The 72089-nt window shown below is 39.3% G+C and overlaps 6 protein-coding genes across 6 annotated transcripts; all 6 read right to left on the reverse strand.

Annotated features, from left to right (window-relative positions):
* Positions 1-11166: 11166 nt before the first annotated feature.
* On the reverse strand, positions 11167-12147 carry LOC139159487 (olfactory receptor 1F1-like). Its single transcript, XM_070736803.1, has one exon. The coding sequence runs from the start codon at positions 12145-12147 to the stop codon at positions 11167-11169; it is 981 nt and encodes a 326-aa protein (XP_070592904.1).
* Positions 12148-21793: 9646 nt separating this feature from the next.
* On the reverse strand, positions 21794-22741 carry LOC139158773 (olfactory receptor 1L4-like). The gene has a single exon (XM_070736110.1). It carries the CDS (start codon positions 22739-22741, stop codon positions 21794-21796), a length of 948 nt encoding a protein of 315 aa, XP_070592211.1.
* Positions 22742-31375: 8634 nt separating this feature from the next.
* On the reverse strand, positions 31376-32323 carry LOC139158774 (olfactory receptor 1L4-like). The gene has a single exon (XM_070736111.1). It carries the CDS (start codon positions 32321-32323, stop codon positions 31376-31378), a length of 948 nt encoding a protein of 315 aa, XP_070592212.1.
* Positions 32324-38021: 5698 nt separating this feature from the next.
* On the reverse strand, positions 38022-44021 carry LOC139159488 (olfactory receptor 1L4-like). Its single transcript, XM_070736804.1, has 3 exons — positions 43101-44021; positions 41182-41421; positions 38022-38039 (listed from the first exon to the last, which is right to left on the reverse strand). Exons 1-3 carry the CDS (start codon positions 44019-44021, stop codon positions 38022-38024), a joined length of 1179 nt encoding a protein of 392 aa, XP_070592905.1.
* A 4448-nt stretch (positions 44022-48469) lies between these two features.
* LOC139158776 (olfactory receptor 1L4-like) lies at positions 48470-49408 on the reverse strand. The gene has a single exon (XM_070736112.1). The coding sequence runs from the start codon at positions 49406-49408 to the stop codon at positions 48470-48472; it is 939 nt and encodes a 312-aa protein (XP_070592213.1).
* Positions 49409-69599: 20191 nt separating this feature from the next.
* On the reverse strand, positions 69600-70538 carry LOC139158777 (olfactory receptor 1M1-like). Its single transcript, XM_070736113.1, has one exon. It carries the CDS (start codon positions 70536-70538, stop codon positions 69600-69602), a length of 939 nt encoding a protein of 312 aa, XP_070592214.1.
* Between the last annotated feature and the right edge of the window lie 1551 nt (positions 70539-72089).

Below are 72089 nucleotides of genomic sequence, written 5' to 3' on the forward strand. Positions count from 1 at the left end.
TTTCCTTTGCTGTGGTGACTTCTCAGCTGCTCAGAGCGAAGGAAGCATTTCTTTTCTCTGGGCGCTGGCAGAGGTTTATTCCCTCTCCAAGCGCCCAGAGAGAGGAAAATGCTTCATTCTCTCTGGACTGCCAAAGCCTCCTTAAGTGCCACCGAAAGGCTCCTTTGGCAGCCCAGAAAAGCCTGAGAGGGCCAGGAATGGCAGGAAACTGGCCAGGGAAATTTTTCCAGGCTCGGGTTCTTAAGTAGAAAATGGTTCTTAATAAGAGGCAAAAAAATCTTGAACACCCAGTTCTTATCTAGAAAAGTTCTTCAGTAGAGGCGTTCTTAAGTAGAGGTACCACTGTTGTTAGAACGATCAGACTTGCCTCCAGAAATTATAGTTGCTTCAGTGCTGAAGGTCTTTAAAAAGAGATAAGACAACCACTTGTTGAAATACTATAGGGTCTCCTGCCTGAGCAGGGGGTTGGACTACAAGATATACAAGGTTCCTTCCACCTCTATTATTCTTTTATTCATGTTGTGTTTTGAGGGCTAATAGAATATCCATGATCCAAATCATAAACTATTTTTTCAAATCTTCCCCTGGAAATTTATGGAAAATATTAATGCTCTAGGTCTGCCAATAATCTTATTCTTTTCATATTAAAATTCATAAAATGAATTTCTTGTAACTGTTTAATCTGAATTGCATTTGACATTATTCCTAATCCTTGAAACCGCCCACTGTTCCCTTTAAATCAGACTAGGTTTGTTTGATTCTGTATCTTTAGAACACTGGATAAAGTATCCTTAGGCTGAGACCAGACTGACCCCTTAATGAATTAAAATTATTCTTTACTGAAATGTATTTTATTGGAGTTGTTTTTTTATTTATCCTTGCCTTCTCTCCTTCCAGTTCTGTGAACTAAATGTATCATATTTTCCCATTAAGTTGAAAAACTCAATTAACAACTTTTCCTGATCTCTTTGCGAGCATCCCATTCATTATATTAAATTTGAAGATTATTATTGTTAGATAAAGAGAACAAAAATCAAATAATTTAATTCTGGCTCAACAGATTTCAACATTTAAAGCCTTTTTCTTTTCCTTTATTGTTATTGTTGTCATGTTGTTGTTTTGGTTATCCTAACCTTGAATCATTCCTTGACTCCTGGTGACTGCCTGGATAATTCCACACAGTTTTTAAAGATTTTCAGAAGTGATTTTCAGAAGTGTTGAGAGGCAGTAGCCCAAGATCACATGGCTGGCTTCATATCCAAGACAGACTAGAACTCATGGGCTCACAATTTCTGGTCTGATGCCTTTTAACCACCACTAGATCTTTAAAGTATTCTGATGATGGCCAATCTACACTCACACCAATGCAAACAGTAATGGAAGATAACAGGAAGATAACAGCTATGTTAGTTGTGTAACATATAGTAACAGATTTTAGAATGATCCTTGTCTCCCACCTGAGTAGCAAAACACAGCTTTCAAAATAGTTTCTATTTCATATTTGGAACTTTGCTGCCCTCTTTTGCCCCTGATCATTCTAAACAGAAAAAGTGTAAAACGGAAACCAAGGACTGTGTTATCTAAACAAAATCCTTTCCAACTCTGTTAATCTGTTAATCTAATCTGGTAATCCATCTAATTTTTAAAGTAAAAGAGCTGAGACTCACCTCATCAGAAGCTATTAGTTCCACTTCTGAATCTATGGGTGGATGATTTGTTTTAATATAGATGAAAATAAACTGAGAAGATCTTGGTTTCTATTTCTTTAGATTCTATAGAAACGTATTTTGAAGCTTCATGGGGGCGGAAAAGGATCCCAAAGCAGATGGAATTGTAGTTTTAAAACCAGCCTGGTATTTTTTATAGTTCTTATCCTTTGTGGTTTGACTAGAGATGAAGTTTCAATTTAGTTGTTAGTTGATTTGTCTCCCCCCCCCAAAAGGTTTTTCCCAATCATTCCAAAGTAGGGTTTATGCATTACTGTGACTCCTTCTAGATTATAAATATCTTCATAATATAATGGCAAACATTTCATTGGTCCAGAGAATTGTCCACATGAGTTTAGTCAATGGGGAATACAATTCTAAAGAGATCTTATTAATTCTAAAGAAAGCAATTATTGATATGCCATGGGTTCAGCACTATATATGTTCCACCCTTATCAACTATGCTCTGAACAGGTAAAGCTACAATGCTCTCTCCTAAATATGCTAAGTATTACAAAGGAAATCCCAAAGTAGGGGTGCATTTCAGGAGGTTCTTTCAATATTTCTGTAAAAAAACATATAGAATAAGGGTTGACAATAATAACCAATTTTCCAGATTTTTAATTGCAAATTATGGTACAGGTTTCTATAGAAATTATATCCCATTGGATATTTTTTTCAGGAGTATTATCTTGACTATAATTTATTATTACATTTCAGGCAAAAAAGGGGGAAGCGAACATGCCTGCTCTCTTTTGAAGCTTAGGGACTGAAGACTGAATCTTAAGAGATTTAAAGAAACTCAGCAGTTCCTCTTCCTTGTTTGGTGACCAACATACATTTTTTATTGCGGTGTCTGGAGTTTACAGATGTTCTAATCTAAGCTATTCTCCCCCTGCTCTGGGTATCTTCTTAGACTGTTACATAGTAGAACTGGCCCAAAATTCCATTGAAAAGTTCTCTTTTTACAAGATAATATATTTCCCGCAGAAGTATTGCCTGTTTTAAATGGGCCAATAAATGTACTTATATTCTTGTTAAAAACAGACCTGATATGGGACAAAGACAAAAATGATCATTCCTTGCTTGAAATGGCAAATGGCAAAAACGGAAGGACATGTCAATTCCTACCATGGACAAATGGCTGCATAAGCTAATGGAGTTGGCTGAAATGGCAAAATTGACTATCTTCATTAAATAAAAGAATATAAGTACTTCTGTTTTCCACGGGGAGACCACTTCTGAGCTTTACGCTTGAAGTGGAAATGAATGAAACTTTGATTTTACCGATTAGATAGATACTGTTATAGAAAACGTTTGTTTATATTATTATGAAAAAGAACAAAAGTTGTGATTGGATGCTAATGCCTTACTTTACTGCAACAGAGAGACCCGGTGGTCAATGTTTCTTTCTCCCTTTTTTCTACCCTTCCTCATTTCTCTTCCACCATTTCCTTCCCACCTTTCTCCTATTTACTTTTGTATTTTGTATCTTATTTTATCTTACAACTCAATAAAAAAACGACAAAAAAAAATGGGTAAATTTGTAGATGTAATTGTAGCAATCCCTCCAGCACTACCCAGACAATCATTTCCTCTGATACCAGTTCTATTTCATCCATTTTCCTCCATCTGAAATTTTGGGGATGAGTGTTATGTTTGCAAGTTGTTAAAATAAATGTGATTGCTGATTGGAGCAGGTGCGACCAATAAGAAGCCCGCAAGCGCAACCAATAGGAAGCCGAGACGCGAAGCCTGAAACATTGTCACCAATCCCCAGCACTGGTAACACTTGTTCTCTCTCTTGGCATTTTTCCTGCAAATTCCTGCTGGGGGACTTCAATTTTTACCATCACTTGGCGATCCCTCAGATGTGGGTTAGGAATTCCTGGCTTCCATGACAACCATAGACATGACCCAAGTAGTTCACGGTGTGACTCATAGGGGAGAGAACACATACTTGATCTGGTGTTCCTCTCAGGGCAGTGAAAAGATGATCTGGAATTAAGGGGCATAGATTCTTGTCATGGTCAGATCATTATCTGCTGAGGTTAGAATTTAGGACGCTACTCCCCCCCCCACAGGGAGGAGGAGCCAATTATATGGTTCTGCCCTAAATGCCTAATGGACTCTGAAGGATTCCAAAAGGAGCTTGGGGTGATACTGGACTCCCTAGTCTACAATCCTGCTGAGTCCCTGGTGACTGCCTGGAATAGGGCAGCATCAGGGGCACTGGAGCTGATTGTGCCTTTGCGACCTCTCCATGGCAATGGATACAGGAAAGCTCCCTGGTTTACTGGGGAGCTCCAGAAGATGAAGTGCCAGAAGAGACATCTAGAGCAATGCTGGAGGACCAGTAATTCCAAACACTTTTAAGAACCTTTATTAGGACTTATTTAGTGGAGATATGGGCGGCAAAATGTTCACATTTTTCTGCACTTATTGCATCCGCTGATTTGTGCCCAGCCATTTATTTATTTGTTTGTTTATTTATTTAATTTGTATGCCGCCCCTCTCCATAGACTTGGGCGGCTCACAGCAATAACAAAGAACAATGTAAAATACAAATCTAATATTTCAAAGAGCTAAAAACCCATAATTTAAAAAACATACATACAACATACCATGCATAAATTATATATGCGAGTTGCATTGGCTCCTATTCAAGGCGTTGGCCCTACATGGCTTAGGGCCAGTTTATCCTTGAGACCACCTTCTATCTCATTGTTCCCAGCAACCGGTAAAATCCCACAGAGTTGATCTTCTCCAGGTCCTGTCAACTAAACAGGTTGGCTGGTGGGCCCACAGGGAAGGGCCTTCTCTGTGGCTGCCCTGGCTCTCTGGAACCAACTACCCTGAGATCCGGACTGCTTTTTTTTACTACCTTATTCTCTGCTAGGATTTTTCAGTTTGGTGAAATTCAGCAAATATGGAGATGTGTTTTTAAAATATGTTTGTGCAATAAAATAAATATATGGTAGTTCTCAACTTTATTTTTTTTATTTTTTTATTTTTATTTTTTTAATTTTTTTTATTATTTTTCATAAAATAGACATACAGACATACAAACATTAAACATAAAATGGGGATGTATTTCCCCGCTTCTTTTGAAAGTATACATTCAAATAGAAAAAAGAATACATAATCAAACATTTGTTAAATGTTAAAGAGTCTAGTAAAAAATTTTCAAATCTTAAATGCAATGTTAGTACGGTATAAGTAAAAATTCTTAATATGTTGTTTATGTGTAATATATTCATCTAATCAAACATTTAAACAAATCTCAGTTACTAAACATACATAAAACAAAATTCTTAATATGTTGCTTGTAAGTAAACTATTATATCAAAGTCATCAACAAATACATTTGAACTAATATTAATATTGTTATTGCCTAAATAAAAACAGATCTATCTCTTATTTTTTCTTATCTAACCATCTATATACATTATTCCATGTTTCATAAAATTTAGTGTCTTCTTGATCGTTTAATCGTCTTGTCATCATATCCATTTCAGCGCAATCTAATATTTTAGCTATAACTTCTTCTTTCTTGGGGATTTCCTCCCCCTTCCAGTTTTGCGCGTATATTATTCTAGCCGCGGTTAATATGTGTATGATTAAATAAAGAGTTTCTTTCTTATAAGTCTGTTTAGTAATTCCTAATAAGTAAAATTCCGGGGTATTATCTATATCATGCTTTAATATTTCTTTTAATATCTTCTCAATCATCTTCCAATAGATTTTAGCTTTACCACATGTCCACCATTGATGGTAATAAGTTCCTATATCTTTCTTGCATTTCCAACATAGTGGGGATGTTTTAGGAAACATTTTTGCTATCCTGTTTGGTGGGAGGTGCCATCTATAAAACATTTTAATTTGGTTTTCTTTTAATGAAACTGACTTGGTCATTTTCCAATTATTAATCCAAACCTTTTCCCAAGTATCTATGTCTATTTCCTTACCTATATTTCTGCACCATCTTATCATAGTATCTTTTAAAGTCAACTCTATATTTTTGTGAGCGATAAGAAATTTATATAGTTTCCCTATCATTTTTACTGAATTGGTGATAATTAAATTACTTAGCAAATTCTTACTTTTATTAAAAATGTAAAGAGTTTTATCCTTCTGGTATCTGGATCGAATCTGGGCATAATGCCACCAGTCTATTATTATTCCTTCTTCTTGTAATTTATTCCTAGGTTTTAACTTCATCTGGTCATTTAATAGTTCTTTATATCTATAAAATATTTTCGTGTCTTTTATAGACTTTGGGTGTGTTATTGCTTCTAGGGGGGCTATCCATTCTGGAACGTTTAAGAAGTGATTTTTCTTTATGTCTTTCCAAACCTCTAATAAATACTTCCTTAATGTGTGTCTTTTAAAATATGAGTGATTTTTTTCCCTGTCATACCATATGAATGCATGCCAACCCAACATGAGATCATGTCCTTCTAAATTTAATATCCTTTTATTCTCTAAAGTTATCCAATCTTTAATCCATGTTAAGGCGGCGGCCTGGTAATATAATTTCCAGTTTGGAAGACCAAATCCTCCTCTTTCTTTAATGTCTTCTAAACAGTTTATTTTTATCCTTGCTTTTTTCCCTTGCCATATAAATTTTTTAACTAAATTTGTCAAAGTTCTAAAAAAAGTTCCCCCTGGATTTATTGGAATTACCTGAAAAAGAAATAAAACCTTAGGCAAAATATTCATCTTGATTGTAGCAATTCTTCCTAAAAATGATATTTTCAGGCTGTTCAACTTTAGACCAGAATTGAGCCCAAAATCTCTGTTGCTAAGCAAGATGTTTGTTAAGTGAGTTTTGTCCCATTTTACAACCTTTCTTGCTATAATTGTTATGTGAATCGCTATAGTTGTTAAGTTAGTTAACAGTTTGTAAGTGAATCTGGCTTCCCCATTGACTTTGCTTGTCAGAAGGTTGTAAAAGGTGGACCCATGACCCCAAGACACTGCAACTGTCACAAATATGTGTTAGTTGCCAAGGGTATACCAATGTGATTATATCCCTATCTGTCTGTCAGTAACAGAGTTCTCTGAATGCCAAGCTTCTTGGAATTTCCTAGCATTTCTCATCATTCCTATCACCCACTTCCTCCCATGTTGACTGTATGACTGTAACTTGTTGCTTATATCCTAAGATTTTTATTAATATTGCTTCCTCATTGCTTACTTGACCCCTTTGTCAATCATTAAGTGTCGTACCTCATGTTTCTTGACAAATGTATATTTTATTTTATGTACGCTGAGAGCATATGCACCAAGACAAATTCCTTGTGTGTCCAATCACACTTGGCCAATAAAATTCTATTCTATTCTATTCTATTCTATTTCTGGCATTTGCTTGATCTAGGATGCTCAGAGTTTCTCAGTTGAAATGATGGTTGAATTGGTCCATGTGTTATGAGATTAAGTAGTTTGTATTTTGTCTTCTAGCTGCTGGTTGGTGTTCATGGTCATGCATTCTGCTAAACTTCTGTCCATCTGTCTGTCTATCCTACGCACTGGCTATTATAGTTCTTATACTGAACACTGTAGATGTCTCCTATTTTTTTCTTCTTGGGCTATTGAGACTTTTGGTTGTATGCGTGGAAATGCTGTACTTTCTATATGCTACATTGCAGTCTCTGCTATGAGTCCTGAGAGTGATAATCCCATGGTTGTTCTTCTGATTCCTTTCTATACTTGTCCATTAAAATTAAAGTATGTAATGAGAGAAAGGTTAGAAACATAGAAACATAGAAGTCTGATGGCAGAAAAAGACCTCATGGTCCATCTAGTCTGCTCTTATACTATTTTCTGTATTTTATCTTAGGATGGATATATGTTTATCCCAGTAAATTCAGTTACTGTGGATTTATCTACCACGTCTGCTAGAAGTTTGTTCCAAGGATCTACTACTCTTTCAGTAAAATAATATTTTCTCATGTTGCTTTTTATCTTTCCCCCAACTAACTTCAGATTGTATCCCCTTGTTCTTGTGTTCACTTTCCTATTAAAAACACTCCCCTCCTGGACCTTATTTAACCCTTTAACATATTTAAATGTTTCGATCATGTCCCCCCTTTTCCTTCTGTCCTCCAGACTATACAGATTGAGTTCATTAAGTCTTTCCTGATACGTTTTATGCTTAAGACCTTCCACCATTCATGTGGTGATTGATGAGTTGATGAGGTTGATGAGGTCCATTATTCTGGTATTTTAATCTTAGTATATTTGGCTAGGTTGGGTATGTTTTGTACTACTAGTGCCATGGATTCTTCAGCCAGTTCTAGATCTATGGACATAAAGAATGCTTCAACACTGCATGAAACCGTAATGTCATTTATTCTATTTTTAGGCCTTTGGATTTCTGAAGGCCCTGAGGGAAAGAGTTGATTCATTTCTCTCTCTGACATGTTCAGACTTTTTCCCTAAGTTCAAAAATTTTGTGAGAAGTCTAATCAATCATTGTAGAATTTGTCAATTTATTTTTCACCAGGCAAGTTTTTTTCAGCCTTACTCTATATAACCCAGCAGAAAGAGTTTTGTCTCCATATTTTGAAATAATATAGATTTTAAACAGTTTTATTGGAAGTACATGTCAGTACATGTTGGGGTCTTTGGCCTACCACACCTTATGCTAGTTTAAAAATGTATTCTTAACTGTGGGGATTTGGGAGGGGATGTCTGCATGTAGCCATAACAAATTCCTGCTAGATGGTCAAGGTCATCCTTTGACTTCGCACTTCTGCATTTGCATGGAAGAAGATGTGAGTTACTGCCAAGTTGGCAGATGAATATTGGTCAACTTGATGGACTTGGGAGAGGTAGGCAATGTTGGCTCTTCTATCACTTGTGGACTTCAACTCCCAGAATTCCTGACCCAATCATACTAGCTCAGGAATTCTGGGAGTAAAATGTCTCTATTTATTTATTTATTTATTTATTTATTTATTTATTTATTTATTTGTTTGTTTGTTTGTTTGTTTGTTTGTTTGTTTGTTTATTTATTTATTTATTTATTTATTTATTTATTTATTTATTTATTTATTTATTTATTTATTTATTTATTTGATTTTTATGCCGCCCTTCTCCTTAGACTCAGGGCGGCTTACGACATGTTAGCAATAGCACTTTTGTAACAGAGCCAGCCTATTGCCCCCACAATCCGGGTCCTCATTTTACCCACCTTGGAAGGATGGAAGGCTGAGTCAACCTTGAGCCGGTGATGAGATTTGAACCGCTGACCTTCAGATCTACAAGTCAGCTTCAGTGGTCTGCAGTACAGCACTCTACCTGCTGTGCCACCCCGGCTCATTTGAAATTTGAAAATTTGTTGGGGTTTGTGGTTATTAATATACAGTATCTTGTAATGTTAAAACTCATAAATAAATTGTTCCTTGAGCGGATTAGTTTTGTCTTTCATCTATCCTAATTGGATTTCATCTCAATTTTATTAAGACCAGTTGCAGTCTCTTAGAACACTTTTCTCGAGACTGTGATATTTCCAATAATCATCAGAATACTTCCCAAATTATTCTATAATTAAATACATTTTAAAAATTAATCACTACATTTAAAAAAATAACACTGGAAATCTGTGTGACTCTGCTTATTTCAGATCTTGGAATTCAAGGAATCATCTCCATTCATAATACCAATCAAATTTATTTGTATGACTCATTTTATTCATTTTTTTGAATTTTTTTTCAAAAAGCCATCGTTTGCAATGTTATTCTACTATTTGTAAATATGGTGAGTTCTACACTGTTCAGTTATCTCAACAGACATGTTCATCAGATGATCTTACTTTGCAAATAAATGAACAGGGATGTTGCCATCATCATTATTATTATTATTTGGTAAAGAGGAAGGTAAAATTCTTAGAAAATTAATACCAATATCAGTTTTTAATTTAAATTTAATTTAATTTAATTTATTAGATTTGTATGCCGCCCCTCTCCGAAGACTCGGGGTGGCTCACGACGACAATAAATACAGTACAATGTATTTAACAATGATACAAATCCAATGAATAAAAGTAGAATCAAAACCCCTTAATATTAAAAACAATCAATTCAACACAGTCATATCATTCTCAAGTGCTATAGTCAGAAGAGAGGGGGAAGTTAGTCCCCCCTATGCCTGGCAGCATAGATGAGTCTTTAACATCTTGCGGAAGATGGGGAGAGGGGGGCAATTCGAGTTTTTGCTAGTTTTGTAGATTAATTCTGAGGAAATTGTTTTATGGGGTGACCGTTCAAGTTTCACTCCACGGAAAAGTTACTGGATATTTGACCTATTGATAACAAACTCATTTTTCATTGCCAAAACTTCAAATAGCAAACATTACCACACTCTCACACAATAGGGAAGCATCAGCAACCCAGGAGCAACACCAAGTTTGGGGAAACATAAAAAGGATCTGTATCAGTGGTGGGTTCTAGAAACCTTTACTACCGGTTCGTGTGTGTGCAATCTTTCGGTGCATGTGCAGAAACATCCTGGGCAGGTAGGCAGAGCCTCTCACCACTGACACTACCAGTTCTAAGAACCAGTCTGAACTGGGAGCAACCCAGCACTGATATGTATAGAATAGTTGCATGTTCACTGGCCACAGGAATCTTGCTAACTGATGGATCGGGAGGGTGGAAAAACGGGAGGAGGAGAATGGAAACAGGCTGGACAACCTGGCTGGGATCCTGAACAGGATAGTTCGAGATGGCATTTGCAACATATTCCATTTCCCTCAATTGTCTAGTAAATATTTGAATACTGAAATAAGAAAAAAATTGTTTTGTTAGGAATTTTTTTTCAAAGTTATTCAACTTGCAAACCTGCTTACAGACCCCACCCACATCTGCTGCAGCTTGAGCCCAGATGATACCAAAGATTGGTGGGGATATGATAACAATTAGATAAGTTCCATTATTGCAACTGCTTTTTTAATATATATAAATGAAGAATAGGAATCCATTTACCAGAGATGACAGCCTTTCATCTAGGAGAGGTTTCAATTCATGCCTTCAAATTTCAAAGCTAGTGTTATGTTTGCATGCTGTTAAAAAAAATGAAGATCCCCGATTGGACCAGACACAGCCAATAGGAAGCCTGCAAATAACTACTAGTTCTCTGTCTACCAATTTAATTCTCATAAACTGCTGTTCATCGACATGTACCATTAACTATTGCCACCCAACAATCACCCCTTAGATTTTGTTCTCCTTATTTTTTCTATAGATATTCATTGAGTCTACGGAGAGGGGCGGCATACAAATCTAATTAATAATAATAATAATAATAATAATAATAATAATAATAATAATAATTGAACAATTTTATGTGATTTCTGCAGCAGGAGATTATAATTCTTAGTATAATATCCCAGGTCACAAACTCAGAATGGGACATATTCACAGTTCACCAATTGCTGAGATTTTCTTTCCCTCTCTCACAGAAATGCAGAGTTTGAGGAACAGAGGAAGAAGTGAAATAAGCCGGCGGTTTTTATCCTTCCAATAAACCTTTTCAGAGCAGCTTTTATCTCCATGTTTCTAAGCGTGTAAATGAATGGGTTGAGCATGGGAGTCACCATGGTGTACATGAGAGAAGAAATCATGTTCTGTTCTGGGCTCCTGGAGTTTGGTTGCAGGTAGACCCAGCAGAGGGTGCCATAGAAGAGGGCCACCACACCCAAGTGAGAACCACACGTGGAAAAGGCCTTTCGTTTCCCCTTTGTGGATGGAACTCTAAGAATGGTGCAGAAAATGCAGGCATAGGAGATCACAATGAGGACAAATGGGCCCAATACATCTACATAGCTCTCAATTAGGGAAATGGTTTCTATAACACTTGTGTCTGAGCATGCCAATCGTAACAATGGGAAGAACTCGCAGAAAAACTGGGGGATTTCCTTAGAGGAACAGAAAGAGAGGGGGAACATTATAAATGTATACAGCATAGAATTGAGGGATGCCAGGAGCCAACAGATTGCCACGAGTAAGCGGCAGCGCCTGTGACTCATCCGTGAGGCATAAAGCAGTGGGTGGCAGATGGCCATATAGCGGTCATAGGCCATCACTGCCAAAAGATAGTTGTCTGTGTTGGCAAAAGTCATGTAGAAATACATTTGCATCAAACAACCACTGTAGGAAATAGTCCTGACCTGGAAGAGGAGGCTTTGCAGCATCTTGGGGACAGTGACAGAGGCAAAGCCCACATCTGCCAAAGAGAGGTGCCTGAGGAAGAAATACATGGGGGTCTGCAGGAGGTGAACATCTGAGGAAGTCAGCAAAATAATCAGTAGATTTCCCAGGATTGTCAGGAGGTACATGGATAGGAAGAGCAAGCCCAGGAGGTGTTGGTGCTCCGACCGGTAGGAGAAATCCATAAGAACGAAATCTGATGAGTCCGTATGGTTCTCTTTTGCCATTGCACAACTATGGGAAAGAATTAAAAAGATACAGAGATATGCAGCAGTTCAGTTCACTCAGAAGGATACCAGGTTGAATGTGACAAAACATAGAAACATAGAAGATTGACGGCAGAAAAAGACCTCATGGTCCATTTAGTCTGCCCTTATACTATTTTCTGTATTTTATCTTACAATGGATATATGTTTATCCCAGGCATGTTTAAAATCAGTTACTGTGGATTTATCTACCATGTCTGCTGGAAGTTTGTTCCAAGGATCTACTACTCTTTCAGTAAAATAATATTTTCTCCTGTTGCTTTTGATCTTTCCCCCAACTAACTTCAGATTGTGTCCCCTTGTTCTTGTGTTCACTTTCCTATTAAAAACACTTCCCTCCTGGACCTTATTTAACCCTTTAACATATTTAAATGTTTCGATCATGTCCCCCCTTTTTCTTCTGTCCTCCAGACTATACAGATTGAGTTCATTAAGTCTTTCCTGATACATTTTATGCTTAAGACCTTCCACCATTTTTGTAGCCCGTCTTTTGATCCCGTTCAATTTTATCAATATCTTTTTGTAGCTGAGGACTCCAGAACTGAACACAGTATTCCAAATGTGGTCTCACCAGCACTCTATATAGCGGGATCATAATCTCCCTCTTCCTGCTTGTTATACCTCTAGCTATGCAGCCAAGCCAAAAAGTAGAAACAGAGGTATCAGTACTACATACTTCACCTGTTGGGTTTGTCAATATATGAACTAACCAGCAATGTATGTTTGGAGGAATTAGTATAATGTTACTTTAAGGGCTAGGGCTCCAATTACCCATAAAAGGGAATCAGATGAGTTACTCTGTGTGGTTATTGCACTTAGTCTTGTTAATGCTTGCTATTGCTCTATTGCTCTTGCTAACACTAATTCCCTCTCTGCTTGTTTTGTCTGTGTGACTATACCATAGACTTGCTGTGTGCTAAATATTGGTCTATATATTATGTATGTAAGCAATACTTATGGGGCATTGACAATAGAACTATGTGTTGAGCAGCAGAGGAATATTGTAGAATTATATACAGTGAAGGGCTACCAAAAGTTTTACTACCACCCTGTGGGTGTGGCTTATGCAGGATGCCCTGCATTTTCTTTCAACATCTTTCAGTGCAAATTGGGTGCTCTGGGGTGGAGCTCCATTTTCGCTACCCCACTGTGTTCCCTCCTCCCCGTCTGGGCAGCAGCCCCTCGCTGATTATATACAGTACGTATATAGAACTGTGTGTTCTGAAGGGGAATATTATTGATCAGCTGCTGTATGTACAGAACTGTATATTCTGATATCTGATTTGTATACGATTGCTTGACTTGGAAATGCATGTAGTCTACTGCCACATATCGTACTCTGTTTCCTAAGTTTAGAGTTCTAACATTGGTTATAAGGCCAGTGTGGAATACTAACAAAAGGAAAGAAGCAAGGCAGGCCATAACATGTGTGCTGGACCCCCTCCTGCGTCATTTCAATAAGTAAGATAAAAGTTTTTGAAACAAAAAGTCAATCAGGCACACAATGCATCCACCTTGCAAAAACAAAGCAAATTTGAATTTGACTGATACTTGGAAAATTGCTTCAATCTTTTTTTTTTCTGAACTCTGCAGGAGGCAGGGTTTTTTTTTCCAATCTAGAATAAACATTAATAACTGAAAATGACATCAAAGTGATTTTCATATGTTCTGCTTTGAGGTATATGATGAAAGACAGGTGGGCGAGAAAAGCCTAAAGGAAGCAATTCAAAGCTGTTTCTGTAAACATTCAAACCCACATTATAAGAATGTTTGTTCTTGGTATTTCCCCCCCAAGGTTTATTGGGTTTTTATTTTTTAACCTATATCAACATCAATACATGAACATTGTAGCCTCTAGGTATGGTTCATGTTAATGCAAATAATCACATCCAACTGTTATATTAATTAATCTTATATAATCCTAATATTAATATACTTGACTGTTTTAAAGTAGTAATTCAATATTTCAGTGTTCCGTTGTAAATGTCAATGGTCTTCTTTAACATACCAAGTAATACCATCTTTCAACTTCTCATCTTTCTATCTAATTATTACTTGTTTCCAAATTATATAGAAATTGTAACTACTAATATTCCTCCTAATTCTTATTTCTATCTTTATTCTGGCTTCTAGTCAGGTCACTCTTACTAATCCTAATGTTAAGACACATATTTATGTTAATACATAGTCCTTTATAAAAAGGCATTTGTTCTTGTTACTGACACCTAGTTATATTACTAAATAATTTCATGTGATCTGAGAGCTTTGTTTGTATACCAGCTTGACTTACACATGTCATTTCTTATCACTGAAGCCTTTTGTTACTTGAGTCCTCCAAACTACAAGGTTGTTGCTTCATGGAGGAATTTACTTCTGATTTAATATTTACATTTAGAAGCAAAGCCCTGGGAAACTTTTAAGAAAAAGGAGGGGGGTTATTGGGGGGGGGGCGCTTAAAAAGGAAAGGCATGATGGCTTTGTGCCCTGATATAGATCAAACAGAAAACAATCTTACCTCATTCATTCCTGCTCAACCTGAGTATGTTTCTTTGAATCTTCTTTCCACAAATTACATCCACAATATTGGATCTCTCATTAAACTACCCAAGATGTTTTCTAAATGTAACTTTCAAGCCTTATGTGTCACCTGGGATGGGAAAGATATAAAAGCAAATACTGTACATTTAATAATAAACTTGGATATTTTCTACTTAATTGATTCCTTTCCCTTCTTTTGGAGACAGCTTGAATTCTGTGTTGCATTTAATCTATGCTGAGTTAATCCACAGTTTGTTTATTAATTATTTATACTTTATTCATTTAAAAATCACATTTATGTAGCCTATACAGTAAAACCTCTGGTCACTAATGTTTTTGACCACGATCAAATTAGATTTCGACCAAAAAATTCATGAATATTTTTTTGCAGCTGATTTCCTCTTTCATTTTTTTTTTATAAGTGCCAAGTTTACAAAATTAGGTTCAGGTCATGACCAAATCAGTTTGCAACCAAAGTTATGGAATGCATAATGATTGTGATCAGAGGTTCTACTGTATAACTATAGCTATTACATAGTTGCTGTCAACAATAACAATTTCCCATATCAGAGCATCAAACTGGTTGAATTAATCTACTGCCTGATTGAATATATGAAAGGCAGAAAAGCAGATCAAACCTATAAACCAGTAGTTTGCAATAAAGTCAAGCCAGGCACATTTAAAATGTCATAAATTTCACATAACAGTGTATCTATTTATTTATCTATTTATCATATCACAAGAAGGAAAAAGAACACAGAGACCTCTATGTAGAAAAGTCCAGGACATTTACCAACCTTTTTTCGAAATACAGTAAGTATTCAGACTTCAAAGAGTCCAAGGACTGCAGATTCCAACAAGTAAAATTCAGTTGCTGAAAAACTACTGTGAACATGAGAGTAACCAACACATGTACTTGTAATTGCTTGTTTCAATTAGAGATTCTGTTGTCTAATATAGTGCTATTACCTCTTTGCTTTATTACCTTTGGAAATACTATATAATAAAGAGAGAAGAAAAGAGAGATGGATGGTATACAATAGTGGCACAACAGCTGCATTTTCTATATTACAGAGAATGTTCCCTTCCTATTCTGGACATCACATGAGTTCCAACCTGGAAGAACAACACATATCTAAATGCCAATGGATATATCTATGGATGTTTCCCATGTATTGGTTTAGGCCACTGGGATCTTGTTAATTCTGACAATGTATCTCTTAGGATTCCTCAATTTAGTCAAGTCAAGAGTGAGCTATCAGAATATACTAATCTGATACAAATGAAACCTGTAGTAGGTCTGAGTAGACTTTGATTGACTTTGTGATTTCAGACTGATGAGAGGAATCCACATGACAAAATAAACTAGCATGCTAGCAACATAACAGGGCTAAAATCTTATATCTTAATGGATAGATTTATATGTGAAAGGGATACTTTCTAATGAAGCAGAATTTTACCATATAAATATCCATTACAGTTTATAACAATAAACTGTAGACTGATCTACATGGAATGATCTCACTGTACATTTGGCTTTTTTCTAATCATGCCATATTTAGGCTGAATTTCTGTAGAAAAATAAACTTTGACAGTAGTTCTAAATTAAGTAGGTTACAAGGCGCCTCCTAGAATTTGTTAGCTCTGGCAATTCATTTTAGCATCATCAAAATAAATGTTCTGGCTTTGCTTATAGATACCTTTGTTCTCATGGAATTGAGACACTTATTCAAAATAGCAATTATGTTTAACACTTTAGAATTTTCAAAATAGTTGCATTCATACTTAACCCCCCTGAACCTCTAAAATTTTGAAACTAGAGAAAAATATTGAGAAAATCTAATTCTTAAGAATAAACAAGTGATTGATAAAACAAATCATTCTCACTTGAGGCACAAATCACCATCTATAATGCTTGAAAGGTAGAAGGAAAGAGAAAAGCAGAGATAGATTCAGTTGCACAATTGGAAAACCTGAAAATTTGGGATAGATTGTCATGGAGAATATTTATCTATGTAGTTACAAACAATGGACAATGACTTGAAGGCATATAAACAATCAATCATAGATACCCTAACAACAACAACCAGAAAAATAATGGGCCATCAGACAAACCCAGAGTCCTTACTCAACATAAATAATCAGGCTCAATATTTTTATACTTCAGAAAAGTTATGCAAAGATCAAACTCTCTGGAAAAGTCTAGAATCTAATGGGAAAGATTAAAGGAAAAAGAGGAGGACAATCAAAAACAATATAAATGGACTCAATTACAATGGTGATGGGTTCACTACTGGAAGATCTGAAGGACCAAGCCAGGTTGGGATGGATCATCCTGGAGAAAATCTATATTTGTGGTTGCTAAGACTCAACACCAACTTAACCAACACCAACTTCATTGATCACTCAGTTTCACATATATGTGTATGCCCTTTTTAGCCATGTGGGAACTTTAGTAACAAACTGAACACTATTTATGGCTATACCACAAGTAGGGAATAGCAAAAGAAGCTCATTATTTTGCTTTCTGCATTCTCGTTGGGCATGGAAACTGTTCTGCCAGACTCTCTGGTAGGAGCCTCCTGAAAATTCAAGGGTACCAATTTCAGACACACACACATTTGAAAATTCAAATCAATGTTCTTTATCACAAAATTCAAAATAAACTAAGCACTCTTTTTGTATTGCAAAGAGACCTCATCCCAAAACAACCGTGTAGTCTGTACAATTTTCCTTAAGCAGTCAATAAGTACTTAGCTAGCAGCTGTGAAGAAACTTCACACCCCTTCTTCTTCGAACGAAGTGAGACACACACACACACATTGCTCTGCTTTGGTTTCAAAGGCGTGAAAAATCAACAAAGTCCAGAAAACAGCAACACAGGATTCCTGAAGAACTGCGATCAGATATTCTTCCACAATGGCCAAACCCACACACTGCTATTTATAGCAGCAGCCCTAATTACTGGAGCCCCATCCAAACACAGGTGGCCTCTCTTATCTCCTGTAATATATCCTTACTTGGTCTCTTCTACGCATAATTCTGCACTTGCGTGGGTCCAAGATGTCTTCATCCAAATCAATGGAAGATAGTGGGGATTGACTGCCTGGGCTGTGTACTAAGCCCCCCTCTTCCAAGTCACTCCCATCTTCTTCTTCGTCCGAGGAAACTAAACTCTAAACTGACTCTGTCGGCAATAACACAGGCCTATGACATGTTGAAGTTTCCCCTGCATCCAGCTCCACATTCCCTGGGGCAGGAGCTGGATCAGAGCCAACCACAACAGAAACAAAGTGAACATGGAGGTGATCATGAATGCAACTGACGATTCCCATTAATCAAGGTATTAATGGGGAATCATCAGTTAATTCCCATTAATCAGGGTTTGACATCCTTGTCCTATACCATCTCCACACTGGAAGAGAGAGCAATGGGTCCCAGGAGATATGCCTTTTCTGTTATGGTGCCCTCCTTATGAAACCCCAAACCAGCACTGGGTTGCTTGGACCAGTTCTTGGAACTGGTAGTGGTGGCAGCGGGCAGCTCCGCCCATCCACCCAGGATGCTTCTGCACATGTTCAGAAGCATTGAGAGTGTGAGCACGAGCACGAACCTGTAGCAAACTAATTCAGAACCCACTACTGCCCCTCCCCAAAATAAATTAACTCCATCTGTTTTGACGTTCTACAAATCCTTCAAGATCAGTCCTTAGACTCACAGGAAACTAGAGATATGCTTAGATGGCTCTGTCACTAAGGTGACTATTCTTCTCCTCCCTTTGCCTAGCATTTGGTATACAGTGATCCCTCGATTAGCGAGGGGGTTACGTTCCAAGACCTCCCGTGCTAATCGATTTCCGCGTTATAGTGGTGCGGAAGTAAAAACACCATCTGCGCATGCGCGCCATTTTGGAGTTTGCGTGTGGGCGGCGGGGAAGACCAAGGGAAGGTTCCTTCGGCCGCCTAACAGCTGATCTGCTCCGCAGCGCGGAAGCAGCGAGGAGCCGAAGATGGGGTTTCCCCGTTGCCCAGGCAAAGGGGAAACCCCATCTTCGGCTCCTCGCTGCTGCCGCGCTGCGGAGCGGATCAGGTGTTGGGCGGCTGAAGGAACCTTCCCTGGGTCTTCCCGCCGCCCAGGCAAAGGGGAAACCCCAAGATCGCTTGCCGCTTGCCGTATTGCAGCTTGGAGCCTTGCTTCGCCTCCTTCGCTGCAATACGGCAAGCGGCAAGCGATCTTGGGGTTTCCCCTTTGTCTGGGCAGCGCTGGGGCCATGCGGAGCCACTCATCTAGGGGGGCGTGGACCGGCAAGGTGCCCTCCGCTCTCTCTCTTTCTCTCCCTGTTACCGGTGTGGTATAAGAGAGAGAAAGAGAGAGAAAGGAGGGCGACTTGCCAGTCCACGCCCCCCTGGATGAACAGCCTCGCATGGCCCCAGCGCCGGGCTCCGCTGTTGCCTCCACCCCCATTCGGCTCTGCAGCTGAGAGGCAGTAGCTACGTTCACTCCTTTGTCCTCCCCAGCACCTAGTGTCCAGCCCCACGCCACCTCCAGCTCCCGGTAACACACCCGACCTCTACTTGCAGGAGGGGGGGAGAGAGAAGGGAGGAAGAGAGTGTGAGAGAGGAAGAAAGAGAGAGAGAAATGATAGAAAAAAGGGGAGAAAAAAAGAGAAATGAGAAAATGATTGAAGCAGAGAATGACAGGAAAGAAAGAGAAAGAGACAGAGAAGTGACTCTTGGTGATGACGTATGACGTCATCGGGTGGGAAAAACCATGGTATAGCAAAAAAACCCATGGAGTATTTTTTAATTAATATTTTTTGAAAAACCGTGTTGTAGCGTTTCGCACTAATCGAGACCGTGCTAATCGAGGGATCACTGTATTTGTTTTTGTGGTAATTTTTTTAAAATCTGGATTTAAAATGTTTATATTTCTTGGTTTTATACCTGTTGTTGTTATTTGATTGATGTGCTCTGTCCAGAGTCACCTTTTATGAAATTAACCCAGAACTGTAACAGAATGGTCAAAATGAAAGTAATAATTTCTCTATATTTGAGAAGCTCTGCAAAATTATTATCATCTTGGAAAACAAAGCCTTCTATCCACTTCCTCTCCCTGGACATAATCCTGGGGTCAATGAGTGAATCATTGTGGTTAAGGATGGTGGGAGTTGAATTTCAGTCCATTTGCAGAGAACCAAGATGAGAAAATCTACACCAGCAAAGTGTAAACAGTTAAGAGGGCAGCTCTGACAAAGGAATAGAAACATACACAGAAATATAAGGGCAGGCAGAAAATAAAACAAGTGTCTTTTACTAAGTGTTTGAAACAGTATTAAGTATGACAGAAACATAAACCAGTAATTTTAAATTTATTTTTACTGATTTGAAAAATTACATTGGTGCCTTGTACTTGTTGTGGCCTGTCCACATCCCCCTCAGCTGATCATGGATTCTGAGGATCGAGAGACAGGTGTGTTTTGGTATCCTAAGCCGGTGTATTTGTCACCTGAGTCTGATAGCGAGGAGGTGGGAGAGGGGGTGGAGTCAGAGGATGAAAGCCAACCAGGGCCTGTGGCACCTCCAGAAGTGCCCATAAGTGACTCAGAAGAAGAGGAAGAGCCCCTTCTCGATGCAAGAGTGCACAGTAGGCAGGAATGGCTGAACAGGAAAAGATCTATGCAGGAATAGCTCTATAGAACATTTAGCCATGCCTTCTAGCTATATTAAGGCAAGTCTTTTGATGAGTGAGTGCCGAGGTTAACTGTATAATGTGAGTGATGGGTGATCAGAGTTGGAATTGGAACTAATGAGTTTATTAGGAGGAATTACCTTTCAAGAAGGAGGAACTTCTTATCTCCAGGCTTCCTGCCAACTCAAAGTGAATCAGCAAATATGCTAGCTGCGTGATCAAAGGAGAAATAGCTATGAACTTGATTTCTGTTGTTGGCAATGAAGGGCTACCAACATTTTTATTACCACACTGTGGGGATGGCATATGCAGGATGCTCTGTATTTTCTTTCAACATCTTTCAGTGCAAATTGGGTGCTCTGGGGTGGAGCTCCATTTTTACTACCCCACTGCATTTCCCCCATCCGGGCAGTAGCCCACCCCTGGTTGTCAGACAATAATTAGCTGGCACAGAAAAGACATTCTTTGCTTGTCACTGCATTTTGAAATCCTCTCTGCTTTATGTTTAAAACTGGTAAGCTCCATGAATGTGGATCTATTTCTTAAAGGGCTCATCGTTGGCACAGAATTATACTGTATACAGTACTGTCCTGTTTTTAGACATCATGTTGAAAGAAATTAAAGAGTTCAATTAGTGAGAAAGCAAAAATGTTTAGATTCAAGTTTTATTTCAGAAAAGAAGATGCAACAGAGAATTCTTTTTAAATTGCCCAGCTTTAGCTCTGGGAAGAAAACAACAGTCAACAAGAGCTGTCGCCGACAAATTTGGACATACAAAAAAGCTTTGGCTCAGGCAGAGAGGTGTAAGATACAAAGTTTGTTTCAAAAGGGTGTGATTCAAAAAGACAAAACCTTACTAATTAACCATGGGGAAAGATATTTAGGATGACCTTAGCCTGAAATTGAGCTTGAATGAAAATTATATCTTCCCTGTAGAAATAACCTGGAGACCTGTTTGAGAGGAGAGAAAATAACCATTAAAAAAAGGTCATGCTAGAAAATAAAGAGATTTTTCCTCAGGCATGATGACATTTTTCAGCCCATTTTTGTAAAACGGACTTACAGAGATATGGGGACATTAAGGATGTGGCAAGAACAAAATAAAATATATTACCTCAATTCTTTCAAATTTAAAAGCAAGAGTTCCCGAAAGCACTCACATAATTTTTATACTATATTATTTTAGTAATTTTAATAAGTATCAGTTGTGTGTCTTTTATATTGACAAATAGTTTTAAATGATTTTAAACAATGAATGGAACTGTCTACCATATTCTGTAATTTTATGCGAAGGTCAGAGAACATCAGACTCCTTTTTGCTGACCGCTGTCTTTATCATCAATTCAGAGAGTCTCCTGTAGCAACTGCAACTTTCTTTGACTCAGTTCTTCTGAAACCAATTCCTAAATAACTTCTTTGTGGCCATATGTATCTCATTGTTCCTCAGGCTGTATATGAAAGGATTGAGTAACGGGGTGACCATTGTGTATACTATTGAGGCCACTTTCAACTGGGACCCAGAATAGGTATGGGATGGGCGAAGGTAAGTGCCCATCAAAGATCCATAGAACAAGGTCACCGTAGTAAGATGGGCACTGCAAGTGGAGAAGGCCTTGTACTTCCCAGATTTAGATGGAATCTTCATCACCTTGACTATGATGAAGATATAGGAGAGGAGGATGACCAAAAGGGGCCCAAGAAGGGCAGTTGAACCTTCACTGATTAAGACCATTTGAACTAATGAGGTATCAGAGCAGGTGAGCTTCAATAACGGATGGACGTCACAGAAAAAATGAGGAATTTCCTGGGAATTACAAAACGTAAAATCAGATACCAACAGTACATACAGCAAAGAATGGGCATGAGCCAAGAGCCAAGATACAGCAACTAATCGTAAAGCACATTTATAGTTCATGATTCTGGCATAAGACAACGGATGGCAGATGGCTACGTAGCGGTCATATGCCATGGAGGTCAGGAGAAGGTTATCTGTCGTGCCGAATATCACAAAGAAATACAACTGTGTTAAACAACCATTAAAGGATATGCTATTTGACTGAGACACCAAACTCTGCAACATCTTAGGCACAATTGAAGAAGTAAATCCAATATCAGCCAATGACAAATGAGAAAGGAGCAAATACATGGGCGCATAGAGGAGCCTGGCATTAGAGAAGATCAATAAGATTATTAAGAGGTTTCCTAACACACAAAGCAAGTACATAAAGAGAAAGATGAGAAAGAGAAATCCTTGGAGATCTGGTGAGGAGGAGAAACCCAGGAGGATAAATCCTGCAAAGTTGGTGTGATTCTCCTGATGTTTTTTCATGATTCATTTGAAAATGGAATCAGAGGGATAAAAATGTGTTTATGTTTACATCCCTGGCCTGTATTTCACCTAGGCAAAGAGAAAAACATACTTTAGATACAACAGTCACTATTACAGTAATTTCTTTTCTTTAAGACAATATTTGACTCATCAAATAGAGAAATATTCCCAAAATGGGGTGAAATTACTTGTCTCGTTATATGCCTGGGAATGATCAAGACGTACATAAAATTTACTTCATAAGGAAAAAGTTGTAACGGCGAAGATTATTTAAGCGGGGTGTTTAGTATTTGGTTCTGATTAGTGTAAAAGTCAGTCACATTCAATCCCACAATAAGGTACTTTGAGGCAAAAACCAGCCTAATTTGTTTTATTCACCATTGCAGATTGCTCTAATGATTGTGGCAAGGAAAAGAAAGTAATGATGAAAAGTTGCTGTGAAAAACAGCACATTCCATGTTGGTGCTTATTAGGAAAGGAATAAAAATATAGAACAGTCAATATTCCAAATGATTTTATATTGCAGTTTTGTTTATAGTGCAGGGCCATGCTGAAGACTACATTTGGGAAGAATATTTAAAACTGGAAAGGAAGCTGACGTAAATTTCTCTTGAGAAGGGGTATTATAGCTTTTAATCTTAGAAAAACAGGAACACCGTAAGGGAACAAGAAATTGGATTCAATGTTATGCAATGTAAACAAAAACTGGGTTGAAAATCTTTTTCTTTCAAACTTAGAAAATTTAGGGTCAATTAGGTGTCCTTATGTTTTCTAATTTTCTAAAGTTGAAAGAAGCATTTTGCCTCTGGAAAAGAAAGCTATGAATAGCTGCTTCTTGTGATGACAATATGGCAGGATATACTAATTTTCCCTTTATTAGGGAATATGACTGTACGGTTGTCGTGCTATTCATTTCTTGCTTGCTGGTGTGCCATAAGCATTTAGCTGACTCCCGTTGAGCCAGAATGCTGGCTTTAATAATTAAAAGGACACGCATAACTCTCCCTAAATTCTTAATTTATGCTGAAGGCTACTCTATAAATCTCCCAAAGTTGAGCATCAAGAAAGATCAGGCAACCAAGATTGGCCACCAGCCATTCTGAACATGCAATGATGCTCTCCATTTCAACTTCAGAGACCTTTCAGCAGCATGAGAATATGAAACAAGAATCCAGAGAAACTAGAGATTTTGAGAAACAATGTCCAGAATTATAACTAGAAAGAGATACAGTTGGTAATGTTTGTCAAGAGATAGAATGTAAAGACTGCCTGATGAGTCTCCCTAGCTTCATGCTATCTCACTTCACATGCACTTTAAAAAACAAACAAACCTATCGACTCATTGTGATGTCACAGGATCCTACAGAGTTGACTTCAAAATCCCTTTGCCAATTGCACATTTCCCTCTTTCTCTGAAGTGGACTCTTCCATAGCAGTGGGAAAAGAGCAAGGTGCCTTGAAACCACCTTTATATACAGTGAGTGGTGGCAGCCTCAGTAGAAGGGTTTCCAGCATGCATTTCCATGTTCCAGCCTCTTTGTGGATAGCCATGGATTATGTCTGAAGCATTCTGTATGCAAAATTATTTATTACCTCTAAGCAACAGCCCTTCTCCTGACTTTCACAGAAGGTGAATGTGTGAATTTTCTATTTATCTAGCTACCACAACTAAAACTCAGTTCCTTACAGATTTCAAAGTTTCCTTCTTGAGGCTGCAACCTCACCAATCATGCCTATACATCCCTGTATGTATCTCCTAGCTTGCAAAATGATGGTTTGTAGAGGGAAACTTAAAAAAAATAACAGCTGCAGAAAGAGGAACCATGCAACACCATTCATATTCCATTCAGATTACAATACATGCTGAGGGTGTATGAGTAGAAGGAAATCTGGAGTTCTATTGAATTATCATATCAACTTTCCAAGTCCCTTCTACTGAAAAAATGTATTCATCCATCTCATCCAGTCCTTAATACCTTCACTGGCCATGGAAGGACTTCTGATAAACTCTTCTCCCAATCCTATTTAAAAATGACCAAGGAGTTCCATTGTGATATTTAGTATCTACAGCCTCTTCTACCCAATTGAGGATCAACTAGGGGTGGGCTACTGCCTGGAGGGGGGGACCGCAGTGGGGTAGCAAAAATGGAGACCCACACCCAGAGCACCCAATTTGCACTGAAATATGCTGAAAGAAAATACAGGGCGTCCTGCATAAGCCATGCCCACAGTGTGGCAGCAAAGAATTTGGTAGCCCTTCACTGTGATCAACCCTTCCCATCTAAGGGTTTCTTCCCAGGAAGTCCAAATGGAGGAACCTAACCCTTTCCATAGCAATATATATTGCTCAAAAAAATAAAGGGAACACTTAAACAACAGAATATAACTCCAAGTAAATCAAACTTCTGTGAAATCAAACTGTCCACTTAGGAAGCAACGCGGATTGACAATCAATTTCACATGTTGTCAGCATATTCAACTTTGTACAGAACAAAGTATTCAATGAGAATATTTCATTCATTCAGATCTAGGATGTGTTCTTTGAGTGTTCCCTTTATTTTTTTTGAGCAGTGTATTCTCATTGCTGAATCACCTTCTCCAATAACAATCTTTTGTGGCTATCCTACTTTGCACAAAGACAGTTTGAATGGAAGTAAGTGGAGGGGGAAGGAAGGCTAAAGAAGGAATTGCATTTATCCTCTGTTTCACAGTTTCAAATACAACGTGGAGAGGATGCTCTGGGATTCAAACTTTGTAGAAGAAAAAAGTTCCATGCAATTGTAGGTATAGAATAAAACATTGGATATTGAATAAAATGTTCAATGAGATCCTGCCTTCAATCCTTAAAAAAGAAAGCTATACTGCACCTCCGATGGATCCACTGAGAACCGATTCCATGTTAAGCAAGAGATTCTGTATCTATCAGCCCAATTCGGTATAAGTTCCCAGGTTCTGTGGTGGAATATTTTCTTTCTCAAAGCAAATACACAGTATATATGCAGTGGAAGAAATTAGAATGCATTTAGTAAGGAGGTGGAGTTGGCTCCCACATGGAGAATAGTTGCTGTAAAAAAAAGAGTCACTAGGGAACTTGATAGTATATTTCACAAACCCAAGTGACATAAGATTGGAAGATTAATGCAAAGCATAGATCTTGGGATAAATAGTGTTTTGTCTTGCACGGCAGTCGTCTGGTAATTATCCCCAAATGAAAGCTCAAACACACTCACAGGTTTCAAAATAAGGCAAAAATCCTTTTTACTAGATGATTGTTACTTCACAAACACAAATTAAAGCAATGTCTCTTCCTTTGCCAAAATCCAGGCATGAGGACAAATTGATAAGATAAAGGCACACACACTTGCTTCCCTGCCAAAAGTCTACTCACAAAATTAACTCTATGAATGTCCAACACTGAATCCAGGTTTGTCAGGCAAAACACTCTTTACAGACTTTTCTATTGTGTATTGACTATGCACAGCTGTGCTCATTTCTTCTTTCTGATCTTTCTCATCTGCTCCTGCTGGCCCCCACATCCTTCTCACCTGAGCATTCAGGATCAGGTCCCTCATTTCCTCATCTTCAGACCCTGGCAAAGCCCCAGTTGGGGGCTGCACATCCCCAGTTGGGGGATCTATAGCCTCTGTAGGCTCCTCACCCCCAGATTCTCCCTCTTCCTCCGGTTCACTCTTTGACTCCTCCGGCACCACACAGGCCATGGACTTTGAGCCAGATAGCCCTGGCTCATCAGGCCCAAAGTCCATGGTCAGAGAGCCTGGCTGTGAGCCAACCACAACAAATAGTATTTAATTTCACCCAAGGAATAACACAAATAATATCTTCAGCAACTGAGGGGAATCTCCCCAAATTTTCTTCAGTATGACACATGACTCTAGTTATCACTAGCTATTTCTTTCTACCTCTGTAAGCTACTACTTTGACTGTTTGTGGTGGTGAAAATGGTTAACTAGCAAAAACACTTAGAATTAAAGCACTTCATAGTGCTTTATAGACTTCTCTTTTACAGAGTCAGCATATTGCCCCCACAATCTGGGTCCTCATTTTACCAATTTCAGAAGAATGGGAGACTGAGTCAACCTTGAGCTCATTAAGATTAAACTCCTGGCTGTTGGCAGAGTTAGCCTGCTATACTGAGGTCTAACCACTGCGCCAGCCCAGCTCCTCATCTGTAGAAAATTCTCTGTCACTTTAGAAATGTCTTGGGAGATAAATGCTTCGTTGATATGACAAACAGCCTTCTACCACCATTAAGCAGGAAATTACTCTTGAAGTGTCTCCCTGAACTAGGGCCTTATGGCATACCATGACAGAACTACATAGAAACATAGAAGACTGATGGCAGAAAAAGACCTCATTATCCATCTAGTCTGCCCTTATGCTATTTTTTGTATTTTATCTTAGGATGGATCTATGTTTATCCCAGGCATGTTTAAATTCAGTTACTGTGGATTTACCAACCATGTCTGCTGGAAGTTTGTAATCTGCTCACTACAAAGTGAGCAGATTAACTATACTCTCTTATGAGGTAGGGCTGTGGGTTTGAACTCCAGTTCAAATGAAAGATATACAAAAAGCCACTCCAGAGGAGAGAGATGTCTTCCAATGTAGTCGTTCAAAATGTAATGTATTTTAATATAATGATTATGTTATACTGACTGCCAAATTATCTCTCTTGGAATATGTTGGATGGATGGATGGATGGATGGATGGATAGAGATTTTTTTAAATATAAAGGAGATAAAAGTTGTTGAATTATATGGAAAGCTAATTAAAAGCTTGGAATAACCTGGAATAACTAGATATAACATGAAAACAGGTGTTGGCTTAGCAAGAAAAGATGAATTAGATTCAAGGATAAACAAGCAGATGTGAGGGAATGTGTTATGAAATTTCTGTACTTGAAACATCAAAAATGGTCTTCTCAAGAGCTGTTCCAATTAGAGTATATTATAATAATTTCAGAAATAGAGAAGGTTTGGCAACTTCCAAGTATAAATCTTTACAAAGTCTAACTCCTGTTGTGATTTTATTTTTGCCAGTTATGTAGGCAGCAACAACTTGCAACTTGCTAGGTTTTCATAGAATTTCCTTTTTTCTATATTGCTATATGTTTTTCATATTGAATCCGTTGACAGATGTTCTTTTTTAAAAAAAAAAAAATCAACATTAGGTTGATTTAGACAAAGTTTCCCAATTTTTGAGCATCCGCAAACTTGGTTCAGGACACAAGAGCTAACCTAAGCTTCACTCTGAAAAATTACATATTAAAAAAAAGACATCAACTTTCATTGTATGGGATATTAAAAGCTACAAAGGCTTAACTAAGCAAAGACAGATTTTTGATAAATTGAAGATGTTTATGCTTCAGTATTATTTTACCAAAATCTCATATTTTCCCTGATGAAAAATATCCTTTAGCCTGCAGGATTTTAGCAGATTCACACAAGAAATGGAAATTTGGAAGCTGCCAGAGGGGAAGTGATTTTCATTTTTTTAAAAAAACTTTCAATTATCATAACTGAACTAGATATTTTTGATGCTGGAATACAGGATTACATCATTTTGATAGTTAATTATAGAAACTATTGGAGTTGGAGATTAAAGTGTTCTATGGGCACATATAAGAGCTCCTAAAAACTAGAATCTAATCTGAGCAGTGATCAGTAAATCAGGTTTTCATAGAGAAAGGATATTTACTATAGGAAATGCATATTTTATTTGACTGAAATGCTTTACCAAGAGCATTTAACAAGCAGAGTCAAAGAGCAAAGACCCATAATGGCAAACCTATGGCACGCGTGCCATAGGTGGCATGCGGAATCATATATTGAGGGCACGCAAGGCATTTCCCTATGTCGGCTTCAACACTAGCCAACTGATGTTCAGCCTTGAAATTGCTGAATTGACATTGTGTTATTTTTTGCATTCTGGAGGGTTCAGAGAAGCTTTCTGAAGCCCTGGAATGCAAAAAAACCCCAGCATATAGGAGAAGAAATAACCATATTTATTAGAAAAATTGAAATAATAAACTGCAAATCAACTGCATATTGCAAATGATATTGCTTATTTATTTATTTATTCGATTTTTATGCCACCCTTCTCCTTAGACTTAGGGCGGCTTACAACATGTTAGCAATAGCTCTTTTTAACAGAGCCAGCATATTGCCCCCACAATCCGGGTCCTCATTTTACCCACTTCGGAAGGATGGAAGGCTGAGTTAACCTTGAGCCGTCGATGAGATTTGAACCGCTGACCTACAGATTTGCAGTCAGTTTCAGTGGCCTGCAGTACAGCACTCTACCTGCTGCTGTTATTTAAACATACGTAAATCTGGGGTGATATTGGAAGATAGATCTGAAAGCCTACATGAAAGTTTAATTTAGGAAGAGAAAACCACTTCCTGTAATCGGGAAATTATTCTATGTGGGAGCTATACCATTTCATTAGGAACTAGATGCCTACCTAATATTTTATACATTTACAATAGAAAACTCATCCCCCCAAAAGTAGTTCTTTTTCCTACAATGACCCTCACTGATTCATCAAGTCCTTATTATGCATATTGTGATCCAAAAATGACAGGTAGAAAAAGAGGAAGAAGTAGTGAAATCTACAAGTGGTAAATTTCAACCAGCTGCCCCCATAGGATAGGATAGGATAGGATAGGATAGGATAGGAAAGGATAGGAAAGGATAGGATAGGAAAGGAAAGGAAAGGATAGGATAGGATAGGATAGGATAGGATAGGATAGGAAAGGAAAGGATAGGATAGGATAGGATAGGAAAGGAAAGGATAGGATAGGAAAGGAAAGGAAAGGATAGGATAGGATAGGATAGGATAGGATAGAATTCTTTATTGGCCAAGTGTGATTGCACACACAAGGAATTTGTCTTTGGTGCAAATGTTCTCAGTGTACATAAAAGAAAAGGTACATTTGTCAAGAATCATGAGTTACAGCATTTAATGATTGTCCTAGGGGACAAAAATGCAATCAAGAAAACATCAATATTAATATGAATCTTATAGATACTGTACAAGCTTCAGTCTTACAGTCATAAGTGGGAGGAGATGGTGATAGGAATGGTGACAAGACTAATAGTAATAGTAATACAGCCTTAGTGAATAGTTTGACAGTGGTGAGGAAATTATTTGTTTAGCAGAGTGATGCCATTCGGGGGTAAACTGTTCTTGTCTCTAGTTGTCTTAGTGTGCAGTGATCTATAGCAGTGATTTTCAACCTTTTTTGAGCCGCGGCACATTTTTTACATTTACGTAACCCTGGGGCACATTGAGCGGGGGGGGGGGGCTAAAAAAAGTTTGGACAAAAAATTATCTCTCTCTCTTCCTCCCTTTCGCTCTATTTCTCTCTCCCACTTTCTCTCCCTTCCTCTTTCTCTCTCTCTCCATCCCTCTTTCTTTCTCTTCCTTCATTCCTCTCTTTTTTGCTCTTTCTCTCTCCCTCCCTACCTCCCTCTATGTCTTTCTCTCTCCTTCCCTCCCTCTCTTTCTCTCTCTCTCTTGCTTTCTTTTTCTTATTCTCTTTCTCTCTCTCTTGCTTTCTCTCTCTCTCTCTGTTGTTCTCTTTCTCTCTTGCTCGCTCTTTCTCTCTCTTGCTTTTTTCTCTATCTCTCTCTTCCTTTCTTTCTCTCTCTGAGCTTCGTGGCACACCTGACCATGTCTCGCGGCACACTAGTGTGCCGCGGCACACTGGTTGAAAAATACTGCTCTATAGCATTCTTCTGAAGGTAGAAGTTGAAACAATTTATGTCCAGGATAAATTTCACAGCCTCCCTTTTGACTTGTACAAAATTGTTTTTTCTGCAGTTCTACAAAAATTTAACTAACACCATACAACAAGCTAACAAAAATCAAGGAAAATTTACACCAACTACATATTTAAATCAAAAGTCATATATTACGGAAGTGCCAGCTAAATAGCCGGCATGTCTTCTCCTTTTCTCATTTCTTTCTCAATCCCTCTTTTCTTTTTTCTTTCCCCTAACTTCCCCTTTCTACTATATCTTTCCTATCCTCTCCCTTTCTTCTGTCTCTCTTTTTTTCTATTTCTGTCATAATACAACATATATGATGGATATGTCATGTATTATATTTATATTTATCTGTTTCATTTTAACGCATATATTTAATAAATATATTTCTATAAAAGAACTGTCAATACAAAAAAAAAGAAAAATCATGATTAATAAATCACTTTTCCCAGTGCCATTATAACTTTGAATGGTCACTAAATGAAACATTGTAAGTCAAGGACTACCTGTATTAACATAAGATTAAAGGTTTATTAAATCATCTTTAGAGTGGATTAATATCCATCATAGGAACAATACAGCATAAAAATGGCACCCTTCAGAATCACAGTTAAGAATTCACTTTGCATTTCAGAATGAAAGACATAATATATGGAATTTATAACCAAAAGTTGGCTTTGTTAGAGACTCTTTGAAGGACTTTTCAAGGAAAAATGATAGGGCTCCTCTTTTCAATCTGGAATGACCAAAGGTGTATAAAACATATTTTATCTGAATGCCTTGTTTACTGGTTTCACAGTTGATTTGCGGTTTCTTTTGGGGCAGCATCAGTTTCATTAAAGCTCACCTCTTCTGAAACCAGCCTCTTAACATTCTTTTCATTGCCTCATGCATTGTACTGTTCCTCAGGCTGTATATGAAAGGATTGAGCATGGGAATCACCACTGTGTATAATATCGATGCAATTTTCGACTTTGACCCAGCGTAAGTGGCGGATGGGCGGATATAGATGCCTAACAGAGTTCCATAGAACAAAGCAACGGTAGTGAGATGGGAGATACAGGTGGAGAAGGCCTTGTATTTCCTGAGGCCGGATGGTATTTTCAAAACTTTGAATACAATGAAAAGGTAGGAAAAAATGATCAGCAAAAGGGGCCCGAGGAGAATGGCAGTGCCTTCACTGACAAGCATCATTTCAACAGATGAGGTATCAGAGCAGGAGAGCTTCAGTAAAGGATGGAGGTCGCAGAAGAAATGGGGAATCTCTCGGGAAGCACAGAACTTAAAATTACACATGGAAAGAATGTAGAGTAGGGAGTGGGCACAAGCCAGAAGCCAAGATATGGCAGCCAGTTGTATGCAGAATTTGTGGCTCATGATTGTTGCATAATGCAATGGACGGCAAATGGCTACATAGCGGTCGTATGCCATGGAGGCCAGGAGAAAGTTATCTGCTGCACAGAAGTTCACAAAGAAATACACCTGTGTCAGGCAACCGCTAAAGGATATGGAGTTTGTGCGGGACAGCAGGTTCTGCAGCATTTGGGGTGCAATGGTGGAGCTCAAGCCAAGATCAGCCAATGACAAGTGGCAGAGGAAGAAATACATGGGAGCTTGGAGGAGGCTGGCATTGGAGAAGATCAGCAAGATTATCACGAGGTTTCCTACCAGACAAAGCAGGTACATACAAAGGAAAACAGGAAAAAGCAGCCCTTGAAACTGTGGAGAGGAAGAAAAACCCAGGAGGATGAATCCAACAAAGTTGGTTTGGTTCTCCTGATTCTTTTCCATGAGTTGGCTGCAAATATGGATGTTTGCATATTTTTATTTACATATCTGGTTTGTACTTCACCTAGATATGAAGGAAAAGAAATACAGCACGTGAGGACAGGGGGGAAATTACTGAATCATTTTGATTTGTATTCCAAAAATGGGCCAGGTTTATTTCAGTATATGTCTGGCAATGTTAAAGGCAAACATCAATTTCTTTAAATTCACTTTACAGAGCATAATAAATTGTAATAAAGAAGATTGATACTGGACATTTAGTATTCTATTGTGATTGCTCTTAGACTCACTGAATATAGGACAGCTTTATGATACCTTGTTTAGGGCTTAGGCATGTGCTGTTATGAGTCAGGTGTCTAATCAAGAAAACATTATTTAATTATTTAGGACACTTAAAACAAAAAAAGTTTCATGTGGCTTCTCCAGTTTGGAGGAATGACATTTCAAACCAGAGGTGGTATTTAAGCTAATCCATTCTAAAGTGATGTATACTTACTTTAGAAAAAAAAATCTCATTTCTTTATTCGCTCTTGAAGACTGGTTTAGAAATATCAGTAGTCAAAATGAATGATGAGTGACTTTTCTGAATTAGGACCTGCCTGGCTAAAGAAGCTGACCAACTTAAGAGTGTGCTTTTATAAATATCCACTCAAAAATCTATTTGTGGTGATATAGGGTATTACAAATGAAATTATTTCATTGTGCTTTGCCTGTAAGATACTTCCTTCTTTCTCTGAAGAGATAAAAACTCAAGCTGAAATGGCCCATTTAGTAGCATTGAGACTATAGAAAGCTGTCTTCTACTGCCACGCATAATTTATCTGTTTCATTCAACCTTGTGTGACCTAACTGGCAGAAACATTTTGACTCTTTGATGATGACCAAGGATTGTGTTTGGGAAATTCTGTATGCAAAGCAGTTACGCAACAGCCTTTCTCCAAATTCTGTGACTGTTTCCTGGGCTATTTAGCTATTGTAGGGCAAACCAAATTCTACCCATAACAGTTCTTTTCAACTTCCTTTTCTGGACTGCTTTCTCACCCACACCTTCATATACCATTCCTATCCCTATAATCCAGTTTGCAAAAACAAAAAAAAGCCATTTGGTGAAAATAATTTGAGCAAGAATGGCAGATAGAGGAATCACACAACACAATTTTGTCCTTTGCTCCATTTTTACAATATATTGCGAACCCTTCGCATATAAAGTTGTCCCTAAGAATTTATGTGCTTTGTAAATAATCATACCTTCTAATCAGACCTTCTACTGAGGCAAAGCTTTCATCCATTGCCTCCAATCTTCAATGCCCTGATTGGTCATGGACGGACTCCTTCAACAAGTACTTTACCCAGCCCTAATCTGAAGAGGGAGGAGGAGTTCTCTTGTAACTTACAACCTCTTCTTCCCGGCTGAGGATATCCTACTTAGCTGAGGACTCTAAATGAAAGAACTTAACATTTCTATTACAATGTCTTCTCATTGCTGCATCACCTTATCTTATGGCCTCTATACATTACACAACTTTGCAAAAGTGCAGTTTATGTTGAGGTAATTGGAAGGGTAAGAGAGAAAACTGAATAAGGAATTATCTTTCTTCAAATTTTCTTTCTTCAACTCAAATACAGTATGCTGGGTAGCAATAGTGTGGAAGGATGAAATGCAATTCTGTACATTGATGATGTAGAGAGAGAAAGAGAAAACTCTTGAATAAAAAGCTTACTGGCTTGTATCCATTTTTTTTTTAAAAAATCACTAAATATTATACTGTACCTCTGGTAAAATACCTCGACTAAGATCCAGTTTCTTTTTGCTGGTGAAGAGATTCTGGATAATTTTTTCAGTTCTGAACAAGGACTCAGGCTTCACGGGGCAGTATTTTCTTTCTCAAAGCAGATGTACACAGAACAATGGTGGGAAATAGTGTGCCTGTGGTGAGGAGGTAGGGATAATTTCTAGTCTGTGGCACCCCTAAGGAAGAGGCATTGGTGCAAAAACAAGGTTCTTTGGGGAACTTATTAATGAAGGCTAGAACATTCAACAGTGATAACAAGTGATGTAAGATTGGGCTGGAAAGCAGATGTCAAGAACAGATTTCTGAGGAAAAAAATGTAGCCAATTTGGCCAAAAAAGAAACATAAAAATTATCTGTATTGGCAGCCCTCCAAAAAAAATCTATTTCATAGAGGCATCTGAGACAGGTTCAATTAACAACTTAAAACCCACCTCTGCCGCCAGGCATGGGGGAATTGAGATCCTCTTTCCCTCTAGGCCTTTACAATTCTATGCATGGTATGTATGTATGTATGGTTGGTTTTTATATTAATGGGTTTTTAATCATCAATACCAAATTACTATTGTACACTGTTTTATTGTCGCTGTTAGCCGCCCTGAGTCTCTGGAGAGGGGCGGCATACAAATCCAATAAATAAATAAATAATAAATAAATAAATAAATTGTATTGTATTATTAACATATGTTTACCACTCCTGTATTGAAGATATTGTCAGGATTAGGATTCGTTTTCCCCACCCCTAGGGTCCTCACAGTGATGGGCTCCCAAAAATTTTACTACCACACTGTGGGCGTGACTTATGCATTTTGTTTCAACATCTTTCAGTGCAAATTGGGTGCTCTGGGGTGGAGCTCCAAATTTTGCTACCGGTACTGCGTACCAGACCGTACCCGTAGGAGCCCATCACTGGGTCCTCATGAACATCTTCTCAGGTGTAAGTTCTTTAGGGCTCAACTTTCCGTATAGTAAATGGGAAAATACAATCACATACAAGCATGTGACAACAGTTCATTCTTTTCCTGGTCATAGCGATGCCACTGTTAGGGAAAAGGGAAAAGGGAAAAGAGAAAAGAAAGGTAAGGTAAGGTAAGGAATGGAAAGGGAAGGGAAGGGAAGGGAAGGAATGGAAAGGAAAGGAAAGGAAAGGAAAGGAAAGGAAAGGAAAGGAAAGGAAAGGAAAGGAAAGGAAAGGAAAGGATTTTTATCTAGTTTTTCCATTTTTGCTTTTTGTTTAAGCAAAAATGCCCCACAGCAACTCCATGACTAGCAAACAAGCAGTCTTTTTTCCTGGGGAAAAATGTTTATTCAGTCACTTAAAGCATATACTGTAGATAGAAAGTGATCTAAGGCAAGTTCAGCCCATGAGTTGCTTTTCCAGATGTAACTTTTTTGTGATTGATTAATTTTCTACTATGAATGTTAGGCATTGCAGAAAGACACTAATTGAATAAATTAGGGGGGGGCAATTCTAAACTTTATTCCCCTCTCTTTGTTTGCTGTTTTCAGGCTAAACCAGAATTTGGTTTAGGTAAATGGAATTCAAGTTCCACAGAGTTTTCTTCAGCAAGATTTACTGAGTTGAACTCAGGGGTGTGCTGCTGCCCGGACTGGGGGGAGGGGATGCAGTAAGGTAGTAAAAATGGAGCTCCACCCCAGAGCACCCAATTTGCACTGAAATATATTGAAAGAAAATGCAGGGCGTCCTGCATAAGCCACGCCCACAGTGTGGTACCGGTAGTAAAAATTTTGGTAGCCCTTCACTGGTTGAATGGGATACAGTTACAAGAATTCCAGCAACTGAAAAGTTTGCAGTTTATAATTAATATATATATATATATTTAGATTAGAGACATTCTGATTCCCTCCCTAATAGCTTTTCTATAATTCAACATGTTTCTTCAGTGATAACAAGAAACATGAAAATCATCTGAATTTCCATTAGGCTAGGAACTAGTTCTTACAAACTGGTGAGGCCTTACAATAGGAAACTCAATCAAATCCTTTCAGCATACTTACCTCCAGAATAATGTTTTAAATATGAAATGATTGGTCAAGATAAACTTAATGTTTTGGTAATGCCATTATCAGAAAAAGAAATTATACAACACACTGCCAATTTTAATAAAAAGGTAACAGAAAAGTTTGCCAATTAGAAAGAATGCCAGACAAAGTTGCTACAGAAATGAAGATTAATCTACCATGAAGTTTAGAAGCAGCTGTAAAAGAAAGTCAGAGGCTGCGGCTTAATCATAAATTTCAAAGAGTGACTGCAGAAAAGTAAGGGAGGATGATTGCAGAAAAGAGAAGGGCAGTATAGAAATCTAAATGAATGAATGAATGAATGAATGAATGAATGAATGAATGAATGAATGAATAAATAAATAAATAAATAAATAATATTATAATTTAGGGGATATTATACTCTCTCCTGGGCATTATTGATTTTACAGCTCTGCTAAGTAGGAATTTACTAAACTGTATTCCATCAAATTTATATTATATTGCTATGGAAAAATTGGAGTGTGCAGAAAATACTGAAGAGAAAACTTTTTGATCAGTGTGTGCTACCTAACATGTGCTAGGAAAACATGCACACTAACTTCACAATCAATACAAAAGTTGTGAGTGGTGTAAAGAGCGAAGGAAAATTACATACTTTGCATTATGAGACAAGTTAGAAAGAGCTGCTCATGGATTAGAAAACAAAGAAAAAAATACAATATCATCAAGAGAGTAAAAGAATTGAAATAAAAATATAGTCTGGAGGACAGAAGGAAAAGGGTGGACATGATTGAAACATTTAAATATGTTAAAGGGTTAAATAAGGTCCAGGAGGGAAGTGTTTTTAATAGGAAAGTGAACACAAGAACAAGGGGACACAATCTGAAGTTAGTTGGGGGAAAGATCAAAAGCAACATGAGAAAATATTATTTTACTGAAAGAGTAGTAGATCCTTGGAACAAACTTCCAGCAGACGTGGTAGATAAATCCACAGTAACTAAATTTAAACATGCCTGGGATAAACATATATCCATCCTAAGATAAAATACAGGAAATAGTATAAGGGCAGACTAGATGGACCATGAGATCTTTTTCTGCCGTCAGACTTCTATGTTTCTATATTTCTAAAAATGGGTGGTCACATAGCAAGAAGAACTGATGGCAGATGGACCAAGGCAGTCATAAAATGGATCCCACTTGATAAAAACATCCACAAAAAAACATGAAACATTCTGGACCAACGACATCAGCAAATATTGCAAGCCCAATTGGCAAAAGAAAGCTCAGGACCATATTGGTTGGAAACATGCAGAAGAATAGTGCAGGGGATAGAGAATGACTAAAATGATGAAAGAATACTGGATATATAAATTAAGCAATGTGTTACTGTCTCTTCTACTCATGATATGCATGGAAAAATATATACTCATTCTAAAACAAACAGTCCAGTTACTTTCTTTTAAAGGTAATTTGTTTCATTTTAATATGTTATAAGGAACATAATAGATACCATTGTAGTCTCAATTCGAATCAGAATTGGTCCAAATGTGGAGCTGTCCATGGTCCTGAAAATCTGGCATATTAGACAGCCCTCTCAAGCCTTTCACAATTTCTTTCAGGTGCTTTCTTGTGATCATCTCAGGAGAGTAGGATCTACCAATCACAGAACATCTAGAAATATTTAACATGAAAAATGGAGGAAAGTGAGACCTGCCCTTAAAAATCAGTGCAAACATTTGAGTGGGTTTATGACTCAGCCATTTTGGAAAAAATCCCAATGGAAACTGCATAGTGAAATACATGTTGATTAAATTTTCAGGAATAAAAACTTGAAAGGCCTGAAGAGCAGACAGAATTGAAGAATGAAACTCAGTGTGACATTTCCATGTAATTTAATTATTTTCCACCTAATAGAAACCATCAGCCTGAAACCCAAATAAGACATTCAAAACTAGCAACATTTCTGCATATTTGAAAGATTTCTCCAAGAGACAAAAGAAAGAATGAAAAGAAAACTTGAAAACTTCTGGGACATTATTTGAATATATTGAATGTTGACGTTTTAAGTACAGTGATCCCTCGAGTTTCGCGATCTCGATCTTCGCGAAACGCTATATCGCGATTTTTTAAAAAATATTAATTTAAAAAAAAACCACTTCCGGGTTTGGCTTCGGGAGTCAGCTGGGAAGTGGCGCGGATGTTTTAAAAGGTCACAGCCAGCCTGGGGGGCTTCCCAGCACCCCCCCGAACCCCCAACCTGGGTCTTCCCGGCCGCCCACGCAAAGGGGAAACCCCGGCTCCTCGCTGATGCCCGCCGCTTGCCCGCCCGCCAGCAAGAGGGGGAAGACCCAGGGAAGGTTCCTTCGGCCGCCCAGCAGCTGATCTGCTCGGTAGCGCAGCAGCAGCGAGGAGCCGAATCGGGGTTTCCCCTTTGCGTGGGCGGCGGGGAACGCAAACTCCACCATCTACGCATGCGCGGCCATAGAAAAAAGGGCGCGCATGCGCAGATGGTGTTTTTACTTCCGCAACCCTACATCGTGAAAAATTGATTATCGCGAGGGGTCTTGGAACGGAACCCTCGCGATAATAGAGGGAAAGATTGTTGTACTTTAAGTGAAAATAACAAGTTATTAAAATTGTTTACACTTGTTGAGACAAGGGGGAAGTTACTTTATATTTCTTTTTTTATATTTCTTTTTATTGTTTCTGGTGTCCTTCGACAGCTCTTTGGTCTTCACCATAGTGGAGTTTGGAGTGTGATGGTTTGAGGTTCTGGACAGGTGTCTTTTATACTGATAACAAATTCAAACAGGTGCCATTACTACAGGTAATGAGTGGAGGACAGAGGAACCTCTTGAAGAAGTTACAGGTCTGCAAAAGCCAGAAATCTTGCTTGTTTGTAGGTGACCAAATATTTATTTTCCACCATAATTTGGAAATAAATTTGTTAAAAATCAGACAATGTGGTTTTCTGGATGTGATTTCTCATGTTGTCTCTCATGGTTGAGGTCTACCTATGATGTCAATTACAGGCCTCTGTCATCTTTTTAATCGGGAGAACTTGCACAATTGGTTTCTGACTAAATACTTTCGCCCCCACTTGTATCTCTATAACTTAATATTTAATAATTTTCTTGGAAAAATGACTACACAAAGTTGAAGAAAGATATAATAAGCAATCCCCTTCAACTACGAAGGATGATTTTTGAAGGATGATTGGCAGTAGCAATTAAATTCTCATCATTGAGCTTCAATCCAGGCTGTCTACTCAGCATGGTATATGATCAAGCCAAAACACTCATTAAGCAACATATGGAAAACATAGGAGCACCCATTGGTTCTAGCCAGAACCCAGTCTTTGATGACATTTAATCCTAACAGGTACTCTGCCTAAATGGTATTGGTGGCGAACCTATGGCACAGGTGCCACAAGTGGCATGTGGAGCCGCCCCAAGTCTACAGAGAGGGGAAGCATATAAATCTAATAAATAAGTAAGTAAGTAAGTAAGTAAGTAAGTAAGTAAGTAAGTAAGTAAGTAAGTAAGTAAGTAAGTAAATCTGCTGGCATGCGAGCTGTTGCCCTAGTTCAGCTCCAACATGCATGTGTATGCCAGCCAACTGATTTTTGGCTCATGCAGAGGCTCTGGGAGGGGTGTTTTTGGCTTCCAGAGAACCTCCTGGGGGATGGGGGAGGGTGTTTTTATTCTCCCCTGGCACCAGGGAAGGCTTTGGAGCCTGGGCAAGGTGAAACCCAAGCCTACTGAGCCTACCCGAAGTTGTGAAACAGGCCATTTCCAGCTTCCAGAGGGCCTCTGATGAGCAGGGGAAGTTGTTTTTGCCCTCCCCAGGCATTGAATTATGGGTGTGGACACTTTCGCATGCACGCTCTTTCAGCACCTGGGGAAAAATGGTTCGCCATCATTGCTATATGGCATACTTCACTAATCTCAGAATACCTAACACCACAGGGCATTTATTCTGGCACAATGTCATGCCAAAACAGGTCAAGAAGAGGATATGCAGTATCTCAGACAATACTGCCAACACTGGTCAAGCATCACTTCCATCCTGGATAGATGGAATTGAACTGCTAATAATCTTTATTATGTACTGCATGTTACTGTATTATATTTGTATTGTTGTAAGCTGCCCTGAGTCCCTCGGGATTGGGTGGCATAGAAGTCAAATAAATAAATAGTTTTTCTGCCATCCTCACCACCCTCCGCACTGCCTTCCTGTCCAAAGCAGTAATGCTTCCAAATCAGACTGTAATAATGCAATATGACAGGATGCTCTTGATCGTCCCTCTATAGAAAGTGGTAAGGACAAGGGAAGGAAGGTGTACTTTTGTCATGTGGTCAAGCCAGCCTACTTATTAGCTGCACACTTGAATGGATATTTAGTTTGGAAATTCTAGAGCAGGGGTCATAGTTCCCTCTAAGCTGAGCAGTGAGCAATCGCTCACTTAAAAATCATCATCAACTCAGTTTTCCAAACCTGCCCAGAAGCCGAGAGGGAAAGAGTGAGAGGGAAGGAGAGAGAGAGGAAGAGAGGAAGAGAGAGAAACAGATAGAAAAAGGAGAGGAAGGAAAAGAAAAAGAAAAAGAATGGGAGTAAGGAAGAGAGAAAGAAAATCAAAATCTAGTTTGAAACTAGCTCAACTATTTAAGTGGCATTTTGATATTGATAGAGTTGCCCTATTATGAGCTCACTGTTATAGACACACAGTACAGTATTTTATTTTGAAATTCTCTGAGGCAAAACAGGGTGGGTTTTTTGTTTGTTTGTTTGTTTGTTTGTTTGTTTGTTTGTTTGTTTGTTTGTTTGTTCGTTCGTTCGTTCGTTCGTTTGTTTGTTTGTTTATTTATTTATTTATTTATTTATTATTTCTGTGCAGCCCAGTCCCAAAGGGACTGCCGCTCAGACACTATACTTTTCCGCCCACCCCCCCCAAAAAAATTAGAGGGAACACTGGTAGGGGTGTCAAACTCGATTTCATCAGGGTTGTCTTTGACCTCGGAGCCAGGGTGGGTATGGCCAGGGTGGGCTTGGCCAGCTCGACCTCACTGTCAAAGGTGCCTGTGGTGAATTGAGTGCTCTGTCAGCAAAAAAAGGCTCCCAAGTTCCTTTTTCAGCTACCATGGCCTCCTGCAACCCTCTGCCACTGAAAACGGAGCTCAGGAGGGCTGTGTGACTGCTGAAAACGGAGCTTTGGTGCCCACTTTCACTGGCAGAGGCACCATGGGCCAGTCCTTCACTGTTTCCAGGGCAGCTCTGTGGGCCAGATCTAAATACTCCAAGGCACCCCTGTTAAAAAGGATTCTATACTGGAATAGATTTAGTCTGTTACATACTAAAGTTTATACTCCCTTATACCCATTTAATGCTTCCCTTTTTAGATACATGTTAGGCTTTTATTTTTCTATATATGCTTCTGTTTTATATTTGAATACTCTTTATAATTCTTGTTTTTAGATTCCATGTATTTTTTTATACTTTTTAGTGCTGGTCTCTGATCATAATAAAGATAATAAACTGCTTATGGAGAAGAGCGGCCTGGAAATCCAATTAATTAATTAATTAATTAATTAATAATATCATAGGACTTGAAACCTATGCAGTTCAAAAAGGAAAGACAAGAAGGAGCTAGTTGGATTTTATGAATTCCTCCATTCCTTTATTAATTATGACAGAAACAATAAAATCAACTGATGGTACAGTTACTTATTTACATTATATGTTACATTATTTCATGCAAAAACTCAAGACAATACAGATAATGCTCCATCCTCCCATTTTCCCCCACAACATCCCTAAGATATAGGTTAGACAGAGAGAGAGAACTTCTGGCCCAAAAACACATATTAGCAAAAGACAGATAGTTTAAAATTTGGAGACTTAATTCCCATTACATGGCAAGCAAGTCAAAGATAGCCTTTAAAAATTCCTCTGATTTCACCAGCAAATCTTTGGCACTGGGAGATGGTTCTGATTAACAGCAAGAAAAGCAAGTGCTGTGATTCAGGAAGACAGAAATCTGGCAGAAAAGGAGTTGATGATTCATTGTGATTAATTACAGACTCTTGTAACCTAGAACAGAAGCTGGTTACCAAATATTCCACATTGATGCATAACAATCATGTTTTGTTTTGTTTTTTAAAAGAAACTTATTTAAGGGCAGGATAAATTAATCAGCCAAGTTAGAGCCAACCAAACTGAAGGATAGTTCATTATTGATACCCTCATTTTCCTTGTAATAAGAATAGATATTTCCAGCTAATTTTGTAAAGAGAAAATAATGAATATTTAGGGATTTAGTGTGGGGGCTGAAGGTATCACATGGGAAACCAGGAGTCAATGAGCTCTAATCCTGCCATAGGCGCAAAGGTGGCTGGCGGAGATTGAGCTGGTCACTCTCTGTTGGAGAAAGGCAATAGGAAAACACAAAAATGTACCCAAGAAACCTACGATAGCCAATAATCAATTGAACACCCACTGAGACACATAAATGTACACAGTACTTTAAGCATCCTGAGATCTCTAGCTTTTACCTTTCAAAAGAATAGCTCTTTAAAAGCAACAATAAATGTCCATTATTTCAAAAGCTTCAGCTAAAATGTTCCCAGTGAAATAAATAATCTTTTTTTTTGAGCAAGCACAATTTATAAAACTTTGCCTTGTGATGAGAGCCACAGCTCTGATAGCCTGCAACAAAACTACCAATGTGAAAAGTCATTACAGAAACTTTTTCAGACAAATAAACAGTCCAAAAACAAGATATTTTCTCACAATTTTATTTTATTTCATGAAACAGAATAGTTTATCACGTTATTGACAGATCTTCGGGCACCTTTTAATGTTGAGAAATAGCTAATGTAAAAGCTGGTTGCACTTTGCTATTCTTTGACAGAATATTGGCCATTAATGGCCATGCTTGTTTGTACCGATGGCTGAGGATGTTGGCTGCACTAAAAGCAATTCCTTACCAGTCTCTTGATGGCTGCATGTATCTCCCTGTTCCTCAGGCTGTATATGAAAGGATTGAGCATAGGAGTGACCACTGTATAGAATATTGATGCCACTCTCAGCCTAGAGACAGAATAGGAAGATGATGGGCGGAGGTAGGTGCCTATCACCGTGCCATAGAACAAAGCCACAGTGGTGAGGTGGGCACTGCAAGTAGAGAAAGCTTTGTACTTTTTGGACTTAGATGGAAGCTTCACTACCTTCAGGGCAATGAAGACATAAGAGAAAATAATGAGAAGCAGAGGCCCAAGGACAATTGCTGTCCCTTCGCTGACAAGAAGCTTATCAACAATGGAGGTGTCAGAACAAGAGATTTTCAATAAAGGGTGGAGGTCACAGAAAAAATGGGGTATTTCTCGGGAAGCACAGAAGGTAAAATTTGATACAAAGAAAATGTACAACGAAGAGTGGAAATGAGCCATGAGCCAGCAGCCAGCAGCCAACAGAACACAACACTTGAAGCTCATGACTCTGGCATAGTGCAATGGGTGGCAGATGGCTACATAGCGGTCGTATGCCATAGAGGCCAGGAGAAAGTTATCTGTCGCAGCAAAACTCACAAAGAAATACATCTGTGTCAGGCAACCATGGTGGGATATTGCTTTTGTCTGGGTTGCTAAATTGTATAGCAATTTAGGTATTGCAGCAGAACTAAATCCAAGATCAGCCAGTGACAAGTGACAGAGGAAGAAATACATGGGAGCCTGGAGGAGATTGGTGCTGGAGAAGACCAGCAAGATGATCAAGAGATTTCCTAGCAGACAAAGCAGGTACATACAGAGGAAGATGGGAAAGAGAAACCCTTGGTGTTCTGGTGAGGAGGAGAAACCCAGAAGGATGAATCCAGCAGAGTTGGTTTGATTCTTCTCTTCTGTGCTCATCCTGCAACTCAGGCATTTAGGATCAGGTTCGTGTCTACTTCTCTACTCTATTTCAGCTGGATCCAAAAATATTAACCTAGTCTGAGAGAGAAAAATAATACTTACAGCTGTTAAATATATTCATAGCAATTTCTCTTGTGAAAGACATACAGCTTATTTTAGTTTTATTTTAAGCCTCTCTATGTCTGTTTTGGAGTGAGAGGGATAAATACAATAAATTAAATAAAAATAAATAAATTGTTGTCATATTGTTCAAGCACACTTTTTTTTGCACATGTTAAAGTTCAAAAGCTGCTTGTGCCAAGTTTTCACTAAGCAGTAGCCTTTTCATTCTGTCATTTTTCTCCCAGGCTGTTTCCATGCCCTGTCTACATTCTGAACAAAGAGATAACAATCCTTTTCCAATTCAAAGTCTCCTTCTCCAGGCTTCTTTTGCACCAGTACCTCCATTATACCACCCCATATGCTTCTCCCCATTTGCAAAAAGGCAGTTTGCATGGGAGTTATAGAAACTGCAGCAATGACAGCGGTTCACTCCACATTGTTCTAGGGTTCATTCAGATACAATGTGCTGAGAATGTAGTGATCTTAAAGCTGAATCAAGCATTAAGAAGATCATATCCTATGTCCATAATATATTACTGGATACTCTACCATATCTCTACTGGAACTGAAGTCTTGATGTTTTCATTAAAAATTCATCTCTTTCATGTTGCCATTGTTTTACCTAAGGACAAAGTCTTTGCAGTATAATCTTTTCCTTCCTGAAGCAGAGGTGCCTTGGCAATGGAATAAGTAGGATCTTTATTGTAATGAGATGAAGATAATTCATTGTCACTGTCCTCCCCAAGGAAAGAAAGTACAGGTTATGAGGACATTCTTCAGGGAACTTGTTAATCAAAAGTAGAATATTCAACAGGAATACTGAGCAATCAAAAATTGGCAACGTGTGGTTACCGAGTATAACTGGGTTTATTTTACCAAAAAATACTTTATTGGAATAAACAGTATTTCTCACAATGTGTTGGATCTCGAGAAATCTACTTCCCAGTGGCAAATGTCATTGGTTGTAGCGAGCACTCTTATATTAGGAAATCCGTATCACAGTAAAAGTATAAACCAGAGTAGGCCACAAAAGGTCTTATGACCTCCTTATGACTCAATTTACCTTCAAGGCCATTCCCAGGTTGTACCTCAACAGGATTTTCTTCCATTTGTCTGTTGATATTAGTTTTATTCCTATTGCATTTTCTGTGTGAAATGATGTTTTTCAAGGGGAAAAAGACAGTAAGGTGGAAATTACTCCTGATGACCCTGATGTTCCCTTCCATGTCCAGATTGAATGTGGAAATAGGGAAAAGGCCAAAAAATAATATCTCATATCTGTAATTCATTACAATTTGGTGGATGGAGGATTTGGTACATATCATCACTCTTTACACTGAAACATGTTGTAGAATCAATCCTGAAAGAGCAAGTGGCAGTTGTTAAGGTAGCCTTTGTGCAACTTTGGGTTGTGCACCAGTTATAGGCTTTTCTGGATCAAGAACATCTGCACCCAATCATTCACACCCCAGTCATATCACGATTGGACAATTATAATGTACTCTACATGGGGTTACACTTGAAGAGCATTCAGAAGCTACAGCTGGTGCAGAATGTGACAGCATAGACCATTATTGGGGCCCAAAGACTGTCCCATTTAACACCACCACGCCATGAGCTCATTGGCTACCAGTTTGCTTCTGGGTGCAATTCGAGATATTGGTTATCACCTTTGAATCCCTTCATGGAATGGGTCCCGTTACTTGAAGAGCCAACTTATCTCATTAGGATTGTCCCATCCCACATGTTCCAACACTAGAGACATGCAGTGGGCTTTGTTGTCCCAATTATTCCAGCTGGCGGGGTCCAAATCCTTGTATGGGTGGAAAGCTATTCTCAACCTATTGTACACTATGAATAAAGACATAGTGTACAAGAAATTCAAAATGCACACCCTGCAATCAATCCTGGCAAATATTAGGAAGGGAAATCTGCTTATATCCACAGAACTCTTAGAGGCCTATATCCATATTCCCATTGGCCATCTCATCACCAACACTTAAGGTTTTGTTATGAATGGGGTGCATTATGAATACCAGGCCCTTCCCTTCAGCCTGTCTTCAGCACGAATGGTTTTTACCAAAAATCCTGGCTGCCTTGTCTGCCCATTTACGTTCCATACCCCTGCACGACCAGTGTTATCTGGATGACATTCTCATCCAATCCTCATCTCCGTTTTCATCAGAGAAGTATTTCCAGATAACCTTCTCCATCTTGAGCACCACAGGTTTCTAGTGAATCTGGGAAAGAGCCAGCTGGTCCCTTCCACCGGGATTACTAATTTGGAGGCCATTATTGACTCCTTGGAGTGAAGGGTGTACCTGTCCCAGGAGAGGAGGGACAACTATTAGAATTGGTCCACAAGGTACTGTCTCAAGCATTGGTTCCTTCTGTCTTCACTCCTGAGGAGGATGATATCTGCCATCCATATCACCCCATGGGCTTACCTGCACTCCAGAGACCTTCAATGATTTCTCCTTTTTTCAGTGGTCAGGATGCATCACCTCACTGGCCAGGGTTAGAAGACCCTCCTGTAGTGGACCTCTCCCTCTACCAGCATGGGCACTTGCTTCATGGAACCCCACAGATTTATGGTGATACCAGTGTCAGTACCCTGGGATGGGGTGCCCACATGGAATCAGAAGTGGCCCAGGGAACCTGGTCTTGAGTGGAGTCTGACCTCAGCATAAATTTATTGGAACTGAGGGCTGTCAACCTAGCATTGAGGCATTTCATGCCTCTTCTGTCAAACCAGCATAGGCTGGTGCTCACTGACAATGTGACCACCAAGGCTTACATAAATTGACAGGAGAGTTCCATGTCCCACCAACTGATGAAGAAGGTCATGACACTGGGCTCTGGGCAGAAAGGGACCTATTGTCCATCCCAACAGAGCATATATCCGGGGTGAGCAATACAATGGCAGACTGGCTCACCTGACATCACATCGACCCAGCCAAGCAGAGCCTGTACTTACAGTTATTCCAGCAGCTGGTGAACCATTTCAGACTGCTGGTCATAGACCTATTTGCCACCCTGGGGAATGCCCAGCTGCCTAGTTCCTGTCCTGGTACAGCACTCTAAGGGCAAGGGGAATGGACACCCTGCATTGCACCTGGCCTCCAGGGCTCTTGTATGCATTTTCTCCTCTACCTTTGTTTCCCAAGGTAGTTGTCCCTTCCACATCCTCCCGGAGTGACTGCACATCCCATGCAGAGCACGGCCACCACCTCTACAGGGAATACCCGGGTGACATTTGAGGAGGTTTGCCATCCAGCAACCTGGTCTTCACCTACACCATTCATCCAGCATTACAAACTGGACATTTTTGCCTCTGAGGAGGCGGCTTTCAGATAAACAGTGTTAGAACAGATGGTGCTGGAAAGTGGGTGTTCCAGCTAGACTTAGGCTACCCTTCCAATGGGTGGAGTACTTTGGCATATCCCATTCTTGGAGGCTAGCTCCACCTACTATGGAGAAGGAGTGTTGGAACTTGATATGTCCTTTTTCATATGGTGGAGCTAGCCTCCAAGTCCCTCCCTTTCCTTCGGTCTATCTGGCCACTGGTATTCTGGTTTGCATTTTCCGATTTACATGAATGCTGTGTTAATAAACTGTTTTTTGTGGTTCGAAGATTGCACGCAGAGTCAGACTTTACATCCCTTGTCAAAAGAGAGGGAACTGAGGCATAGAGGTGCTATTTATACTCTTTCAAACTCAGTCCTGATTGGCTAAGAGTGGTGTCTTTTCCCATTCTTGAAGGCTAGCTCCCACCCTACAAGAAAGGGCGTATCAGGTTAGTTCCAATGCCCCTTTGAGCAAACACCCCATACAAAACTCTGGTTGTAATGCAAGCAATAGCTCTGATAGCCTGCAGAAAACTGCCAATATGAAAAGTCATTACAGAGGTTCTTTCAGTCAATAAGCTGTTCAAAAGCAGAGTATTTTCTGACAGTTGAATTTTATTTCATGGAGCAGAGTGGAATGTAGTGTTATAGACAGATCTGCAGGAACCTTTTCATGTTGCAAAACAGCTAATATAAAAGGGAAGCTTGCTTGTACTTTGCAATTCTTTTACAGGCAAGAGACTAATGGAAAAACTGGTATCCTAAATGCTGGAGAACAGAATAACAGGATTGGAAGGGCTTTGGAGGTCTTCTAGTCCAACCCTCTGCATAGGCAGGAAACTCTACAACACTTCAGACAAATGGTTATCCAATCTCTTCTTTAAAATTTCCAGTGTTGGAACATTCACAACTATTCCACTGGTTAATTGTTCTAACTAAATATTGGCCATTAATAGCCATGCTTGTTTGTACCCATGGCTGAGGATGCTGGCTGCGCTAAAACCAATTCCTTACCAGTCTTTTGATGGCTGCATGTATCTCCCTGTTCCTCAGGCTGTATATGAAAGGATTGAGCATAGGAGTAACCAATGTATAGAATATTGATGCCACTCTCAGGCTCGAGACAGAATAGGAAGATGATGGCCGGAGGTAGGTGCCTATCACCGTGCCATAGAACAAAGCCACGGTGGTGAAGTGGGCACTGCAAGTAGAGATAGCTTTGTACTTTTTGGACTTAGATGGAAGCTTCACTACCTTCAGGGCAATGAAGACATAAGAGAAAAGAATGAGAAGCAGAGGCCCAAGCACAATCGCTGGCGCTTCACTGACAAGAAGCTTATCAACAATGGAGATGTCAGAACAAGAGATTTTCAATAAAGGGTGGATGTCACAAAAAAAATGGGGTATTTCTCGGGAAGCACAGAAGGTAAAATTAGATATCAACAAGACGTACAACGAAGTGTGGAAATGAGCCATGAGCCAGCAGCCAGCAGCCAACAGAACGCAACACTTGAAGCTCATGACTCTGGCATAGCGCAATGGGTGGCAGATGGCTACATAGCGGTCGTATGCCATGGAGGCCAGGAGAAAGTCATCTGTCACAGCAAAACTCACAAAGAAATACATCTGTGTCAGGCAACCATGGTGGGATATTGTTTTTGTCTGGGTCGCTAAGTTGTATAGCAATTTAGGTATTGCAGCAGAACTAAATCCAAGGTCAGCCAGTGACAAGTGACAGAGGAAGAAATACATGGGAGCTTGGAGGAGTTTGCTGCTGGAGAAGATCAGCAAGAGGATCAAGAGGTTTCCTAGCAGACAAAGCAGGTACATACATAGGAAGATGGGAAAGAGAAAACTTTGGTGGGCTGGTGAGGAGGAGAAACCCAGGAGGATGAATCCAGCAGAGTTGGTTTGATTCTTCTCTTCTGTGTTCATCCTGCAACTCAGGCATTTAGGATCAGGTTCATGTCTACTTCTCTGCTCTGTTTTTCAGCTGGATCCAAAAATATTAAGCTAGTCTTAGAGAAAGAAAATAATATTTGCAGCTGTTAAGTATATTCAGAGCAATTTCTCTTGTGAAAGACAGACAGACTTATTTTAATTTTATTTTAAGCCGCTCTGAGTCTGTTTTGTAGTGAGCGGCATATAAATATAATAAATAAAATAAAAATAAATAAATTTGCATTCCAACAACTGAAAAAGCCACTCTCCTCCAAATAAGGCCATTAATCTCTATCCTCTTTCACTGTTCCCAAGCAACTGAGAATCTGTTTGGTGGTTTTGTTTGTTTTCAGACTGATGGGGGAATGTACAATGACAAATTATTTATGAGAGTTAAAATAGGGGAAAGGACAATAAAAGAAAAAATATCTGGCAATTGGGCTGATCAGTTAAGGTTGTTTTTTAAAAATGACCAAAAGGCTTCAGAATTCCTTTGCCAATATTCCTTCTTTCTATGACTTTCTATGACTTAAGATGAAATGGCTTAATTTTAGGGCAATAGACCAGACAGCTTTCTTCTGTGTAAAACATTTATCTATCTCATCCATTACTGTGCACATTAACAGGCACTAAACTCATATTTTTCAGGCACACTTTTTTTCCACATGTTAAACTTCAAAGGCTACTTTTCTGACATAGCGTATTTTTCGGAGTATAAGACGCACCAGAATTATAAGGCACACCTTAGTTTTGGGGAAATAAAAGAAGGGAAAAAAATCTGCTTACCAGGTATTCATCTGACTAGAGCAGTGATTTTCAACCTTTTTTGAGCCGCGGCACATTTTTTACATTTACAAAATCCTGGGGCACACCACCAACCAAAATGACACAAATTAAATAAATAAATAAATAAATACATACATACATACATACATACATACATACATACATACATACATACATACATAACCCCCTCGTATATACAATCCCATGTAACATCCCCTTATCAATACAGTCAATCATCAATCATCCCTACTCAAATTTATATCTCATTTCTGGGTACTTCTCCTGTCTTTCCCCCTTTTCTCTCTCATGTTTGTCATTTCTCTCTCTTCCTCCCTTTTTCCCTCATTCCTTTTCCCTCTCACTTCTCCTCTTTTTCCATCCCTGTCTCTCTCCCCCCCTTATATGTGTGTGTGTATACACACTGGAACCATTTCCAAAACCAGTTCAGGGCTGGGGTTTTTTCTCTTTTATTCTTTTCAAAAAGAGGTGTGGGCTGGGGGGCATTTCTTATTATTTGGGTGCTTTTTACCATATGCTTCAATAATCACCCCCCTCTCTCTCTTTTGTTTCTCTCTCCTCTCATTCTCTGCCTCAATCATTTCTCCTTTTTTCTCCCCTTTTTGTTCTCATTTCTCTCTCTCCTTTCCTCTCCCTATCTGTCTCTCTTGCTTTCTCTCTCTCTTGCTATCTCTTTTTCTCTTATTTTCTCTCTCTCTCTCTCTTGTTCTCTCTTATTTTCTTTCTCTCTTTCTTGTTCTTTCTCTCTCTCTCTTTCTCTCTCCCTCCCTCTTTCTCTCTTTTTCTCACTTTCTCTCTTGTTTTCTCTCTCTCTCTTGCTTTCTCTCTCTCTCTTGTCTTCTTTCTCACACTCTTTCTCTCTCTTGTTCTCTCTCTTGCTATTTCTTTCTCTCCCCCCTTTCTCTCTCTCTCTTTCTCACTTTCTATCTTGCTGTCTGTTGCTGTCACTCACTCTCGTTCTCTCTCCGTTCTTCTCAGCGGAGGCCAGCGAAGGTGATATTCAATGTCGGGAGCGCGCGGGCGGTTGCGCGTGCTCCCTACCCCCCTGCTAGCCGCTCGGAATATTCAAAATAAGAAAAGCCTTCACCAGTGAAGGTTTTTCTTATTTTGAATATTCCGAGCAGCTAGCAGGGGGGGTAGGGAGCGCGCGCAACCGCCCGCGCGCTCCCGACATTGAATATCACTTTCGCTGGCCTCCACTGAGAAGAACGGAGAGAGAACGAGAGTTGGGCCATTTTTTGTCTCCTGCGTTCCGGGTGCGGGAGGAGCCACGCCGAAAGGCAGGAGACAGCGGAGGAGGAGAGGGGGCGGGCGGGGGGCAGCGCCAAAAGGCCGAGGGGGCCGGAGGCACCGTGGGGAGGCAGGGGCGGCCGCGGCTCCCTTCCCTTCTCCTGCCGGCGCCTCCCCGCCCCCCCCCCCCCCGCGGGCTGGCAGGGAGATGAGGAGCGCGCTTTCGGGGAAGCGACAGTGCTTTGGGGAAGCGACGAGAAGCCATGGGCGCGAGGGGGCCGACTTTCAAAGCAACCTTTGCCGGCCTCCCGTGGGAGGGTGCCAATAGCGGCGGCGGGGGGACAATAGCGGGGGGGGCAAACCGCCTCGCGGCACACCTGACTATGTCTCGCGGCACACTAGTGTGCCGCGGCACACCGGTTGAAAAACACTGGACTAGAGTCCTTAGTCTAGTCAGCTTCAGCATATTATTTTATCCCCTGGTTAGAGCTTTCAAAAACTTTACTCGGAGAGAGTAACAATGAATGTGCTTGTAAGCCAGTAAGAGCTGGGAACATAATTAGTACTTAGAAAGAAACTGTCTGAGCAAGTAGAGCAATGGAAAAAACTCTGCAAAGACTTAGGGCTTAAAAAACATTCTTCTTTGCAGAGAATAACAATGAAAGATCTTGCAAGTGGATAAGAGCTGGGAACATCATTAGCAGCTGGTTATGGCTGGAAAAAAACATTTGGAGCAAATAGAGAATGAAAAAAATCAAAGACAGGGTTTGCAAAACATTCTTGTCAGAGAGTAACAATGAAAGAACTTGAAAGAGGCTAAGAGCTGGGAACATTATTAGCACCTGGTTAGGGCTGGAAAGAACCTTACTCAGAGCAAGTTAGAGTAATAAAAAAACCCTGCAAAGACTTAGGGCTTGGAAAACATTCAGAGAGAAACAATGAAAGAGCCTACAAGGTAAGAGCTGGGAAGATCATTAGCAGCTAGTTAGGGCTGAAATAAAGCTACATTCAGAGTGTAAGACACACCCAAATTATCAGCCTCTTTTAGGGAGGAAAAGATGCATCTTATACACTGAAAAATATGGTACTATGTGCCAAGTTTTCACTATGCAGTAGCCCTTCTCATTCTGTCATTTTTCTCCCAGGCTGTTTCCCCACCATGTCTATTTTCTGAACAAAGAGATAACAATGCTTTTCTGATTCAAAGTCTCATTCTCCAGGTTCTTTTGCACCAATACCTGTGTTATACCACCCCATATGCATCTCCCCATTTTCAAAAAGGCAGTTTGCATGGGAGTTATAGAAACCGCAGCAATGACAGGAGTCCACTCTGCATTGTTCTAGGATTCATTCAGATAAAATGTGCTGATAATTCACAGACAGATAGACAGACAGGAAAGGGGGGAATAAAGCTGAATAAAGTACTAAGAAGATCGTATCCTATGTCCATAATATATTACTGGATACTCTACCATATCTCTACTGGAACTGAAGTCTTGATGTTTTCATTAAAAATTCATCTCTTTCATGTTGCCATTGTTTTACCTAAGGACAAAGTCTTTGCAGTATAATCTTTTCCTTCCTGAAGCAGAGGTGCCTTGGCAATGGAATAAATAGGATCTTTATTGTAATGAGATGAAGATAATTCATTGTCACTGTCCTCCCCAAGGAAAGAAAGTACAAGTTACGAAGACATTCTTCAGGGAAAAATAGAATATTCAACAGGAATACTGAGCAATCTAAAATTGGCTACATGTGGTTACCGAGTATAACTGGGTCTTTTTACCAAGTAATACTTTATTGGAATAAACAGTATTTCTCACAATGTGTTGGATCTCCAGGAATCTACTTCCCAATGGCAAATGTCACTGATTGTAACATGCAGTCTTATATTAGGAAGCCCATATTACAGTAAAATTATGAAACAAGAGTAGGCCTTGCTTTTTCTCATTTGATAGGCATGGCTATACTGTATTACAAAAGGTCTTATGACTCAATTCACCTTCAAGGCCATTCTCAATTTATACCTCAGCAGGATTTTCTTCCACTTGTTTGTTGATCTTGGTTTTATTTCTATTGCATTTTCTGTGTAAAATCATGTTTAATTAAGAAACAAAACAGTAGGACTTCCGGGGGTGGAGCCAGGCTGAAGCGACGTGCAAGTCAGTAGCTCCTGGTTTGTACTCGAGATTTCCCGTTAAAAAAACACTTAATGGTGTTAATTCTTCTTGGTGAGAAGAGTTATAGTTAGGGGAAGCACCCGGCTATCGGGGGGTCGCAACCCCCCCTCAGCGGGTAGGAAAACCCCGTATTTTGGCGGGGGAAAAAGGCGAGGTTTGTCCTCAGCCCGAAGGCCTGGCTTACTAAGTTGTCATCAAGGAAGTTAAAAAAATAGAGCGGCGGCAGCAGCGGTTTGGAAAAAATATATATATAATAATAATAATAATACTTACCCAGAAAGATCTAGAGGTGGAAAACAACGGTTTTGTACGAATTTATACAGTCTCCTGTAACTAATGAGCGGCGATTGAAGAGAGCAGAGCGTTTCATTGTTTGAGGGAAAAGTAAGTTGCTGATGGTGGGCGGAAGTGGTTGCAGCTGGCTAGAGAGTTTAAGTTCTGTGCGAAGGAAGATAGATTGACGGAGGACCTGGAGTTGTATGGTCGGCGTGGTTGGTGATAAAGAGAGAGGAGAAAGACCAGAGGCGAGAGCAGCCATAGAAACCAGCGGAACGTGAATGTGTACAAGTGTTGCAACGAGCGGAGAGCAGAGAGCGGGGAATGGTTAACGTGACGGGAGGCCTGGATCGATTGGAACGCAGCGAAGCCGAGTTGTGAAGAGCCGTCTACAGCCATACACCAGCCCGAAGGGGACAAGTAGGATTGGCGACAGGAGTTTTGAGAGCTGAGACAACCGCCGCCTGTTCTCTGCGTTATTTGTCCCTCCTCCCCTCCATCGACCCCAGATACCCAGCCACCATTAGTAATTGTAAGACGGAGAGGAAAGAAACCCGGCTGGGAGACGACAGAGAGGAAGTGAAGGAGGGTGAAGGAGGGTTAAAAGCTTGTTGCTTCGGAATGGTCTGTGGGGGTTGTACAATTTAAGGTGATTGAAGGAAAAAGAAGGACAGAGAAGGAGAGAAGGACAGAGAAGGAGAGAAGACGTCCCTTTCTTTTGTGTGCCTAGTGGGAGAATTGGAAAACTGTTGCCGACATTCAAGATACCTCGAGTGTTGGTGAAAATTATTGACTGAACTGCTGACGCTTACTTGAAGTCAACGCTGCGAATTTTGAGCCGACTGAAACGTGTTGTATTTACTTACTTAATTATTTATAATTACTTACGTTACTTACGTTAATTGTTTATTTCTTAGTCTACTTTATTATTATTACTATTACAACTATTATTTTCGTTTCTTTCTCTTCCCTTTCTTTTTTCTTCTCTTTTACTTGTTCTCCCTATTTTATTAATCTCCTTTTTCCCCTCTCTCTTTTCTCCCTCCCTCTTCTAATTAAGATTAAGAAATCCCATTTCTTTCCCCATTTGTCTCTATTTAAAAATTAAAAGTGATTAATTGATTATTTTCTTAGTGGTTACACCAAGAACCTTAAATTAATTGACATTTGACAATTGATATTAATTAATACTATTAAGGATTAACTATTAATTATTAGGCATAGTGCTTATAACAGTGCTTATATAACATTGTAAGGATTTTTAAGACCAGCTTAGAAGTAACTTAAGGCAGATTTATACTATTTATACTATTTATTACTATCCACTAATTGTTAACTAAGAATTAATTAACTTACACAACTCTGACTATTATTAATATTAGAGTATATTTTAAGAACGATTAATTATTTATCTCAATTGTCTATTTAAATTTTATTCCTATCCATACCTTATTTATATTTCCATTGAACACTGTTGTATACTACTTATTTAATTGATTAACTGGTAACAAGTGAATAGTCAAGTGACAGATATAGACATAACCAATTAGATAGTAGAAATCAGAAATTTTATATTTGACTCTTCTCTTTACTAATATCGGAGAATTCAGCTACGTTAGAACGAATTTAACTACTCCAACTTGCCAAATGAGACTAACCTTAAAGTGTGATTTAAATAACATCTCCTCCTTTACTAACTAATTGAATACGTGGAAAGGACATTACTTTGGACAATTTGTTAACCACTTTTGTCTGGATAGGGAGTATGACAACTAACTTCTCTAAATACCAAAAAAAATCTACACCAGGAACTCCGACGATGCAAACCACAAAATCAAATACAGAAATGGCAACTACTGACAAAACTTCTCTGCAATCGATCCAGGCCTCGTTAAACTTGATTCAAGAGTTTATAGTCCGCAGCCAAGAGGCAGCCACAGTTACCCAAGAAACCATAAGACAAAACCATGAGGAAACAAAACAAAACTTTGAAAAGATGTCTGGAAAGATTGAAGGTTTGGAAAACCAACTGGAAGGTATACAAGAAATTATAATTAACCACGAGCAGAGGATACAAAATATTGAAACAGACACAAAAAGAATCGATGAAAGAAGAATTGAAGCAGAAAGAAGATTAATTGCGGCCAACAACGAGCTCAAAAACTCAATCGCAATCCTGGAGATGGAGAAAGCAGCTTACTTTCTCCACTTTCAAAACATCCCAGAAAATACAGACGAAGATCTATTTAATAAACTAGCCCAGCTGATCACTGATAATACACAAATCGAATTAGACGAGGTCAAAGACCATATCGACGAAATCTATAGAATACAAACAAACTATGCCAAGAACCAGAGATTACCCAGAGAGGTCCACGTAAAATTTACTACAAAATCCATTAGGGACGAAATATATAAATCAACAAGAAGTGGGAAAATTATGTATCAAGAAAAGGAAATTATAATCCTCAAACAGATCCCGAAAAGAATAAGGGAGAAAAGGAGAGAATTCCACTACTTTACAGCAAAGCTACTGAGAAGGGGAATCCCATTCCGATGGCTAATTCCAGACGGTCTCTTGGTAACATGGAATGGGGAAAAAATCAAAATAGATTCGTTCGAGAAAGCAGATTATTTTATTCAAAAAAATCTAGAACAAGACACAGAGATTCGTCAAACTATAGAGGATTTATCACAGGAGGAGAGACGGACGGAGGATAGAAGAGAGGAGGAACAAGGCAAGGAAGAACAACAAAAAGAACAAAGGGTTACAACAAGAGCGGCGGCTAAATGTCAATAAAGGAAAGGAAAGTAACCGGAGAGGAGAGGGAGGAAAATGACGCGAAAGACACTTGAGTTGATCTCTGTAAACATCAATGGATTGAATTCTCCGATAAAAAGAAAACAGACAATGACAAAATTATTAAAACAAAATTCAGATATATCATGCCTTCAAGAAGTACACATTAGAAAGCAGGATTGTAAACTTTTAGAAAATAAAAAACTAGGTAAACTATTTACAGCTTTAACAGACTCAAAAAAGTGAGGGATTGCTTTATACATTAGGGACACGTACCAACCGGAAAAAAATTATTCAGATGAAGATGGAAGAATACTAATTGTAAAAATTAAAATAGGATATAGAGAAATAGTGATACAGTGGTACCTCGAGATACGAGTTTAATTCGTTCCGGACCTGGGCTCTTAAGTCGAGCAGCTCTTATCTCGAACGACTTTTCCCCATAGGAATTAATGTAAATAATTTTAATTGGTTCCAGCCCTCAAAAAACTCACAAAGTTAGTCTAAATTATGCAGAAAGACATGTTTTTAATGAAGAAATGTACATGTACATATAAATGAATAATGAAGTTTCTTTCACTTAACTTGTAAACTTTCTTAAACTTTTAAATTTACATATGTTCAACTTCTCTGCCACCCAATCCTGTAGGACAGAGGTCCCCAACCCTTTTTGCACCAGGGACCGGCTTTAAGCGATCAAGAGAGGAATGGGTGAATGAATGGACGGAGGGTGGGAAGGAAGGAAGGAAAGAGGGAAGGGACAGGAACAGAGGAAGGAAGCAAGGAAACTTATGAAAGGGGAGAGTAAGAGAGGAATGAGTGAAGGGAGGGAGGGAGGGAAGAAGGTGGGAAGGAGAAAGAAAAGAAGAAATAGAGGAAGGGAAGGTAAAAGAGAGAAAGAAAAAGAGCAAGAAAGAAAGAAAGAAAGAAAGGGGGAAGGGACAGGAACAGAGGAAGGAAGCAAGGAAACTTATGAAAGGGGAGAGTAAGAGAGGAATGAGTGAAGGGAGGGAGGGAGGGAAGAAGGTGGGAAGGAGAAAGAAAAGAAGAAATAGAGGAAGGGAAGGTAAAAGAGAGAAAGAAAAAGAGCAAGAAAGAAAGCTGCAAGCACCCCCCCCCCCCCGAGTCCCCCAGGCCGGCTGCAACCTTTTAAAACACGCGCGCCGCTTCGCAGCTGTCTCCTGAAGCCGAACGCGGAAGTTAGCGTTTGGCTTCAGGAGACAGCTCCTTGGCGCTTGTATCTCGAATTTGGGCTTGTAAGTAGAACAAAAATATCTCTCCCCTCCCAGCTCTTATCTCGAGTTGCTCTTAAGTAGAGCAGCTCTTATGTCGGGGTTCCACTGTAGTGGCGATTTACGCTACAAACACAAAACAGAAACAATTCTACAAAAAATTAGCTGAACAGCTAGCACATATACAAAAAGGGGACATCTGTATCATTGGAGATTATAATGCAGTGAGTGACATCAAAAAAGATTTTAAATCTATGAAGAAAAAACTGAAAGATAGAAAAACACTACCATCAGAATTCCAGGAAATAGCAAGGGAATATAGATTGGTAGATATTTGGAGAGAAAGACACCCATCTGCCCGGGAATATACCTTTTATTCACCACCCCAAAAGTCGTGGTCCCGAATAGATATGATCTGGACAGACCAAAATTTTGGGAAGTTAATCCATGAGATTGAAATAGGCCCAAATATATGGGCAGACCATCAACCAATATTGATGAAAATTAAAATACCGACCGCAGGACAACACCGGTGGTCCATAAACCAACTGCTATTTCAAGATCAGGACTATATTAAACATATCAAACAAGAACTCAACCTATTCTTAAGAGACAATTGGAACACTGACACCACCATTCAGAACATCTGGGATACAACAAAAGCATTTATGAGAGGCATAACTATAGCTTACCTAGCAAAAAAAAAGAAACATAAAGATAGGAAACTAAACGAACTTAAGAGTAAACTAAAACACTTAGAAATAGAAGCTCAAAAAGACCTCCAAAATGAAAAAATAAGAGAAGAGATAGATACAATAAAACACATTAATCTAATAATACAAGACGAAATTGTCATAAAATTAAGGAAGACCAACCAATACCAATTTGAAAATGCGAATAAAATAGGCACATGGCTTGCTTACAAACTGAAAAAAAAGGAAGAAGAGCGATACATACAAACCTTAGAAGATAAAAATGGGGAATTACAACATATACTGGGGGGGGAAAAGAACATAGCAGTTGAATATTATGCCCATCTATATCAAAAGAAAGAAACAAATCAAACCCAATTAAATAAATACTTAGAGGAAGCGAAAATACAGAAGATACCAGAATCAGATGAAACCATACTAAATAAAGAAATAACTATATCAGAAGTGGAATACGCAATAGCTAAACAAAAGAATAGTAAAACCCCAGGTACAGATGGGATACCGGCCGAATTCTATAAAGAACTAAAGGAGTCCTTACTAGAAATTCTAGTAATAATATTTAATGAAGTATTAGAAAAAGGTTTGTTACCGACATCTTGGACACAAGCCTTAATAAGTTTAATCCCGAAAGACCCCGGAAAAAAAAAGCACATACAAAACTACCGGCCAATATCCCTCCCCAATGTTGACTATAAAATCTTCATGACAATAATAGCTGAAAGACTTAAACCAATCCTAAACAAAACAATAACGGAAGATCAAAATGGCTTCCTCCCAGGTAGATCCATAAGAAACAACACAAGAATAATTCTCAATACTTTAGAATACTATGAGACACACTCAGAAAAACAATTAGCACTAATATTTTTGGACGCCCAAAAGGCCTTCGATAACCTAAGATGGGAATTTATTCTTGAATTAATTAAAAAAATGCAATTCGGCCCAAAAATGATAAAAATGATTCAAGCTATATATAATACCCAATCGGCTCAAATTATATTTAATGGTGAATTAACAAGATCTTTTCAAATTTCAAAAGGAGTCCGACAAGGATGTCCCTTATCTCCGTTTCTATACATCTTAGCAGTAGAAATACTTTTAAACCAAATAAGAACCAATGTGAGAATTACAGGTCTCACGACAAAAAAACAGGAATTTAAAGTCCAGGCTAATGCAGATGATCTAGCATTTATCCTGGAGGACCCAATAGAAGCAGGGGAACACCTACTGAGAGAAGTACAACGATATGGAGAGGTAGCTGGTCTAAAAATCAATAAACAAAAAACTAAAATCATAACCAAAAACATGGACATTAAACAAGAACAGGAATTAGAAAAAATCTTAGGAATCCAAACCGTCCAAAAAGTAAAATATTTGGGTATAACACTAACTAAAAGATGTGGTACAATACAAAAGGATAATTATGACCCCCTTATTTAAAAAACAGAACAACAACTAATCAGGTGGAATAAAATTCACATCTCATTATCAGGGAGGATAGCCACAATCAAAATGTCTATATTACCTAAATTTTTATATTTATTCCAGACGATCCCAATAAAATTAAACAAAAAATTTTTCACCAGAATAAACACAACTATTTCAAAATTTATCTGGGCGGGGGAAAAACCAAGGGTGAGATTTAAAGCTTTACAAGACAGGGTAACACAAGGCGGATTTGGACTACCAAACTTTCAAGTTTACTACGAAGCATCGGTTCTTTTATGGGCAAAAGAATGGATAACCCTCCAAGACCAGAGACTCCTGGCTTTGGAAGGACATAACATTCTCCAAGGATGGCATAGCTTCCTATGGAGCGAAAAAGAGAAAATTCCAGTATATTTTAGAAGCCACATGATCAGGGACTCCTTAATAAATGTATGGTTAAGAATTAAAAAAGAACATTACTTCAAAATCCCAAGATGGTACTCCAGCCTTGAAGCACTTAGACACCCTAACTTATTTCAAACACAAAAAGTACTGAATTATAATCACACACTAGATGAGAAAGGGGGTATAAAATCTAGACAACAACTACGAAACCAAAATATCGATATTGATTGGTGGTCCTACGCCCAAATTTTGACGAAATGGAATAAAGACAAAAAGAAAGAAGGAATCCAAGAAAAAGATAGTATAATTGATAAAATATTATTAGGATATGGGAAAAAATTTATAACTCAAATGTATAATTATATAATGGGGTACACTATGGAAACTGAAATACTTAAAGAAAATATGATTACCTGGGCCAAAAACATAGGTCATAGCATTTATATTGAACAATGGGAACAAATGTGGAAGAACCTGAAAATTACTAAATCAGTTCCGTATAAAGAAAATCTACAAAAAATGTTTTATAGATGGCACTTATCCCCAACGAGATTGGCTAAGATCTACCCCAACTTAAAACCAAACTGTTGGAGATGCAATAGCAAAACTGGATCCTTCTTTCATCTATGGTGGACATGCCCTCCCATAAAAAAACTATGGAGAAAAATTCAAATATGGATACAACAAATCACAGCAATCTCACTAAAACTTACACCAGAAATATTCCTCCTGAGCATAATGGATTCGAAAAATAAAAAAGAAGACACATACCTAATACAACATATAATTACAGCTACAAGAATCACAATAGCACAAAATTGGAAAAGAGACAATACACCAAATGAAAGAGAAATTATTTAAAAAAATTATGATTGTGCAGAAATGGATAGGCTCACCCAAAAACTTAAAAACAAAGAAGATTCGAGATTCTATAAGAATTGGGAAAAATTTTATGACTGGGTAAAAAATAAAAAACAAATGGAGAAAGGAAAGAAAAACAAGGAAACAATATAAAATGTAGATCAAAATACATTAATGGATAGGGTAGAAATGGTTATAATGACAAAAACATAAAACTCTGAATGGTTATATCGGATTACTATGAATACTCTGATCAATCCAACACGATTTCTTCTCAAGTGTAACTTAGAAATATATTGATAAAAATAAAACAACAACAAAACCGCGGCAACCATATGCCGCCCAATTAACAATCTAAACTTTTTAGAACTATCATAGTTCAGTGGGGGGAAGGGGATGGGAGGAAGATCCAGAAGATTTAAAGGAAATCGAACTATAGAGATATAGTACTTTAGCCATAATAGGGTATGATTTTGATATGTATATTGACTAGACAAAGTGTAAATGAATAGAACTCACGAGTACATGCTATCATAATGTTGTCAATTAAGATGTATCTTCCTCCCTTTGTATATAACTCTTTGTAAATTAATAAAAATTATTTTTTTTAAAAAAGAAACAAAACAGTAAGATGGAAATTACTCCTGGAAACTCTGATGTTCCCTTCCATGTGGAAATGGAATGTTGAAATGGGGGGGAAAGCCAGAAAATAATATCTCAAGTCTGTAATTCATTACAATTTGAGGCGGGGGTGGAGGATTTGGTGGATAACATCTCTCTTTACAATGAGACATGTAGAATCAATCCTGGCATGAACTTTAGACTCAAGCTACTGCTCAAAGAGCAGGTTCCAGTCATTGTTAAAGTAGCCTTTGTGCAACTTTGGGTTGTGCACCAGTTATAGCCTTTTCTGGATCACGAATATCTACACCCAGTCATTCACATCCCAGTCATGTCATGATTGGACTATTGTAATGTACTCTACATGGGGTTACACTTGAAGAGCATTTGGAAGCTACAGCTGGTGCAGAATGTGACAGCATGGACAGTTATTGGGGCCGGAACAATGTCCCATTTAACACCACTGCTACCAGTTTGCTTCTGGGTGCAATTCAAGATATTGGTTATCACCTTTGAAGTCCTTTATGGCATGGATCCTGTTACTTGAGGGGCCAATTTATCTCACTAGGATTGGCTCATCCCACTTGTTCTTGCATTGGATGCATGCAGTGAGTCCCATTGTCCCAAGTATTCCGCCTGGTGGGGTCCAAATCCTCGTGTGGGTGGAAAGCTATTCGCAACCTTAAACATCTGAATAAATACAGTGTAGAGGAAATTATTATTATTGTTGTTGTTGTTGTTGTTGTTGTTATTATTATTATTATTATTATTATTATTATTATTATTATTATTATTTAGATTTGTATGCTGCCCATCTCCAAAGCGTCAGAATGCACAGCCTGCAATCAATCCTGGCAAATATTAGGAAGGGAAATGTGCTTACATCCTGAACTCTCAGAGGCCTATATCCATATTCCCATTTGGACATCTCATCGCCGATACTTAAGGTTTTGTTATGCAGGGATGCATTATGAATACCCGGCCCTTCCCTTCTGCCTGTCTTCAGCACCAAGGGTTTTTAGCAAAGTCCTGGATACCCTGTCTGCCCACTTACACTCCATACCCGTGCGTGATCAGTGTTATCTGGATGACATTCTCATCCAATCCTCTTCTCTGATTTCATCAGAGAAGGATGTCCAGATAACCTTCTCCATCCTTGGGCACCATGGGTTCCTGATGAATCTGGGTAAGAGTAAGCTGGTCCCTTCCACCAGGATTACTCATTTCGGGGCCATTATTGACTCCTTGGAGTGCAGGGTGTACCTCTCCGAGGAGAGGAGGGACAACTATTAGAACTAGTCCAGCAGGTTCTGTCTCAAGCATTGGTTCCTTTTGTCTTCATTCCTGGGCAGGATGATATCTGCCATCCATATCACTCTATGGGCTTACCTGCACTCCAGAGACCTTCAATGGTTTCTCCTCTCTTTTCAGCGATCAGGACACAGCACATCACTGGCCAGGGTTAGAAGTCCCTCCAGTGGTGGACCTCTCCCTCCATTAGCAGGGGCATTTCCTTCATGGAACCACACAGGGTTATGGTGACTACCAGTGCCAGCACCTTGGGTTGGGGTGGGGTGCCCACGTGGGATCAGAATTGGCCCAGTGAACCTGTCTCAAGCAGATTCCGACCTCAGCCTAAATGCTTTGGAACTGAGGGCTCTCATCCGAGCGCTGAGGCATTTCAAACATCTTCTGTCAAACCAGCATGTGCTGGTGGCTCACAGACAATGTGACCATCAAAGCTTACTGTTGTCAATCAAGAGTCAGGAGGCAGGATGACATCTTGCAGGAAAGCACCTTCTCAGGACAAAGCCTGGCACCTCTTTTTATTATCCTCAAGTTGCATACCATTAGTCATCAAGTTACATCTCATTGAATATTTGGGAATACTTACAGAATCGTGTTGGTTAATCAATGGACGGGGGGGTTGTGATCACCTCGTGGACAGGGAGTGATCAATTCATGTTTTAAGATCCATTGCCTATGTGCAAATCTGAAGGTCTTCTCCAGAGCTGTTTTACAACTGATAAGGAAGTATGTCTTCCAGGGGAAGAGGGAAATGTATGGAATGTCAGTAATCAACAGTTGTTGAACTGGTGCCTACAGAATGTCACATCAGCATATTGTGGTTTGCCAGCTAATACCCTAGTGCCATTCTGTCTCCACATCTCCTCCTTTCTTTTTTATTCTTTGTTTTTAAGTAATTTATAAGCATACAACACTTCTTCCCGAGATAGACACTTATGGGGCCAAAATATAGAAGCCAAATTTTGATAGGCAATGAACACAACAACAACAGATAAAAAGAACAATAACAATAAAGGTTATCAGAACAAGTTGTTTGATCCACGATAAGTTTGGTAGCCATGACTAGAGCCATTCCCAGGGAGAAGGCACAGAATTAGAAGTCATTGGACTGTTAGACACCATTTGTTCCATTTGTTCAATAGTATGAGATGAGTTTGCTTTGAAATTAGAAATGTAAACACAACAATGTGAATGCAAAATGGAATCTGTGCTTTGCATTTGTTTGGCCATTGAAGCCATGTAATTACAAAAAGGAAAGGGGTTTAGGGTCAATCTTTTGGGACATCCAAAAATCACTGGACAACCAGTAATTTGGCACATGTAACTAGAATGGTTATGTAAAAATGCATATAAAGTACATTTAAAAAGGTGTTGTTTATGGTCATGTGGTTGGTAAGAGTAAAAGTAACATTACAATAGGGATAGCACGTACCACGATGTTTCTCTGAGTATGTGGTGGAATACACATACAAATCCAACATTCAATATAGTTTAACATCATAGATAAATGTTTAATATTTGTGATAAAGGTGTTATATTCAGCTCACGTCAAACTTTTGTAATATGGAGGTGCTGTTTGTTTCCTTTAAAAATGCTTCAAAGGATCAGAAAGTGTCCTCCACAACAGTAGGGTATTGGATCCATTCTGTTATTTCTCCGTCTTATGACCAGTTGTCCCTTCCATGTCCTCCCAGTGTGACTGCACATTCCATGCAGAGCGTGGCCACCACCTCTGCAGGAAATACCCAGGTGACAATTGAGAAGGTTTGCCATGTGGCAACCTGGTCTTCACCTATGCTGTTCATCCAGCATTCATCTGGACATCTTTGCCTCTGAGGAGGTGGCTTTGTGACAAAGGGTGTTATAACAGATGGTGCTGGGAAGTGGGTGTTCCAGAAAGACTTAGGCTACCCTTCCAATGGATGGAGTACTTTGGGACGTCCCATTCTTGGAGGCTAGCTCCAGCAACTATGGGAAGGAGTGTTGGGACTTATCTGATACGTCCTTTCTCATAGGGTGGAGCTAGCCTCCAAGCCCCTCCCTTTCCTTCAGTCTGTCTGGCCACTAGTATTCTGGTTTGCATTTTCTGGTTCACATGAATGTTGTGTTAATAAACTGTTTTTTTGTGGTTCAAAGATTGCACACAGAGTATGACTTACGTCCCTCGTCAAAAGAAGGGAACTGAGGCACAGAGGTGCTATTTATATTCTTTCAGACTCATACCTGATTGACTAAGGTGATGTATTTTCCCATTCTTGGAGGCTAGCTCCCACCCTATGAGAAAGGGTGTATCAGGTAAGTTCCAACGCCCCTTTTGAGCAAACACTCCTTACAAAACTCTGGTTGTAATGCAAGCAATATTTGTTTGTTTGTTTGTTTCTTTCTTTCTTTCTTTCTTTCTTTCTTTGTTGAATTTATTGGATTTATATGCCCACTCCAAGGACTCTGATAGCTCTGAGAAACTGCAGAAAACTACCAATGTGAAAAGTCATTACAGAGGTTCTTTCAGTCAATAAGCTGTCCAAAAGCAGAGTGTTTACTACAAGTTGAATTTTGTTTCATGAAGCAGACTGGCTTTTAGTGTTATTAACAGATCCGCAGGCACCTTTTAATGTTGAGAAACAGCTAATATAAAAAAGGAAGTTTGGTTGCACTTTGCAATTCTTTACAGGCAACAGACTAACAGAAAAACTGGTATGCTTTAAATGCTGGCGAACAGAATAACAGAGTTGGAAAGGCCTTGGAAGTCTTCCTCTGCTTCGGCAGGAAACCCTACGCCACTTCACAATTCAAAGTGTTGATTATGACCTTCATGGCATCGGACCAGAATATCTCCGGGACCGCCTTCTGCTGCATGAATCCCAGCAACCGGTTAGGTCCCACAGAGTTGGACTTCTCCGGGTCGACTAAACAATGTCGTTTGGTGGGACCCAGGGGAAGAGCCTTCTCTGAGGCGACCCTGACCCTTTGGAACCAGCTCCCCCCGGAGATTAGAATTGCCCCCACACTCCTTACTTTTCGTAAACTCCTTAAAACTCACCTCTGCCATCAGGCATGGGGGAATTGAGACATCTCCCCCGGGCCTATACAGTTTATGCATGGTATGTTTGTATGTATGTTTTTCCTTTTTAATAAGGGTTTTTTAGTGACTTTTAAATTATTAGATTTGTTGTATATTGTTTTATTGTTGTTGTGAGCCGCCCCGAGTCTACGGAGAGGGGCGGCATGCAAATCTAATAAATAGTAATAATAATAACTTCAGACAAATGGATATCCAATCTCTTCTTAACTTCCAATGTTAGAGCCTTCACAACTTCTGGAGCCAAGCTGTTCCGCTGATTACCATATTTTTCAGTGTATAAGATGCACCTTTTCACCTCTAAAAAGTGCTTTAAAAGTTGGATGCGTCTTATACACTAAATGGTATGTCCAGCTGGCAGGGACAAGGCAGGCACCTGAGTGCAACAGCACCTGGAATGTCACGTCCATGCCCCAGACCCCCACTGCCGCCACTGCCAAATCGCAAGGTTGAGGAGGTTGGCAAACAGACCCTGAAGGGGCAGAGCTTGGGAGAGCGGCTGTGGCAGGACAGGGGCCTCCTCTCTGGGCTGAGGCAGCTTCACTCGGAGCTCCCTTCGCTGACCACCGTACTCTCCCAAAAGTGGCCCCAAAGGCGGGAGACTGGGGTGGGGGCTGATGGAGGCTAGCTGCCTTTTGCCAGACAATCAGGGCCAGCTGAGGCAGCTTCACTCCGAATCTGCTTCCGGGGAGCCACTTGCCCAGCCGCCTGTCCAGCCGCTCGCCCGCCCAGCCGTTCATCCAGCCTGCCACTCAACAACGTGGTCTGTTCGCCAACCTCCTCAGCCTTGTGATTCAGTGGCAACAGCGGCGCCCTGGGGGTGTAGATGTTACATTCCTGTTGCTGCTGCTCCTTGAAGGGAAGCCGCCGCCAATATTACGCTGCCTCTGCTGGGACTGGCTAAGTTGGGAGCCTCGCCTGCCTTGTCCCTGCCAGCCAGAGGCCCTCGGCAGCCATAATGACATGAAAAGTGTTCTGTCTGGGTCACTCCGGAAGCTATGACCAACCCAAAAAGATAAGCCAGACACACCGGTGCAATGCAAATGCAGTTTATAAAGTTCAAGAGAAACAAAACTAACAGAAAATGTTCTTACAAAGCAGGAAAACACTGGAACTCCAAATATATCCACGAAGGCAATAGTTCATGCAGCAATACAGGATTCTTGCTGCCAAGACGAGGCTGTAGATAGCAGATATACACCTCCCACGGGTCTTCCAAACTGCTGGGCCACAAGACAGGAACAGAGACGCCGAGAAACAAGACAGGGTACCGCAACTCCAAACTGATAACACTCCACATGGCTTCAAGGGCTGGCCTGCCTTATATACCCTTTCCCTGCTAATGAGGACCACACCCAAGCCCAGCTGTTACTAATTCACTGCTGATAGTATTTCTTCAATTGCTCCTTCCTTTGATCTGAACGTCTCTGTCGCATGTCATTGACAGCTTGAGCTTCGTCCCCTAGTGACTCCAAGCTACTGGCTGGGGAGAGCCCCTCCCCGGGGCTCTCATGCTGTTCTTCCTCGTCACCTTCCTGACTATACTCTCCCCCATCCGACTGCTCAGCCCCCTCCTCTTCACTTTCATCCTCCTCCGGGTATGGTGCCAGCAAAGACGCAGCTGGACCCTGATCAGCCTCAGGCTGAACCATAACAAAAAGGCAGGTAAAGATTCTGGATTCTACCCAAAGACATTTTACATTAACTTGCTTCCTCTGATTTTCTCTGCCGTGTTTTTTTTTCATCCTGGTTGTGGCAGCTGCAATGAGGCAGCTTGCAATGAGTTTAGCTAGGTTATTATTGTCTCTTTTTCTTTTTTGCTTTTAAAAAGACTTTGAGACAGCTAGTGATGGAGAAAGATAGCTGGGGGTAGGGCAGGACTGCTGTTGAATTAGTTTTAGAAAGAAATATTTCCCTGATAATTGATTTGGTTTCCTCTGGGAGTCTGAACTTGGATCAATGATCCAAGCTTTCATATGGAACAGGTGGCAATTGTGCCCAAGAAGGCCTTTGAACAAATACATCTTGTGTACCAGATGTTCCCATTGCTAGTTCAGGAGACACTGCATCACTCTCACTGATACCTTAGTCACCTCCCAACTGAATAATTGTGCTGTAGATGAATGGGAAGCTAGACATAAGGACAGTTTTAAAGCTTGTGGACTTGTCTTAAAGCTGTCAAGTTTGAGGACCCCTGAGTTAGGGGTTAGGAGTGCAAGGGTCTTCAAACCTGGCAAACTTAAGGCTTGTGGACTTCAATTCCCATTTCTGAGCTAGCATGACTGGTAGAGGAATTCTGGGAGTTGAAGTCCACAGGTTTTGAAACTGTCAAGTTTGAAGTTTGTAAAAAGTGTACATGGTTTTAAAAAGTATACATGGTTGTATGTGGATGCTGTCAAAGTCCCTGATGGAGACAATGTCTCCAATGGGACTAAGTGCAACCCAGCCGCGTGGGATCACTCACGAACGCGAATCCTAGAAAGAAGACTGGGACACATTCTCTCTCTGGGTGAAGTGACATGGTACAGAGCCATATACCTCTTTTTATTTGGGAAATGGGGATAATTACACGTACATGTCAAGAAAAATAACATAACTTCAAACATGTCTTTGAGTTCTTCCTTTTCCCACAGATATCACAAACCAATTTCCTAGAAACTCTTCCTAGAGCAAATGTTTCTCACACCTAATTTCTCTGAAGCCTTCTGCCTTATCACAACTAATCTTCCTTAATCACCCTCTCTTCCTGTGTATGCTTCAGGCAATGTAAATCTCCCCCTTTGATCGTATAACGTATAACGTCCTGTCTGGAGTGATGTAAACTTTGTTTATCAGTGGGATGTTTATTGAGCCCTTTTGTTTCCCTGTTGTAATTACCAGGAATACAGATTAAACAGTTAGTGCCATCCTATCCTGGCTTATAGAATCAGGGTAAGTAGAGTATTTTTATGCTAGAGGTCCAGATATATATATTTATGATATAATCCTATTCTAACATTATGCTAAACTGCAACAGTTGTAAAACGTATACATGGTTGTAAAAAATATTCTGCTACACTAGTATTTTATTAAACAATATAATACCACACCATTTGGTTCAGAATACTTTTTGCCTTGTTTTTCTCCTCTAAAATCTAGGTGCGTCCAATACACCGGTGCGTCTTATACACCGAAAAATACAGTAATTGTTCAAACTGAATATTGACCATTAATAGCCATGCTTGTTTGTACCGATGGTGGAGGATGCGCTAAAACCAATTCCTTACCAGTCTCTTGATGGCTGCATGTATCTCCCTGTTCCTCAGGCTGTATATGAAAGGATTGAGCATAGGAGTGACCATTGTATAGAATATTGATGCCACTCTCAGCCTCAAGACAGAATAGGAAGATGATGGGCGGAGGTAGGTGCCTATCACCGTGCCATAGAACAAAGCCACAGTGGTGAGGTGGGCACTGCAAGTAGAGAAAGCTTTGTACTTTTGGGACTTAGATGGAAGCTTCACTACCTTCAGGGCAATGAAGAAATAAGAGAAAAGAATGAGAAGCAGAGGCCCAAGCACAATCGCTGGCCCTTCGCTGACAAGAAGTTTATCAATGATGGAGGTGTCAGAACAAGTGATCTTCAATAAAGGCTGGACATCACAGAAAAAATGGGGTATTTCTCGGGAACCACAGAAGGAAAAATTAGATATCAACAAGACGTACAACAAAGAATGAAAATGAGCCATGAGCCATGAGCCAGCAGCCAACAGAACACAACACTTCATGCTCATGACTCTGGCATAGTGCAATGGGTGGCAGATGGCTACATAGCGGTCATATGCCATGGAGGCCAGGAGAAAGTTATCTGTCGTAGCAAAAATCACAAAGAAATACATCTGTGTCAGGCAACCATGGTGGGATATTGCTTTTGTCTGGGTTGCTAAGGTGTATAGCAATTTAGGTATTGTAGCAGAACTAAGTCCAAAGTCAGCCAGTGACAAGTGACAGAGGAAGAAATACATGGGAGCTTGGAGGAGTTTGGTGCTGGAGAAGATCAGTAAGATGATCAAGAGATTTCCTAGCAGACAAAGCAGGTACATACAGAGGAAGATGGGAAAGAGAAACCCTTGGTGGTCTTGTGAAGAGGAGAAACCCAGGAGGATGAATCCAGCAGAGTTGGTTTGATTCTTCTCTGCTGTGCTCATTCTGCAACTCAGACATTTAGGATCAGGTTCGTGTTTACTTCTCTGCTCTGTGTTTCAGCTGGATCCAAAAATATTAAACTAGTCTGGGAGAAAGAAAATAATATTAACAGCTATTAAATATATTCAGAGCAATTTCTCTTGTGAAAGATAGACAGCTTATTTTAATTTTATTTTAAGCCACTCTAAGTCCATTTTGGAGTGAGGGGTATACAGTGATGGGCTACCAAAATTTTTACTACCACACTGTGGGCATGGCTTATGCATTTTGTTCCAACATCTTTCAGTGCAAATTGGGTGCTCTGGGGTGGAGCTCCAAATTTTGCTACCAGAACTGCATTCCTGACTGTTCCTGTAGGAGCCCATCACTTGTGGCTTATAAATACAATAAATACAATAAATAAAATAAAAATAAATAAATTTGCATTCCAACAACTGAAAAAGCCACTCTCCTCCAAATAAAGCCAATAATCTTTCTCCTCTTTTACTTTTCCCAAGCAACTAAGAATCTGTTTGATATGTTAGGAGTAGTTTGGGGGGGGGGGGTTCAGACCAATGGGGGAATGTACAATGACAAATTACACTTTATACACAATTTATAACACACTTTCTTTTGGGTTTGATTTTTGAGCTTTTTTATAGTTAATTAGGCATGCTGGTTTCAAAACTGCAGTTAGTTTTCTTCCACCATGTCAATTTTTCTCTCTACACCTTATGATTATGTGACCACTCTCTGCAGAATCGAGCATGGATCATAGTTAGTACTATTGCTTAAACACTCCAGAAAAATCTATAAGCAAAAAAAAATATCTTAATATGTATAATTACCATTTGATTAAAAAAACAACTATTTGTATGAACACAATTAAACTTGCAGTAACTATTTTTTTAAATTGGTTTATTTACTAAATTAACAACAAAAATACATAAAAGAAAACGTGCCCAACACCAATAAAAACCCCACCACCATTTAGGGGGTTATATTATTTACAATAAGTTTCAATTTCTTCCTTAGCTCCGGTTTACATTTCTTTACATACAAAAAGTGATTGGAATTTATTTTTCACATTGTCGTCATAAATTCTACTTAAGATATAATTTGTCACCTTATTCCATCGTGCCATCAGCTTCTCCAATTTATTTTCATCAAAGTTATTTAATCTTATTTCCATAATTTCGAAGTGGATGTGGTCCACCATTTACCAGTACCAATTCTGGATTGTCCATTTATTGCTATCTTTCCACCCTAATACCACTACTGCTTCAGCGCTTTCCAAAGCTGCTGTTTTGATTTCTTTAAATTCTCGCAATTCCCCATATTTTACTAGTATTGCTAATTCTTTTGTAATTATCCAAATTAATGTTTAGCATATTATTAATTTCATTCTGTACTTCCTTCCAAAATTAACTTGCAGTAACTATTATAGCCTTTGTATGAATAAAATTATTCTTTGCAAACAGTATATTTGGTAAGTTTTTACTTTATTTTCCTTTATAGGCACAATTTGTATGACTTTTGAAAGTATCCTGTAGCTTTAAAAGTTGACATGATAG

The sequence above is a fragment of the Erythrolamprus reginae genome, chromosome 2 (genome assembly GCF_031021105.1).
Source record: "Erythrolamprus reginae isolate rEryReg1 chromosome 2, rEryReg1.hap1, whole genome shotgun sequence".
NCBI classification, from domain to species: domain Eukaryota; kingdom Metazoa; phylum Chordata; class Lepidosauria; order Squamata; family Dipsadidae; genus Erythrolamprus; species Erythrolamprus reginae.

Coding starts and splice junctions, on each gene's coding strand:
- LOC139159487 (XM_070736803.1), bottom strand. CDS start 12,147: ATGGCAAAAGAGAACCATACGGACTCATCAGATTTCGTTCTTATGGAT.
- LOC139158773 (XM_070736110.1), bottom strand. CDS start 22,741: ATGAAAAAACATCAGGAGAATCACACCAACTTTGCAGGATTTATCCTC.
- LOC139158774 (XM_070736111.1), bottom strand. CDS start 32,323: ATGGAAAAGAATCAGGAGAACCAAACCAACTTTGTTGGATTCATCCTC.
- LOC139159488 (XM_070736804.1), bottom strand. CDS start 44,021: ATGAGCACAGAAGAGAAGAATCAAACCAACTCTGCTGGATTCATCCTT. Junction 41,422..43,100: donor ATGCAGCCATCAAGAGACTG/GTAAGGAATTGC, acceptor CCTTTTTAACAG/GGGTGCCTTGGAGTATTTAG.
- LOC139158776 (XM_070736112.1), bottom strand. CDS start 49,408: ATGAACACAGAAGAGAAGAATCAAACCAACTCTGCTGGATTCATCCTC.
- LOC139158777 (XM_070736113.1), bottom strand. CDS start 70,538: ATGAGCACAGCAGAGAAGAATCAAACCAACTCTGCTGGATTCATCCTC.